The 72,089-nt window shown below is 36.5% G+C and overlaps 1 protein-coding gene across 2 annotated transcripts; it reads right to left on the bottom strand.

The window, feature by feature from the left end:
- Positions 1-7,145: 7,145 nt before the first annotated feature.
- Positions 7,146-45,067, bottom strand: b3galt2 (UDP-Gal:betaGlcNAc beta 1,3-galactosyltransferase, polypeptide 2). 2 transcript variants are annotated; one of them, XM_051910615.1, is made up of 2 exons: positions 44,945-45,067; positions 7,146-9,387 (listed from the first exon to the last, which is right to left on the bottom strand). In XM_051910615.1, exon 2 carries the CDS (start codon positions 9,125-9,127, stop codon positions 7,814-7,816), a length of 1,314 nt encoding a protein of 437 aa, XP_051766575.1. In that variant the 5' UTR covers positions 9,128-9,387; positions 44,945-45,067; the 3' UTR covers positions 7,146-7,813. The 2 variants fall into 2 exon arrangements, with proteins under 2 accessions (XP_051766575.1, XP_051766574.1); XM_051910614.1 differs by lacking the exon at positions 44,945-45,067 and adding an exon at positions 13,504-14,177.
- Between the last annotated feature and the right edge of the window lie 27,022 nt (positions 45,068-72,089).

A 72,089-nucleotide genomic window follows, 5' to 3' on the forward strand; every position in this document is an offset into this window, starting at 1 on the left:
AGCTGAGAATAGCAGGGGTTCTTCCTTTTGGGAGTTTTCAAAGCAGAGCAGTCAAGTATATCAGAACATGTGTCATCAGGAAAATATTAACATATTGTGAGGATTTTTCATTTATGTGATTGTTCAGGGTGTTCTCAAAGAGTTTGAACTATTATGATGATCTCAAGTTCACATTAATATTATGCTTCATGAATTATGAATTCACTGTAAACAGAAATGGTCAGGGTTTGTCACTTTGGCACAGACTCTGTGGACCACTAAATCAATCGAAAGCACAATAAAAAATTCATGCGAACTTGAAGTGTTTGAACCACTGTGCCAACAAAATCTTTGGAATATCAAACATTTTATAGCTTATTTCTTATCCAGATGTGCAAAGATGTGATTTTAATGTCATAAATGTGAGGATATCTGTTAGGTTTTAATTAAACAGATAAAAAGAAAGAACCAAGAGTCATTTTCAAGATGTTTGTTGTTGTATAACTAACAGTCTTCAATGAAAATGGATGTCAAATACAAGGTTTGAGTCAGATTCAAATGATTATTTATTCAATATTTATGAATATGCAGTATTTATGAATAATTAACAACTGATTGCGAAATATGCTTGTATGCCTTTTCATGTTGCAGTATGGACACCTTTTTGCCACAAAAATGTATAAAAAGTGTCCACTTTCTGCTAAATTATGAGGAACCAAATATATGAAATCTCATCTTATAGCTATTTACTATCTAATATCTTGTGTAAAATTGCTTCTGAGTTAGTGCATATGAGAAATTACACAAAGATAGGCACTCATTAATTGTGCTAATTGTAAATAATCTTCTGTTGATGAAGATCTCTTGTGCGTTTGGTTTTGATAACCGCCACACATCGTCCATGATAATCAGTTGTATTCCATCACCCTGTCTATCCGGTGCTGGAATCAGGACATTGTGAAAGAAGGCCATTGTTTGGAATATTTACAACAAATGTCAGCCATCAGTCGTCGTTGACATTTGATGAAAAAAAAAAAAAAAAAAATGTAATCAATGTGAGCTTGTCATTGGGTTACAAAGGGTTCATATTGTGTGAATGATCCTCTGAGGCAGCAAGTCATTTAGCCAGAAGTAACAAATGGCCACAAGAGGCCATTATGTTGGACCTAAAGCTTGTTTACTTGTTGTGTTTTAACAGATACAGGGGTATGAGGGTTATAAAGGATGGGCTTTTGTTGCTGCGTCAAAAATAGCATTGGGGTCTGTTCCTCGTCAGCTTTTTCAAGAGCCCTTTATAGCAGTGTTGCTATCATGAAAGCAAGTCCTTCTCAGCTTCTACACCTCAAAACAGATCAACACATTGATTTTTCCATTTGGACATCTTCTGGAAAACATAGCCATTACTGGTCAGAGAAATTGTGCAGTGTTGCTCCTTAAAGGAGATGGTCTTAAGTGCTGGTCTAGGACTATCTTCCCTCTACTTTGGCAAACATCCACACCAATATTGTTCTATCAGGTCAAGAATGTAATAGAATTGGATTTGTTGCAGAAAAGTAATCCTGCATTGCTCAGTTCTACTGCAGGTTATTCATCTCCTAAATGACAAGGTCAATAGCAAATAAGAGTGTCCATGAAAAAAAGAAATCTAGATGAAACTTGCCAAGTTCAGAGTGTATTTGTTATAATGTATGTATTAATGGGGCTGCACAGTGTCGATGCTGTGTGGAGTTTGCATGTTCTCCCTGTGTGCGTGGGTTTCCTCTAGGGCTGGGTAAAAAATATTGATTTCTCGATTTTAATCGATTCTCATTTTTACGAACCGATATCGATTCTTAAATCCCAAGAATCGATTAGTCTAGTCTGTTTTCAGTTGATGAATGAACAGAACATGTAGCGCGCCTCCCATCCAATAAATTGCAATAATCTTTGAGCTTTGTTACTTTTGATATGAAGGAAAGTCTCAGATTTCAAATGACATCCATCTTATTATGAGATAAATACCGTTTTGGCGCTGTTTAATGTGGCGTGACAGATCGCTGTAGCGCCTCAGTTAAAGAGAAGCGGCAGCACGGAGCGCATGTGAACTTATCCTCTTCTCCGCTTTAATACCAGTTACAGCGCGAAATTAACATGACTAAACATCTGAAGGTATGTTAAAATATACAGTACAACTTACCGAAATCTGTATCATGTCTTTTGTAATAGCTCAATCAGTGTTTCAATCTCGGAAACAAGTCAATAAACAGCTTGTAAACAAACAAATGTAACGTCACATTTACCTCAGAACAAACATATTCACTGACCATAAACTCAGTCAGCTAGAAAAATGAACTCTAGAGAGCAGCATTCTGATAAATATAGCTATGCACCATTACATATTCATTATAATTTTTAATGTTCTTCAATATTTAATGCATGTTTGAATAAATCAATTATGACAGCCACGATTCAGATGTTTATATTTAAAAAAAAAAAACGAATTGCAGTAGAAATGTAATTCTAAACTTTATTTATTATAAAAACATTATTGAGTATAATTTAAGTGTTTGTATATAAATAACTGACTCCCATGTGTAGTTTACAGCATTAGTTGAGAAATGTTTTTCCTCTAGAAAATTTGCCATGTACTGTAACTGATATACTACATCCAAAATAATCGATATTGAATCAAATCGAATCGAAATCGGAATCGATTCAAATCAAATCGCAAGCATGTGAATAGAAATTTAATGGAATCATGAAAATTGTGTCAATACCCAGCCCTAGTTTCCTCCGGGTTTTGTGGTTTCCCCCACAATACCACAAAAAAAGCAAAAAAAAAAAAAAAAAGCAAAAAAAAAAGAAAGAAAAAGTAGTACATGTAAATTGGAGACAGTAAATTGTCTGTAGGTTGGAGTGTGTGTGTGAGAGACCCAAGCCATGTAATGGTGAGGATGGTGAGGGCTGGGGAAAGACCTGGCAACCTACCGCGGAAAAATCATTGCCAAGAAAATGCATGAACAGCCTCTCTCGTATGGCAAGAGATGGCCATAGAATCACTGAGTCGGATACGACTGAAAATAATAATAGATAGATGTATTTATGGTATTTGTTTAATGTACTTTTTTTTTTTTTTTTTTTTAAGAAATAAGGATAAAAAATTATCCCAAACTACTTAATCGGTTTTTCTTTTCAAGAATTCCATTCATTTAATCAAGCTGTTATTCCTCATTTTAATATCAGGACAGTTGCACATTATCACCCTTTTCACTGCCAAAAATATCAAAATTAATATTCAGAATTCAGAAATGAAAAACATGCTCATCGTAAAAGAGGTGCATTGAAGTTACTGTATCTATCAATTGCATATTAATGATTTTTTGAATAAATTGTTAGATCCAGAGAAAAAAAAAAAAAGAGCCATCTACTCATCATGTTATTGACTCCAATATAGTATTCCAAGGTTTATATTCACATGTTGCTCCCATTTGCAATTTGAGTGAAAATGACTGAGTTAATGAGGAAAGTGGGTTTAGATAAATTGACTGAAATTCTTTAGGATGTTTTTGGGCGTTATATACTTTTCATGGTCTGGTAGCCTTGTGAGGGAAAAGTGTTCTACCTGATCCGACTTGGCAGATATTTTGGTTAAAACAGGTACATTTACTCACACAACAGGTCTTGTTATCTTATTTATTGAAACGCCACTCTGCGTGACTCAACAGTGGTTGCTTTTCAGCAAATACAAAACACTGTGAATTCCTCACCTGTTTCCACATGCAAAGAGCTACGGAGCCCCTAAAGGGACGTGGTGATGGAAACAAATTGGGATGGGAGGAAATATATATATATATATATATATATATTTTTTATTTTTTTTTTTTTTCAAATCTTTTTTGCAAAACTTTTGCGTTCCCTCGCAAAGTCTCTCCGCCGCCTGCTCATAGAGACCAATTTATTATGAAGCACATTTGTGGAAAATTGTGTTGTTGTAGCCCATTGTCTGGGTTAGTATGATTGGAAGTAGCTGCATGTGTTTTAACAACGTTTAGCTCACGAGTTATTGATCTGGGAAGTTTGAATTTGTGAATATATTGCCAACTGTACTGAACTCCTTGACTTAAGCACTGACTGCATTTCTTTATATTTGAGTCCAACAAGTTCAAACTCTATGAACCGCGCATTATTTGTGTGCATTGTTAACGTATGGAACTAACTGAAACACTACTGTCAGCCAGCGGGACATTAAAGAGGCAGTGTTTGGCCAAGCTTATAACAAGGAAATGCAAATATCTTTCACAAAGTTATGAAAATATATATATTTTTTTTTCATAGATTTAAAAAAAAAAAAAAAAAAGTCCTCTCATCCCAAATTTTTTCCACCACCACGTCCCTTTAGGGGCTCCGTAAAGAGCCAACACCTCAAAAGCATAGATTACAATAAGGCATAATGTGGACTCAGGGTATTAAGTTACTTCAAAACATCTGCAAAAAATATTTTTAGACTTGATATTGACAGCACCTGATAATGGAGCGAGTTTGCTATTTCTGAAAATCAACATTTTCATGAATAATGAGCTGAGTTTGCTTTGTCTGCATGTCTAAAAATGACAAAATTAGACCCTGCTAATTCAGTGAGAATTTCAGTGAGACATTCATCATACTCTGGTACTCGCTATATTTCTGGAAACACGTCTCTGGGTCCGGGCTTTTGGCGACCCACTCCATCATGGTGGACATCAGAGTTCTTTTCCCAGGTTCACTTTTCACATGTTTAGAGCAGCACAGGTTTTCAATACTGATCAGTCACAGCCTCTTTCCTGTTCATTCATCACTCGCCCCCAGTTATTTTTTTTTCTCGGTTTCTCTCTCTCTGCTAAATCAGTGGGACAAAGTGTTGTGGATGAAGTGTGCTAATCTTTCTCTGATTGCACAGGGCACGGCGGAATAAAAGCTGCTTCTGTTTGTTATATTCTCTCGCCCTTGGCCACGACTTTGATTCCTATTAATTGAGGGAGATAAATGCTTAACAACAGATGAGGATTTAATGGATTGCATTGCACTGGAATTGCACGTTGCTGTGCGAATTAACTTCTGTCTAGCAAGAAAATAATTCTTAGTGGGTTTTAGGGTCTAAAGCAATGAGGTCCTGGAAATCTCCTGATACTCAGGACAATTTGCACTTTTTAAGTGTTACCTTGTCACATCTAAATGTAGAAATGTATGTATAGTCCACATGACTCATAAAATTCACAAATTATCTGTTTTACATTACATTTCTCTACATAATTCTCAGTTCATAAACATGTTTGCTAGGTTACATTAGTCTTTGGCACTTCCTATTTTTGTTACAATATTTATATCTCAATCTCAAGAGCATGCAAATAAATTATTCCATTCTTGCTCTAGAGTAAAGTTCCGTCTTTTATCTTCAAAACAGTAACTGTTTTCTCTGTCAAAGTCAATAATTGTTATATTGTGAAACTCAAGAGCTTATGATTTAAGACGGGTACATCGAAATGTCTTCTGAGTCACCTGTAATTGATGCACAAACTCTGCATCTAGCACTTATCGTAGTCACTCGAATATGTGGTTAATTAAAATTAGACTGACAAATGAGTAATGAAAATGATAAATAAACCCTTCAAATGTTGCCACTGTCAATTTAATTGGATTACTCTCTGCTAATGTGTTGTGAAGCCCCCCCCCCCTACTAATTATATATTTTGACCCAGAGCAACACTATCTACTTTATCATTAACGCATTAGTCTTCGTGTCCATCTGGGGACTGATTCTAGGATTTTTCAAGCCTCATTTTAATTTAATGAGTACATAATGGTGATTTGAATGTTGATATTTCTCCATAATGTTTTTAAATTTGCATGAATTATGCAAATTTTGACAACGAAGACATTTTTAATTTTGCAAATGAAGGGTGCAACTGTCTGTAAAAGTCAATTAGAAGTGAATTATTAGTAGTTATGTTTATTTTTTCAGATTTAAATTCTCCTGTCAGATTTCTTTTCAGTACTATGCTGATGACAATTTCTTAGGGGTCACTGAGGTAAGAGTTTCAACTCTTCATGTTTTGCATTAGCTATTTGTGTGTTATTTGTGACAATTTTGTTGTATTTCTTAAAGGGATAGTTCACCCAAAAAATGAAATTATACCATGATTTACTCAAGCTCAAGCCATACTATCTCCTTTCAGACTAACACAATCAGAGATATATTTAAAAATATCCTGGCTCTTCCCAGATTTATAATGGTAGTGAATGGGGGGCGAGATTTTGAAGCCCCCAAAAATGCATCCATCAATCATAGAAAATAATCCATATGGCTCCAGGGGGTTAATAAAGGCCTTCTGAAGCGAAGCGATGGGTTTTTGTAAGAAAATTATCCATATTTAAAGCTTTATTAACTTTAATAACTAGCTTCTGGCAGATGGCTGCACGCACCGATTTGCGGCCGAAGAGTAACCCCTGACCTGACGCATGACGCGATGACGAACACGGAAGTGCAGAGGATAGAGCAAAATAAAACACCGGTCATGAATTAGAAGTCTATAACTAGAATTTTTAAAGAGAAATGTTGGAGAATTTCGATATAAGAGAAGAGGAGCTTGAGTTTGTTGCACAGCCCTATTTGTTTAAACCGCGAGAGGAGTCTAAGCTTACTTTACTACTACATCCGTCATACATCATGTCAGGGGTTACTCTTGTGGTGCAAGTCAACTTGCGCGGTATGTGTACAGTCCTCTGCCAGAAGCTAGTTATTTGAATTTGTAAAGTTTTAAATATGGATATTTTTCTTACAAAAACCCATCGTTTCGCTTCAGAAGGCCTTTATTAACCCCCTCGAGCCATATGGATTTTTTTTATGATGGATGGATGGATGGATGCATTTTTTTCGCCCCCCTATTCACTAACATTATAAATCTTGGAAGAGCCAGGATATTTTTTAAATATATCTCAGATTGTGTTTGTCTGAAACAATACACCTAGGATGGCTTGAGGGTAAGTAAATCATTGGATAATTTTGGGGTGAACTATCCCTTTAAGTGAAATGTATCTGACCTAAATAATCACATTGTAAAATTAGGTTTCAGCTCATGTCGAGTAATACATTATTTAGACAATGTCACATTATTTGAATAACACTGAAAGAGACCACAACTCCGAGACAATAGGCTTAAGAAATACATTTAATAAATATTTTTAACTTACCCTCATCAAGGGCAGACCTGTATATTTAGTCAATGTAAAGCTTTGAAAAATATTATTTTAATCATATCTGACATCTATGATGCAGTTAAATTTCATATATTATCTTTTATACATACTGTTTTTAATTTGGTTTGGTTACTGTAAACCTTTTGCAGGTATTAGGTAGATAGAAAATTCAACATCATCTCATAATGTCAGGGGTGGACATCTCTGAGAATCAATGAAATATGTCACAGTACAGATACACCACCATATGATATTCCCAATTTTTCTTCTTTTGTATACAGAAACAGTGAGGATCTCAATAAAATTGGCCCTTAGTAATATCACTCAAGCATTAGCTTGAAGATGAAGTTCAGCAACCTCTTAATATGTCTTGGTTAATTGGCACCTGAAAATGGTGGTATCACCATCATTTTATTTTTGTTGTGCATGCTAGATACTGCACACATAAATGTCTTTCACTTCCCTTTAAAAAGACAGGTTTACAATACATAACATCTCTCTGAAATTAAAAAAATAGTTTTAATTGACAATACCAAAAAACACTGTGCTGTTCCCTACCTCATAAACTGCTGAAATTTGCACATGCTGTGGTAACACTATTGCACCCCTGAGCCCTGGCTAATCACCGAAGACCTTCCCACTGCAATTTCCTATGGCGCGGTCGCCCACTCTTATCCTTCGCCATGTTAAGGCAAGGATTGTGCTTGTTGCTTTGCAAGTGATTCCAGTATTTCATGAGTTCGTTGGGCTGGAACTGGTGAGAGGTGATCAGGTGACTGTATTTGCAGCTGGAGTACGACACTCTCCAGTGGTTGAAGAGAAACTCATTCGGTGGTGGCACTGGGTCGATCCGCAGCTTTGCCAGGCAGATTCCCACATACACATCCTCGAGATGAAGGCGACGGATACTCAACGAGGCGTTGTAGATTTTCGCAGCCATGTCCCCCGAGAATACATAGCCCGTACCGGAGCAAAAGATAGGGTATCTCTCGCTGGAATACAGCTCTGGTGGCATGTACCACTTACTGTCCTTGTTGCGGTTGGGAGCATAGCCTCTCATTAGGTAGCCTGTGAAGTAATTCTGTCGAGGTGCCATGTTTGGCTTTAGCAGCTTTTGGATGAGATATTCTGTGTTGACAAACATGTCACTGTCCGTCTTCATGACATAACGAGCGTGCGGGCAATAGCGGGCAACCCAGCTCATGCCCATTAGCGTCTTGATGGTAAGGTTGTAATAGGTGTCCAAGAAGTCCTGCTGGATGATGTCATGGTACTGCAAGCTCTCCTCGTCAATGGAGCTCTGAGGATACGCATTAGGTATCCTTCCCAGCAGAAAGAGCCGCACGAACCCATAACCCATGGCCACGCTCTCGTTGCCCCAGGTCTGTCTGATGGCGTTCCTTGCCTCCAGCTGCCTCGGCTCCGCAGCAATTAGCAAAACCAGGAAGGGACTGCTTTCGTTGCACTTGTAGGGCTCATTAAGCAGCCAGTGATAAGGCTGGGCTGCCAGACGTCCTCCCACTCCCATTTCCCTGTGCAAGCTCTTGGTGTTGCTGTTGGTGTTTGAGTGGTTGCTGCTCGGCGAGATCGCCAGTCCCACAATCCCCCGGGCAGTGATCTCAGCCTGGTGAGAACTCAAATTGAAGTTAACAGACGGTTTGGGGAGCACATAAGTATTGTCTTTCCAGAGGCTTCGCAGTGAGCTTTGGTTTCCCTTTGCACGCTCCTTGTGGGGGCGCAAACCCCGCATGGTGTAAACCAAAGGGTTGTCTCGCAACCAACTCCGGCCCTGCAGCAAATCCTGGTGGCAGTAGATGAGAAAGAGGGCGAAGAGTGAGGCCAGCGAGAGAAGGCCTGCTACATGTGTGCGGAAGAGTGACCGCTTGACATTCCAGGTCATCTTGATGGGGCAGCAGTGTCGCCGACGCCACTGCATGATGTAGAGTGGGGCTGCTTAGCAAAGCGCGGCGGTCACAACCAATCACATCAAACATGTGTTGCAAACAGCCTGAGGGTTATCTGAGCTGGCAGATGGGTGTGTTCAGGGCCGCAGGTGGACCTACGAGGGAGATGACAAACTGTTCATGAGAGTTGCAGGAATGCGATTCTCTGACCCTCCCCAGTGACAGACGGTCATGCTTTGGGCCAGTTTCCTTCTGAAGGACGGCTGCTTCCTCAGACTGATGTCTCTGTGATCTAAGAATGAGAAGAGAAAAACAATGAATAATACTGGGTGGTGTCTCATGGATAATGTAAAATGGATAGCAGAAGATCTTAAATTATATTGATGAGCCATAAACTACTAATATAGTAGTACTAATGTTGGCAAGTGGCATTACCTGCAAATTGATTTGTGATTTTCATAACAAACAAGGTTTATGACAGCTCAAACCTTCTCTCTACACCAGTAATGTTATGATTTTTCAGTCTCCTACATTTGCTGTGCATGGCAACACTGTGGGGGAGATTGCTAACAGGGGTCTCTGCATATCATGAGCTAACCTTTACTGCCCTGCGTGAGAGTTTAAATTGCAGGTTTGCGCAACATGGCATTCAGTGTGAACACTGCTGCCTCAGAGGCCCTCCAAGCCACCTCCCCACCCAGATGCACTCTAACAGCCAGAAAGGGGAAGCATCCGTCAAAATGAATTTTCAGGCTCCAGCAAGCAGTGTTGCAGGATCCGCAGCCAGAAGCTGCGAGTGATAACAGCCCTCACCCCTTATTCACCCTCAACCTTAAACTTATCAACACTGCACCAGAGGGATAGGCCTCCCTGCTAGCAATTTCCTCTCTTAACCATTGCTTTCTCACACTGGGGGTTATTAGATTCTAGAACCTCTGCCAAGTAATGGGGATCAAAAATAGAAGGAAATGATTACAAAGGCAAAGCAGAGGTCTTGTTTCTGAAAGTCATGTTTTGTTTGGACTCATTTTGAAAGCATCTGAGGAGGAAGTGCTCCTAAATGTTCTATGACAAAAATGCATTACTTTCCATAAAAGCATTTTTTGTTGTGAGAACTATATTTTGTAAACTATTATCCAACATAGCATTACTACCTGTTTTTATAATTCATAATTCAGTACTCTAATGATGTTTATGCTAGCTGAGATTTAGGCAATAAATAGATACTATGTAAAAACATATTTCTATTTATACGGTTGTATACACAGTACATAATATGCAAATCAGTACATAATTCTTCTGATCTAAATGTATATTACTTTATTGTTTTTAATTTATTCATTCTTTTTATTCATCTTACTTATTTAAATGTTCTTCCTATTCTCTTGTGTTATGTACTTAGCGCTCCTGGAAACCACAACAAATTCTGCGTGTCTGCGCACACTTGGTGAATAAAGCTCATTCTGATTCTGATTAACATACCATGAAAAATAGGTAATTGTAAACAAATAAAATATCTGAATATTACTGTATCTCATTACATCATTGCCAGAATTTTTAGCATTCATTACTCCAGTCTTCAGTGTCACATGATCCTTCTTATTATCAGTGTTGAAAACAGTTGTGCTGCTTAATATTTTCATTGATTTTTTTTTTTTCTTCTCAGGATTCTTTGATGAATGTAAAGTGCAAAATAACAGCATTTATTTGAAACAGACGTATTTTGTAAGACTACAAATGTCTTGTTACTGTTAATCAATTTAATGTGCTTGAATAAAAGTATTAATTTCTTTAAAAAAAATTTTACTGACTGTAAATGGTAACATAATTAATACTGGTTTATTCGTGTAAAAAAAAAAAAAAAGAAAAAAAAAAGTGCAAATTAGGATGTTAAACTTGATTTACACACGTCCCAAATAATGGTAAAAGGGTTGCAAAAATGCGTAAACCTCATATAACATAATCCACAGCTCAACTAACATTTAGTGTGACGGCCTGAGGCTGACGATCAGCATTTTTGATCGTCTCCTTTCACTGATTTATTGTTAAAAAAAAAAATTCCAGGCCATATTTTGTACCGTATTTGTGGACAGTTCCATGTGCTATTATTCTAACTACCACCTAAATGTTTCTCTTTGGATTGTGCCCTATTTTGTTGCAACAGCTGGATCAGAGGATGATAACCTTTTCAACCAAATGTGCTCACCCAGCGTGGGCAATTACAGTAAGATGGAAAGAGGCTAAGCCTGGCTTTACTTTAAAGGTTAACACACTTCAGAACAGAGCGAATGAAATGCTCCAAAGGTTTCCTTTGTCATCCATTTGATATCTTGTAATGAGAGCCTCACTAGAGAACGCTATGTGCTGCACTCACTTGGTGCTAGGTGTTTTTGTTTTCTGTCAAGCTAGCACACATGCTTGTTTGGATGAACATGAGAATAAATAAATGTGTATGTATTTGTTAATGACAGAGAGAATTCCTAAAATCAGCTGCTTTCATTTCAGTTTGCATTTCATACAGTTACGTAAATTAGAAGCGTGATGTGGCCACAGCGGTCAGCAATTAGAGGAGCAACATGAGACTATTAGACTTCTAATAGGAAACACCTGCAAACAAAGTTATTATGATGGAGATCAGCATAACTCGGCAATCAGTGTACCCTTCAATAATAAATGCAGGAGCTTTTAACGCACAGCTCCCACAGGTTTTTGCTTAGGATTTTTCAGAACATTTCACTCATAACCAATGCACTGTTACATTTTTATTTTCTATGGACTATCTATGTAAATGTTGGTTTCAATTTAATGAGTAAAAGGTTGCATACCTCTCTAAAAAGGATTCACATTTGCAATGACATCCATTTGTGAGCCCAATAATGTGAATAATTTGCATTGCATATTAATGTTTTTGTAAAGTATATGTGTGTAGAGTTAAAGAAACATATTGCCTTAATCTGAGCATACAGATTGATGCAAAAATAATAAATAAAAATATAATAAACTTAAAAAACTGAAAAACTGGACATCAACATTCTGGATGACATTAAACAAATAATAAATGGAGGGCAATAAACGCAATGTACAATCACAACATATTCGCACCAGATTCAATAAATCTCCATATGCACTAGTGATTCTCCCTGGAGAAATTAATTTGACATTGAGTATCCAATGTGAAAACACTTACCAAGTGTCCTACACTTTGACGGCTGTTTATTTATATACTACATCTGACACCACATTTTAATGTTTTCTTAAACCATGTACTATGGCCCTTACTGGTACATATTAGTTTGAAATATAATTACATCCATTACTCAAATGCCAGGGTCTTTCTAAACCTCATTCAGAAGTTTGCGAATGTTCCTTTGAAAGGCGAATTTAATGAATCACATATCGTTAGGATGAAGCTCAAAACATTTTATTCTCAGAGCATCTGTCATCCAACTTGGACTGAGATGAATACCATCCCCCCCCCAATTCAGCTGAAAGAGAATTGTGGCCAAATTATTAAAAACACATTATTGCAGAATAATCTGTACAAGATACTTGGAGCATACCAGCATACATCTTGGCCCTTGCATACTTCAGCAGGTTGTTTTGATTGTTTTCATGTCATAAGGCTTATGTGACTAATGTGACGTCTTATCTCCCATGAGAGCAAATAGGTTTGTTGATTCATGCACATTGCTGTCACAATCTACCAGCATCCCTGCTGAACAATGTTACAGCACTTTTAATGAACTGTAACATATTTGATGCATTAATTTTATTAAAAGACCCTACTTTAAAAAAAAAAAAAAAAAAAAAAAAAAAGCACTAAGTTTTTCTGCTAGTATTCACATTTTGTTCTCAAGGTTTTATTACCTGGGTGACTGGAAGAAAGACTTGACAGGAAATGCTTTGAGAGCATGGGGGCCAAGTCCAATCTGATCTTTTATATTTTAACCACAGCTTAAAAGTGCTTTCGAGCAGAGTAGTAAGCCATGGGTGGTGGTCAGCTTGCAAAAGTCCAGGCAGCTGTGGTGTTTCCATGCCACACCGCAACCATTTCTGGGGCACTTTAACAGCTAGTAGCTGTCGCATTTCCTGTTACATTTTTATTTTTTTTTCTTGGTTAAATTACTACAAAAATGACAATTTAAGACCCAAGTGTGTGTGTGTGTTTTCTTTTCTTTTCGACTTCTGGTGTAGACAGTAGTCAAGCATTTGAATCAAATGTCCTTTATTTATGTCCATCCTGTTTACACAACTTAGTGATGAACTATTTACTGATCCGTTTTCTTCCTCAGTATGCATTATGGTGTTTATAATTAAGACTGTTACTCTTAAAGCACAGCAAAGAGTACTTAGACGAAGAAGAAAAAACAACAACATTTTATTGAGATATCTATATTTTGAGACCTACCTCACTCTGTGAGAGAGTGGAAAGATGCGCGCGCCGTCTGTCGACCCGCACCGCGCGCCATCATTCCCTCCAGCACTACCAAAAAACCGACGATAAACCACCTCTTCACTTCCCCCCGTGTTACTCACAAGAACTTAAGCTCATTCCCTCGTTTTCCATCTTGAATTCGTGGAGCAAAACCCCTCCTTCCATCTGTCAGGAGCTATTGTTGTCTGGCACTGTACACATTAGGCTTTATCTCCCATGAATGTCTGTGGTACTGTCACTGAGACCGCTACTTCTTCGTCCGATAATGCAAATGCCTGTAATTTCTTAACAAATATATACAGCAGCGGAAGGCGGCAACAGATTTATTATTTTTTTTTTAAAGAAACGAACTTCAACGGTCACATTCTACGTCGCGAGTCTGCAGTCATTATGAGGTATGTCCACTGGAGTAACGGGGAGAAATAGCGGCTGCACGCGAGTAGGGTGGTTCTCGCGGGTTCTTCCTGTCAAAATAACGGCTGCAAGAGGCCTCTCTGTGCCTGGTCTATCAGAACACGACCCCGAAGTGCACGAGAAAACAGCAAAGCCTGTCCTCTTCTCCAAATGATGTGTGGGGTGGGATAGTGGGAGGGAAAGCAGCTGTTGAAATGACGCCGCTCCACTGACTGACTGACTGAGCCCTGCGACGTCACTGCCTACTTAGGGGAGAATCCCACGTGATCCATTTAGAATCACTCCCACTCCCACTGCCCCCCCCCCCCCCCCCCCCCCCCCCCCCCTCCCCTCCAAACCTACACAGACCCTCAGTTCCTAAAAGAATAAATTTAACTCTCTACGGGGCCACGGTTTGGCTGGTTAGCTTCAACAGTTAGCCCCTGCTGGTAGATGTCGTAACTACAACATTATGGGGCAATAAGGATCTGTCTCCATTGACGACCATTCAAACTAGCCGTTTATTCTAACGAAACATTTTGTATTGCTATTCATATTAATCCCATTTCAAAATATTTCATATTCATAAATGTCTGCTAGTGACAACATTTTTGCTTAAAAACGTGAACATGTGTTTTTTTTTCTTCTTTTTTTTTTTTTTTCTGCTGTCTTTCATTTGCCATTTCTCTCACAGGATTCCAACATCTTTTGACGATTTTCCATGATTTTACAATTACTTTTAAAGCTGTCCATGATTACTATAAAATCCTTGGTTCCACTTTATATTAAGTGTCTTTAACTACTAGTATGTAATAAATTTATCATTTAAAGGGTTAGTCCACCCAAAAATGAAAATAATATCATTTATTACTCACCCTCATGCAGTTCCACACCCGTAAGACCTTTGGTAATCTTCGGAATGCAAATTAAGATAATTTTGTTGAAATCCGATGGCTCAGTGAGGCCTGCATAGCCAGCAATGACTTTTTTCATCAAAAACTGTTTCTAACCTTACCCGTATCCCACCTCAATAGCAGCAAAAGTGTTTTGCAATACAACATGAACACAGTAAGTACATTGTACCTAGCACATTTTTTGATACAACATTCTCTTCGTAAACACTCCCAAAGGATGAGGATGTGAAGAGTCAGTGGTTAAAATTACCACAGGGATACAACAGCAGAATAACATTTTCACGATTGCTTCTCAAATCTCAGTGTGGTCTTAATGAGATTTACAAAATAGCAATAAAGATAGGACAATAGCCACTTTATTTGGACCAACTTGCTCCTCAGAATCACAGCCTGTAAGTATGATTAATTATTGATGTATATATTTTCTACTGTGTGTTCAAAATACTTAGTTTTGTGTTTTATATTGTGCTAAGTCTTTGGCTAATCGGCTAACTCACATTATGACTGTCTTACTGAAATACTTCTGCAAATCAGGTGTGGCTCATTATTATCTAAAATTGTGTCCATTAATGCAGATTGTCTGTCGTTCATCTACTCTTGAGTAATGATAAAGAATGGAGCAAGATTTGTTTTACAAACTTTAACGTTACATCAGTCATTCACATTAGTGCTTGGCTAACGTTAGCACTGTTACTGATACAGTTAATGATACAGGGTGTGTCTCAATCAGCTCCCTAGTTCAGTAGTCAGGGCGCTGATCAGGGAGTCAGCCATTTTAAGGGCTGTCTCAATCGCGAATCCTTCCAGGGCACTGAAACGTGCGCTCCCTAAAAAGTCCCACAATGCACCGTGAAAACCAGGGAGCATCGATGCTCACTATGCTCCCTTAACGGAAGTTCTGAAGCGCGAAACTTAAATCACGTGAGCCGACTCACTACACGTAACGACGCGCGATAGATGTTTTTAAAAATACAAACTATTATTTCATTATATTTCAGCATAAACATTGCTAGACAGGTAATGAACAAAATTTAGCTAACATTTATAATTTATTTATGGCTGAAATGTTGCACGTATATGTTACAAGCAAAGAATTTATCATAATGTACTTTAAATAACATTACAAGTAATGTCAGAAAGATATCGGCTCTGCTTTTGTTCATAAATACCAGTAGTGATGTTGTACAATGAGGACGTTGTCACGTCGCCAGAAATAGAGTCATAAGTGTCCCAATGTGTAGTGAACCAGCGTTCTTTACTGTCCTTACCAGTGCCCGAATTCGTGTACACGATATACTGATTCACGAGCTCGGGAGCAAGGGAGCTGACTGAGACACACCCACAGTTCCCACATGTGCACAGCAATATTTGTTGATGGACATACACTTGTTAATACTGATGTAGAGGAATTACAGTTGCAACATCTCATAATATACATCAAACTATCACTGAGAAACGTCCTGCTCAATTTGTTCTTGCGATGGAGGCTCAGATTGAATAACTAGTTCTTCCAGTGTTTCATCATTGGACTCGTGCTCGGATTGATAGGATAAAATCGATGCCATCATTACTGTCTTTTCAGTGAGTACAATCGCTGAGCTCTGGAGCTTAAGTTCAGTAATGGTAATGGGCATTTGTTTCCACACATGGTGTAAGCGGTAGACCAATCACAACAGACTGGGCCGTCTGGCCAATCAGAGCAGAGCAGGCTCGCGGAAAAGAGGGATTAAGAGAGACTGAAGCATCGGACAAGTTGTTTGAGAATCATTGAAAAATGTGGTGATCTTTGATGCATGTAAACCTGTTATAGGTGACCTCCAAAACAAAATTAAGAACCTTTAAAAGAGCATAATAGGGGCACTTTAAATCTCACAAAAAGCAGTTTCTTACCAACAGAGCTCATCGTTACTATAACGATTTATATTCCCTATTTGTTCCCTAAATGCCTTTAAAATAAAAAATCCATTCAGTTTTCATGCATGGAATTCACTGTTTTAAATGTCTTGATATTTGAAGGTTTTCCATGGCAGTAGCTCAATTGGTGCAAAGAATCCTTAGAGGTATAAAGGAGGTACTGTTAATTCTCAGTACCAATGTTCAGTTCATTGAACACACATTGACTTATTGTGACAACATATTGAAATATAGGGTAAGCTGTCACAGTGGGATTCTAATACACACTAGCAAAATGTAAACAACTATGAAGCATGTAAATGGTACAAAAATATAAAATATTTTGGTATAAAATGGTTATATAAATAAAATGGTTAAAAATTGGAACAACTTGCTCCAACTGTTCCATGTGACAACTGCTCCCCAATCCCATCAGTTGAAATGAGATAAATTCTCATCCATTGTCTACCAGCCTACAACACATTTCACATTTTCTAAGGTGTCTAATTTCACCATTTTCTAATTATCTAATCCAGGGGGAAATACACTAAAAGCTGACTTGCCCTGTGTCAGCACTGGCTGCAGACTGTTGTGAATACCACGTAAGGTATCACTGTGGTTTCAGAGCCATAGTGAGACTGAATAATTAATAGAAGCTTTCTCGTTGACAGAAGTACTTTGGGAGCCATTAGCTCAGGTACCTGACCAGCGTAAGCATATTAGTCAGAAAGAGGTGATTCTGGAGAGACTGATTTCCCCACAAACTGATTGATGTTAATAATGTGATATCTATTTCCTAAAATTAAGTACCAAAAGGCAAAAAAAGAGAAAAAAAAGAGAGCATAACTGACTTTGAATCACAGAAAGATGGTTTGCTTATTCCTAAAACGCTGCACTAAGACGGTCTAAACTATAAACAAAAACTGAGGTATTGAACTTTTATTTTGAGTAATAAGGCATTCCTTAGCACACAATGTATTCTAGTTTTGGATTTCTTTCCATTCGCTTGTGTTCTCCAGCTCTGTTCCAAACCTAATGAGCTGCCTCACTGCTTACATAAACAGCTACTTTTTAAGGCAGCATCCTAACTGAAATGAAAATTGACTTTCTTAACGCGTGCTCTATTGTGAACAATTAACTGTTGCATGTGTTTGTAATGTGTAATCAAAATATAATAACGTCCTCTGAAACGCCACACAAATAGCACTCTGCATGGGAGACGCGACTCACATGGTGAGTTTCAAATGGCATAAATTTCTATGACGCACACTTGGAAGGAATAACAATCGTGGTAGCTATAGTTGTAGAGTCTTTCCAAACAGAAGTGCTTAAAAAATCTACCACTGGTGTGTTGCCACTTAATTGTATCTATATTTACACATCATATTTGTTCCATGGCAGATACTTGGCATTCAAAGTCACATTTCTGTATACATGTGTGTTCCCTGGAATTGAACCCATGACCTTGGCATAGCTGTGCTAAGTTAAGCTACTGTTCTAAAATAAACCTACTTCAAAAGACCTTTAGAAATGAAAGCTTTTATAGGGTTCAAAGGATGGACACATCACTCCCAAGCATGCAAAATTTCTTGTAAAAGTTTTAACAGCTCTCACTGAACCCATTGTTGATTCCAGTTTGACGATAAGATGTTGTTAAGCTATTATTTTATTGCTACTTCAGAGTGCTGCAGGGATGAAGGTCAAAACCCAAAACCCAGAAATTAGTTAGCATTTTAGCACTTATGGTTCCATTATCCCAAATACAGTTTTTTTTTTTTTTTTTTTTTTTTTTTTTAAATGGGTTTTTGGTTAAATGCCTGAAATAAGGTCTGTGGTGAACACAAGCTAAAGATGATATATGTAATGCTCCATTATGATTTTTTTTAAAGCTTTTACTTGCCTTGTAAAAGGTGGTTGCTAACAAGTGGCTAAATTGGACTACAGAGGATCATCATGGTGGTTAAATCATCTACTCACTGGTCTGCTATCACAGGTTCATTGTGTTTATTTTGCGCTCTTGCAAACTCTAACTCAAACTTTCAGGGAAAGTGTTTTTGTTGTTGTTGTTCTTTTTTTTAAATAAAGATGGAAAGAGTTGTTGGAAGCTTACTGTTGGTGATGTTGAAGTCATACAAGCGTGGTGTAGTTTGTCATTTTACTTCTGGCAAATGTTGTAAAAAAGGCTATCGTTTCCTGTCACTCTAACCTCTCTCAATAGGGGTTATGTGCAGTCTACTCTAGTATTCTGTAAAACAGATCAGATCGCTTTCGGTTTAAGTCTTCTGTATGTGCTTCATGAAAAAATTTGGTGTTTTATTCAAAATAACTTAAAAGGAGCAAGCAAAGATGAGCATAACTGATGTCCCCCGCATATGCAGATTGATGTTTAAAAGTTTTTTTTAATTTTTCTTCTTCACACTAACGTTTAGATATTTAATAGAATAAAACGCCTATAACAATGTGAAATAGGTTTCGCTGACTTATTGTGACAACATACCTCAACAGCAGGGCATACCTTAAAAGTCAACAGATGTGCCGTCAGTTCATACTGCTGTTAACATTTTCTCTGACAAGCGATGTAATGAGACCAGTTTTCCGGTTTGGTCATGTGATGTTCGACATATACCCAATTGGCAACCTCCCCCAGTTTCTCTTGAAGCCAATATGGAAGTGACTTAACTGCAATTCATCGACCGGCCTCTAGGGACAGACTCTAAAAGAGAGCAGAATCTCATTGACCCCCATGTTAAAATGGCCAACTTTACAGCAGAAAAAAAAATGTTTACAGCTGGTACAAATTGTAGTTTTGGTCTATACTGCTAATTTTGCCCTTCATGACAACTCTGAGGGGGGTGAATTTTTTTTTATAACTCATCCGTTTAAATTATATTAAACCTTAAAGTTCTGCATAATTAAGGGCGTGATCACTTGAGTGACAGGTGGATTGCCTGCTGTCTGTCACCTCAGCTAATTCCAGCCACTGAATTTGGCATCTCTGCATGTTTGTGGTTTTTTCGGAATTATTTTATACAATTATAAAATAATATGGCTTGCTGCGTTAATGGTCGAGACTCGAGACAGATGTGCCTCTGTGTAGATGTGCAATCATGCGGAAGATAAACAGAACACACGTTGCTGGATCGTGGCATTGGCTAAAAGTTTTGTTCGTGAGATTTACTACAATGACAATGGCGGGAGGATATACAACTCTGACAGCACTGCTTGTATATTATAACTAAAACTGCTGCATTTTGAAAAATTATACTTTGGACGTGGGCTCATTTGTTTGTGATATATATACGATCATATGCAGTTTTACAACATAAACGCTGCTCAGGTTGCATAATTTCTTGAAGAACGATGATGGAGAGCAGATCATTCAGAAGAAATGTAATGCAAACAATGGATAATATATCAATATTTCATGGATTTAACGCTTTTGTGGACAAAAAGTGCTGTTGTTTGTTTTTCAATGGACAGTCATGGACATTTTAACCAAGTGCCATGGATTGGATTCATCTCGCGATTGCTATTTCAGTACAAAGGTATGAAGTCCCGTTTGATTTTTCGTGTTGTCATTTGCACACCCGACACAAATTACAATTACTGGTGCTGGAGCAAATATATATCGTAAAAAAGAAACCATAGATGGACAGTAAACCTTTAGAACTTTCTAACTTATCTTTATTAACTAATATGTTAATAAAGATAAGAATGTTAATATTTTAGATAGTATCTAAGATAGATAGATAGCTCCTTTGCCTGCTAACATGATCACATCGAGCTAGGTGGGCGTGGTTTCAGCAACCAGGCACCTCAGTTCCCACCACGAACCCGCCTCTTTGCCCATTTTCAGTTATCCGGGAGTGACGTGCGGTGACGCGCTGCTAAGATGGCAGCGGCCTCATTTTCGCTTCAAAAATGCTCTTCAGAAATCTACAGGTGACGTCACGGACACTTCATCCATATTTTTTACCGTCTATGCATATACCCTTTTAAATCTCTTCCTCTGTATTTTGAGACACATGCATGCACAGCACCTTGCCTGAGCCAATCAGCGTCCAGAAACCTTGACCATGTGATCTCCCCTGCCCTCACAGAGATGGTAGTTCAATGCAGCGGGACACGGAGATGGACGCTGAAGTTATAGTGGCATAATTTGTTTACAGATCTTTTATACACTATTAAACTCTATATTCTATTTACACTCAGTGACAATAGCAGCATTTTCTTAGCGATATATTATTTACACCAGGTGAAAATAGCGATAGATTCTATTTACACCACGTAAAAGTATCAGTTCTTTGCAATAAGAGTAAATAATAATTAGATGCTATCTATACTTTATACTGGCAGATACTATTTGCACCTCAGTATTTTTGTATATTAACAGGATGCAATAATATCATAGAGTGTAAATGATTATATTTATTCAAATTATTAAATGGATGCTGTTTTATTGGGAGAATAGAAACCCTCCCTATACCTTCCCCTAACCCTACCCAATAAACAATTTTAATATTATTAAACACTTGTTCGCAGTTTATTTCCACTTTATTTCCACAAAACATTATTTTAATTTTTATTGAAAATAAATGCGAGCTCGGCAACAGGCGGATTCGAACCCGCATCGATTGCGTTAAAAGCCAGGTCTGCAAGCCTTATTTGGTACTGCTGCGCCACTGAAGACATTAAAGTCTATGTGCCTTTTTAAAAACCTGAGTGGCTGAACCAGACATTGGTGGGCGAAGCTAGTGTAAATAGCGTTTGCCAACAAGGGGCGCTATTTGCACTTAGTGTAAATAGACACTCTGTATCTGGCAATACTGCCTCCTTATAGGCAGCTCACTAGGTTTTGGAATACAGCAAATAAATCAGATTATAGACATTTCTGAGAGACAGAACCATTAAAAACACTCATAATAGACTGCTGAAGGTCAGAAAAGGTTGAGTGTTAGGGAACTGATATTTCTAATAATTAACCTTTGCAGGAAATAGGATGATTGTGGTCAGTGCAGTCATGGTCAAACAAGTTAAAAAATGTAGAACACACACATAATAGCTCACTGAGATAAACTGAGAGACCACATACCAAAGTCCTGATGCTATTTTTCTGGCATGATCATGCAAATATGTCACCACTTACTGATGCATCCATGTCGCACTCAATCCCAATTTCATGTACAGTATGGTCTAAAACACAATTGCTCCAAAGAAGTTTAGGAAATTGCAATGTTTTCATATTCATTACGTTGATATAAAAGTTGTTGATATTTGTTGATTTCTTTGCCTGATGAAGACCACTTGTGGTCGAAATGTTGCAATTTATTAAACTTCTTTTGGAGCAGAAATAGCAGTGTGCCTATTCTTTTGCATTTCAGCCAAGTCTACAATTACCCTTGCAAACAGTTGTGATGCTGGTTTACAAATGTCCATGAAGAATAATCATTGAAAATGTTGAGCTAATGTATAATTCACACTGACCTAATTTTTTTCCCAGTACATAATGCAAATGTATATCTACTCATTGCATATCTACCACAAGTTTGTGGGCGTACGTGTTTACGTAAGCATCTTCAGCGGACACAAAACATCATGACATCTGACACACACTTGTCATCAGCAGAGACCTCCAACATGTTGAGCGTTTCATATTCCACTCGGGCTGAGCTGTTGTGACCGGACCTCACTCGTCCTTTGTTTACTCTTTCCCAGCATTTGCGCTTTCAACATCAAGAGCAGAGATGAAAGAAGACGCTCAGACTTTAGCATGCAAATTGGAGCATGGGCAGCATGGGAAGTGTCGCATCACATATAGCCGTTGGTTTGATGTGGTAACAAGCACAAGAAAGAGCTGAAACTGCAAGACCTGCTGCAAACCAAATACAAGGCCTCAATACAGTGTTACTCAGCTAGACCCATTTTGACATTGTGTGGGTTAGGGTTACGCAATGATTTGTGCAATATATATATATTGCACATTATATATATATATATATATATGAAGAGGAATATGATTTGAACAAGATCAGGCAGCTCAACTTTTCACAATTTCTTGATATCATCAGTCAAAAGCCAAGAAAAAAAGAGAACTTTTTCATTTTAAAATATTTAAGAACATATAATTATTAAATGTGGAAACCTTTTTACTTTCAACATATTTTTGAGTAGATAACGTTGATTTTTAATTGAATAAATGTTATCAAACCAAAGGTTGTATTATTAATATCAAACGTACTGTACTTGTACTCCACCATTTTATTCAATAAGCGCAAAATTCTGACAGGCCTGCTGCGGCTTGAATCTAAAAGTAGATCTTGATGCAGATTAGTAGCGGCCCTCAAAGTAAAAAATTAATCAAATTCCAATGACTTTGAAGTTCAGGATTACTGTGGAATTCTCTAGAAGTGAAATTAGGAGCCTGAAGAAAAAATCCATGCGATTTTTCCATCCTGTTTGCTGGGAGGAGGTTTTCACACTCCTATTTTGCCTGAACCCAGAGCAGTCGGGTCTTTAATAACTTAATCGGGAAAATACCTCCTATGGAGCGCATCCTCAGGTATTTCTCAAGTTAGATGAGCTAGATCGTCAGGGAGCAAAGTGAGAAAGAGGAGTCAGCTGCATTTTGCGGAATGGACCTCAAACCAAGCTTTGAGAGAGATTACAGTGGCTGTTATTTCCATTAGGTTTTCCTCGTCTAGCTTAATGAGCTTCCTCATAGAATACCAGCTTCCAGGGAGCTGTTGTATTGTGTGACAGTGTGTACAGTTTATACTAAGCACTAATGGAGCATTGCAAAGTACTGCCGTATAAGGACCTCATAAAGCATCTCATGAGGCAGGTTCATTTGGGACCTGAATGTTATTAGGACTAAACAGTCGCTCATCTAAAGTCACAAACACCCAAAGCAATGCGGGAGCTATTAAAAGCAGATACAGAAGTATTTAGCCTGTAGTACATATTGTACTTGTTCTGTGCTTTTTGAGTCCATTTATAGGTTCGTTAATGCTTTCCAAAGTTGAAATAAGTGACTTGGCTCGGACAGAGGAAAAGAAATGTTGTGTAAATTTTATATTGTGTGCAAGTTTAAACGGCCATAATTACTCCACAAAACAACAACAACAACAACAAACATTCCACTCTAGATGATGCACGCTGATTGGTCCTTTACATGCAATCTTCAAGTAGTCACATCATTACCGCATGGCACAAGCTGATTGGCCTCTGCTGATCCTGCAGCCAATGAGATTGCTTGCTCAACATTTAAATAGTCTGGTTCAGAGTTTGCTGTAAGCTAGTCCTGCAGGCGCTATCAGAGATCCTCTGAAACCCTCCACCTGCCTAGATCTGCTACAGGATTTATGTATGTCTATTTATGCAGCAGCAGCATATCTTACATGCTCACAGCAGCGTGTCTCTGTATTAGCAGTAGCAAGTCCATATTTGCTCTGCAGCAGCAACAGCATGAGTCCGTCAAGACCAAATACATTAACATCGGCATATTCAATTACGTGTTAAAACTATTCCAAGAGTTGCCTTGTTTGAAATACATATTTTTGTATAACGTATATATAATAAATTACATCATAATAAGTACTATAGATAATATCTTAATAAAATATTTTATATTTAATAATAATAATACAAATTATATTATTTTGTGTAATAGTAGGGCTATAAATTCTACTTAACAAACTCTACATGTAATTTATACTGTAAAAAATACACAATTTACAGTGAAATATTGCTTTTTTAGTGTATAGTTCTTTCACTTTATAATTTATGGTAAAAATAGTACAATAAAGGATGTTCCCTGAAGTCTCTGCATGACATCACAATTTTCATCTGACATCACAGTGAATTCTTGAAAAAATAGCTGCCAGTTTACTAACCATTCATTTAAGTGAGCGTTTTTACAATGTATTACTGCAAAGTTTTTTTTGTTTTTTGTTTCTTTGTGTCATGTGAGTCGGAGTAAAGCATGTTTGGCATGCTGATGTATTGGCCTCCTCTGGGAACAGACACACAAAATCCTATTTCACGCAGTTCTTCAGAATTCCCTTAGTGGAATTGCTTTGCATTTTAAATATACAATTAGTTATTCCTGTTTGGCACGATCAGGAGACATTTAAATAACCACACTCAGCCTTTGGCGGGTGGGATCCATTCTCTCCACACGTTCCGATGCACGTCCCCAGGCTACACCTACTGTATATGGTCCTTTTTTCTGGCTCATATCATTTTGGTCATTGCTGTGTAAATTGTGCATATAGAATGCCACATAAACAATGGCTTTAAGCCCTGTTCCAGTCTGAGGTAGTCAAAGGGCTCTTTGTTAAATCGCTAGGACCAGTGGTGCGCTATAAACCCAGCTGTTGGGCACGCTGAGGTCCAGTTAAAAGCAGGTTGTACTACCTGCTTGCGGCATTGACCCCTGCTGCACCCATGCCACGTGCAATCTACAAAGAAATAACACACCAAGCATGCAGGCAACACAGCTATTAGCTCTTTTTCATCTCGCTAAGTGTTTTGCTGGCAAACTGAGTTTTTTTTTTTTTTAATTTAGCTTGTTGAATAGGCTAAAATGAAATAAACTCCATGGCCTAAATTTGGGTTTATTGATTTAGCAATTACCTTCTTTACATCTTCTCAAATCCACAAGGATTATCACAACAAAAAGACGGAAACCACAGCCATGCTTATGGGTTTACATGCTTCATTACTTCCCATCATCACGTTATCATCACTTTATAAACACGGTGAATTAATCGACTGAGAAGAACAATCAGTAATGATAAATATCATCTCTGTCTGTTTTTAATTATCTATACCTTTTTATTGTATTTACATTTATGTACATAATTTATGTCTTATATAACACACAACATGCCAAGACACTTTAAGCAATTAGCTATGAGAAACAATGCTGTCAATAACTAAGGTCTAAAACTAGTTAAATAGGTATATAAAACTATAGGCCACACACACACACAAATAAGGTCTTAACATCTTCTGATAAAAACTATGCCTTTCCCTTAGTGTAGTTTCATTTCTATGGCAATAAAACACTGTTTGCCTTCACCATTTGCCTGGTAATCTGGGACACTGCCCAAGCAACATAGCACATTTACCAGCTGTGTTCTGTGTGGAAACTGCTAAAACAATACTGCTAAAATCCACATAACGCTTCTTGCTTTGGTCACAGTGCATGCATGAAGAATGGAGATTCCCGCTCAAAGCGTTGTAATCGCTTCACTCCAGCTCCACGTCGGGTTTTCAATCTCCCACTCACTGGTGAGAGAAATCCCACTCCGACTACGCTCCATTTGTGCTGCTACCTATTTATGTAAAGTTATTTTGATATGTTTTCAACAGAAAATGAATGCCTGAAAACAAGGTATATTAAGTGGAATTATAGGGCAACACATTAATGAATGTTCTATATTGAGCAGTTTCCATGTGAACACTTGTCATATTTTTTTCTTGCAGACTGTTAATTAGTATATTAACACTGTGTATAAGGGCGTGTTTACACGACAACGATGTAAAAAACAGAAAAGTTTTTTCTTTTATTATAGATGACAACGCTGTCAAAACGATCCTCATTCACACGGATCCCCAAAAACTATTAAAAACAATGTATTATGCTGCCTGGCCAGTAGTTGGCGATGTCACTTTGTAAAGAAAGGTGCACTTTTCGTTTCATTGTCTTCCATACATACGCATGCGAATGTGACAGACCGCAAGCGCAAGCTCATGCGAAAAGTTTCGCATTTCACTGCGTTCCAGAGTTCAAGTTTGAAGTGAAGACGTGCGACTAGTAGAAGATTGGCATGACCTCTTGGCTGAATTAAAGGAATGTTATATTTGCAGTAAAGTCGAGTAGATTGTATATTTTTACATTTTGAATGTACTACTATATGTTATATGTTGAATTCATGTTCATAAAAAAAAGACACTGTAGACCGTGACGTCATATCTTGACCGTTGCAGCATCCGATGAAATTTCGCATGTTCAAAGTCTAATGTGACCGTGGCAAAAGACTGCACACATTGGCAATCTTTTACAGAGCACTCGCACCAAACGTGCATGCCTATAGACTAAGTAAGCAATAAGGTACGGTTACCACACAATACAAATATTAAAGCCAAAAATGTGTATCAATGCAACTTTCATGAATTAAACTTTTTCTAAAAGCCTTCCTTCCGCCAGAAAAAATAGTCCCTGACCGTGAACAGCAACAGAAGTTACATTTTCACGCCATTAGATGGCAGCAAAGACTGTCTTTATAAATGTGTCAGTCAGTAGCAAAGACTTTTACATTGAAAAGACTGAATTGTTTTGAAAACGGAACAAGACGCAACTACCAAATGCTTTGACTAGCGCTGTCAGTCATGGGAAAACCCCTTAAATGTTAAAAGGACAAGATAATACATCGGACATTTAAACAGATTTTTTATTATTAACATAGGACTGACCTGAAGGAAAATGCTAAATCTGAATGCAGGTAATAAACTCGCTCAATCGATCTTTTTCTCACAACACTCTTCTACAATAATACAAGCTTCAATGAACAATATCAACTGAGAACAAACAGTTTACATTGCTAAAAGTGGTTGCTAAGGGTGTTGTGTAGTGAAACACAGAGCTGTTGGGTGAAGCGGTCATAGCCGTGTTTTATCATGAATAAAACACAGCTATTGACCAATCAGAATCAAGGACAGGAACTAACCGTTTTATAAACACATAATACGCATTTGCATGCCATCACCATTTTCACAGATCAACATTTTTGTATCATTATCGGTATCATTTTCAAAAATGTGCACTTTGAAACCCGTTTTCAAAAGTTTGCATTTTCGTCCCCAAAACATTGTTGTCATGTAAAAGAACGGCCAAAACGTATAAAAAGTTTTCTGTTTTTAGTTGAAAATGGTGTTGTGTAAACAGCCCCTAACACAATTTTTGCTGATGTGTTTATTTGACTAAAATGCTTTATGTTTATGATGGTGCGGAAGCGTTCTTGATCTTGGATAGAGAGAGAGAGATAACACAGATAATCCAGCTTTCCTTTAGGCAAAATCACGCAACTGCACATACTCTGCTTGGTGGTAAGTTTTGTTGGATTGTCTTGAGTGACATATCATTTAACACCTCCATGCTGTATTCTTAGACGTTCCCTGAGCGGAAGTGTCACTAATATAGAGACTGATAACTGATACCCCTGTATCAGTCTGTCTCCCAACCGTTTTTCTCTGATGTAGCCTACCTCCACAGCTTTAAGTACCAATTATTGACAACAAACCATAAATGTGCTCCTTTTAACTGGTATTATACTGGACTTCATTAAATATCACTTTAAAAATATTATTTATAAATTAATTTTAAATTGATGTAAAATAAATGTATATTTATAAGTGCAAAATGAAATTAATTCCAAAATGGAACTTGCGTTATGAAAGCAAATAGGATGAACTTACATTTCATTTTGACTTTCATTTCTCTTTTATAGTTTTAACGAAGCGAAATAAAAATCTTTCCAAGCACCTATTTGGGAATCGCTGCTTTGTAGCATTAGCATGTTCCATCTAAACCATCATGGAGCACATATACACAAAAATCAATCGTGTTTCAGCCACTGGAGTCTAAAGGAGTCTTATATCTGTCATGCGTACTTGTGCTGCATCTCTCAGCTCACTCTTTTTTTCACAGTTCGACTGGTCGAATGCGTCTATCCACCCAATTCACTGCTCAAGCTTCGATGTGCTAATACTTCAAGAAACGCTCAAGGCTCCTTGTTTTGCATCAGTTAAGGTCAATGTCAGGTCCATAAATGTAACTAGGCACTCTGTGGACCCTGTGATATGCTCCATGGACCACAATGTCGGAGGCTAATGGTGGTTTTATAGACATGTTTTTGTAGCATACCACGTTAGCATATAGCAAGTAGAGTCACAGAGGGAAAAAACAGATAAGTCCCTCTTTCCCTTCTCACATTTACCTCTAGAAAGGCAGACAGCGAAGGGATCTATAATTGGTGAGAGCTTGAAAGGGTACATGCTCTGAAGCTGCCACATGCCTCAAATTAATGAATTAAAGATGAAAAAAGAGCCCATCTCTCTCCCGCTCTCTCTCTCCCTTTCGTTTTTCCAAAGGCATATTCTCTTAATTGGTCCTTTTACAACCAGCAAGGGCTCCTCTCTTCGGCTTTCATTTTATCAGAGGTCTGTTCGGATTGACTGTGCCAGCGGTGAAGACCAATCTCATTCAAGCGGTCGCGTGGAAGTACAGTAACACTGTGATCACTGTAATGCTATCAAAGGATAGAGGCACATGCCCTTAGAGAACTTCTCAAAAGAAATCTATAAGAATAAATTACTCTTTGGAAATGAGATGAAGAGTTGGACCAGCCCTTTCTTAATCTTTTTTCCCCCACTTGAAATTTTCAGGATAGTTGCGAAAGATATTTCACACAACTATGTTTCACACAGCTCTGGATTATTTGATTCTGATTGGATGATTGCAACTTTTCTCAGTCCAGCAACCGACATACACTACCAAGGCTGCATTTATTCGATCAAAAATACAGTAAATGGTCAATTTTTTATCAATGTTGAAAGCAGTTGTGCTGTGTAATATTTTTGTGGTAACTGTGATATTTTTTCAGGATTCTTTGATGAACACAAAGTTCAAAATAATATATATATATAATATATATATATATATATATATATATATATATTAATTTGTTACAATGTAAATGCCTTTACTGTCACTTTTAATCAATTTAAGCATACATAAGCAACTCATGTCTCATGTTTCTTTTGTGACATTATTGTTTAACATGATTTACCTAAGCTAACATATAAATGTTTCTGAATCAACATTCTTTGTTTGCTTTCCTCGAATTATCAACTAGTCAGGACTTTAGAGGTTAATGGTTAGTCACCTTACAAGAAAACTAAATAATGTTGCTTATTGATGTTATTATTGTTATAAAAATATTTAGTTTATTTAGTAAATATTCTTTGAAATATTTTATTAAATTATTTACAGTAATAATAATAATAATACTAATAATTATTTAATAATATTTAGTAAAAATCAAAAATTAGATTTCTTGTAAATAATTATTAATAAACAATATTATTATTATCATCATCAATAATAATTATTTACAAAAACTCAGTTCTGATTTTTACTAAATATTCTCTTTTTTAAAAATAAATTATAATAGTATTTTTTATGTTAAAGAATATTTAGAAAATATTAAGAAAATAAATTAGATTTCTTGTAAATAAGCATGTGGAGAGGAAGAGTAAAGGGTCATTCCCTGTCAAATCAACCAAATTTTGGAAACTTTCCCGATTTGATTTTGTTAATTTTTCTTCTTTTTTTTCTCGGAAGAAAGACAAACATTAATGATTAGTGATGAAAGCCCAAATATTAAATGTCATGGATATATGTATGTAAGATATCTTTAATACTTCTTGTATTACAGGCATGCAAACTTTGCAGGAAAAAAACAAAAACAAGAAAAGTGCTTTTTCCCATTTTTGAACTGTCATCATTGGCATATAATGCAACAAATATTGCTTAAGACAACACAATTTACTAGTAGACCTAGCTATCTATGTGTAAAAATAAAATAATGATGCTGCCATCTTTCTAAAACCATTATCTCACCCCTGTAATTTGGCTTGAAATTTTAGGCCCTGTTTACACCAGGTATTAAGATGTGTTTTGGTCAATTGGATCACAAGTAGACGAGGCAAACATATTCCCGTTTTCACCTGGTGTTTTTATCCATCTCTTTTGTCCACTTTCAACCACTTCTGTCCTGATTTCTTTGAGGAGAGGGTCTATTGGTGGGTAAATGTATGGGCTTTTTCAGATCTTTTGATCTAATGGACAAAATAAGCTTGCAAAATTTACATATGAACCCGGCCAGAGACGATGGAAAAACATAAGGAGAGCATCAGCTTTAGTTTCTGCTCTGACAGACGCAAGACCATGCCGAACGCTGTGAGTGTGTGTTAGAAATCAGGAATTATGAGAAAACATTGTGCTTGGTATGTTTTTCATCTTCAGCTGATAAAGTTTAAATCCTGTCTGGTTAGCATGCTTCCCATACGCATTAGGTCAGTAGGCGAGAGCAGGCGGTCTTTTGTGGCTGTTTGAACACATTAGACCACATGAGCGTTTACACTACGAAAGCAATCCGGTCAAATGGTTTTCGACTACCTCTGGAAGTGGTCGAAAGTGGACAAGCTCAAAATGTTTTAGACCCCTTTACACTTGTATTAGCGTCACCCACTTGTGATCAGATCGACCAAAACGAATCCAACGAATCTTAATACAAGGTGTAAACAGGGCCTTAGGTGAAAATTGCCATTTTGAGCCCCCTCTACAAAATAGTGGATTACTCAGTAAATATTTATCCATGACATTTAATATTTTGGCTTTCATTACTATTTATGCTAACCTTTCTTCAGATAACAAAGTGTAAATATTTGAGTTCCAGTTGAGTTGGCACAGAATGGCCCTATATGATTCATAAGAGATTAAAGGTATGATATGATGTATCATCCAATATAAGCTCAAGTGAATATCATAAAATCATTGAGCAATAATAATGTAATGTTGTAGCCTGAAGCAGTTACAGTATCTCACAGAAGTGAGTACACCCCTCACATTTTTGTAAATATTTTATTATATCTTTTCATGTGACAACACTGAAGAAATGACACTTTGCTACAATGTAAAGTAGTGCGTGTACAGCTTGTATAACAGTGTAAATTTGCTGTCCCCTCAAAATAACTCAACACACAGCCATTAATGTCTAAACCGCTGGCCACAAAAGTGAGTACACCCCTAAATGAAAATGTCCAAATTGGGCCCAATTAGCCATTTTCTCTCCCCGGCGTCATGTGACTCGTTAGTGTTACAAGGTCTCAGGTGTGAACGGGGAGCAGGTGTGTTAAATTTGGTGTTATCGCTCTCACTCTCTCATACTGGTCACTGGAAGTTCAACATGGCACCTCATGGCAAATAACTCTCTGAGGATCTGAAAAAAAGAATTGTTGCTATACATAAAGATGGCCTAGGCTATAAGAAGATTGCCAAGACCCTGAAACTGAGCTGCAGCATGGTGGCCAAGACCATACAGTGGTTTAACAGGACAGGAAACTGTATATTGCATTCGTTTTAGACATGCACAGGCAAAAACAGGATGTGTACTTGCAAAGCAGCAGCTAAAAACACAGGACGTGTTTAAGGTGTGATGCTTTATTATTTTCACATGTTAAGCAAATGACTGTAGAGAAATTTTGTGGTATCTTTTGACTATTTATATTCATTGCAAATGATGATAAACTCTAGTCCAAACTCCAGTGTGGGGTTTGCAAAAAGTAAGTGCTACTTTTTCTTACAACAGATTCTTTAATGGTGATGACAATCTAACAGAATTCAATAACCAACCTGATCTATATGTGGAAATGGGACTAACAAGGCATGCTTTTCTGAAACATCACTCTTATAAAAGGGTTAGTGTCAGGGCACAATGAAAGAAATTTTAATGGAGGGAAATTAGATGCCTTTTTTTGCACCGCTCATTACTGCATAATTGCAAAGGCTGTTACAAATGGCAAGAAAAACTAGAATTACCCGTTAAAAGCGCAATATTCAATGAAATGGTTTTGGCAAGAGACAGAGCATTTCGTGAAAGGTTAGAATTTCCTAAGTCAAAAGTTCTTGGTCAGTATGAAGCTATTAATCTGTAGATGGTACTAGATGGATACTTGTATCATTTTAGCATCCTCGCCTTTTCTGTTTCAGTGGTTTCACTTTTCATCCATTTTCCACTCTGACACCAACGAGCATCGATTTTCATCAAGAATTAAGTAGCTTAAAAGGTATCACTCAGTACTGCAATTCTAGCCTTCCCCTGAAAGACATCTTTCACTCTGTTTGCTTAAAGCCGGCCTGTGTGAAGGATTCAATTATAGTGAGGACCACAGACATTCTGTTCCAATGGTTAAAGTGTAAACTACAGTTTGGGGATAGTTCACTCAAAAATTAATTTGTTCAACCTCATGTTGTTGCAAACCAGTATGACTTTATTTCTTCCATGGAACACAAAAGGAGATGTTCAGCAGAATGTCCTGGCAGCTCTTTTACATACAATGAAAGTAAATTAGGCTGGACGCTATTGGTGACCTCTAAAAAGGCACCTTTAAAGCACCATAAAAGTAGTCCATGTGCTGTATTTAGTAATCTCACATCCCATTTGTGTTTACATCCAGAAGTGCTCATGTGATTTAACATAGTTTGACTACAGTAGTTTTTGACTAGTAATTTTAGTCACAGGCCTTGTCATGTTATTTTCTTGATCAGGTTAAAAAAAATATTGCAAACCATAAAAATATTCTCAAAGTTGATGGTAAATTAATGTAATAACAATATAATAATCCGTTACATTTACATACAGTGTGGTGGTAATGCATTGCAAGTAACTTGAGTTATGTAATCAGATTACTTTTTTCAAGTAACTAGTACAGTAACGCATTATTTTTTAATTTACAACAAAATATCTAAGTTACTTTTTCAAATAAGTAACGCAAGTTAGTTTTTCACATTTATTGACTGACAGCTCTGTCCCCATGTTGAGAGAAATCGTGAGTAAGTGCAGAGGTGTTGTGTGCGCTGTGCGAATATGATGGTTATTGTTACGAAGCCCCGGACGTGACATGCAGGAAAAAAATAATAGGCTAAATCGTGCGCACGATTTATTAATTCGTTCCCTCGATTTACTAAAACGTGCGCACGATTTTTTTATTTCGTTCCCTCGATTTACTAAAACGTGCGCACGATTTACTATTTCGTTCCCTCGATTTATAAATCATGCGCATGATTTATAAATCGAAGGAACGAAATAGTAAATCGTGAGCACGATTTAGTAAATCAAGCTAACGAATTTGTAAATCGTGCGCATGATTTAGTAAATCGAGGGAACGAATTAGTAAATCGTGCGCACGATTTAATTTTTTTTCTTGCATGTCATGTGTGGGGCTCCATATATTGTAGTTCTAGATTAAATGTGAACATGCGTTTACTGATCTCACTTGCAGCCTGTAAAAATGAAATATATTAAATTACACAAATATACTTTATGTATTTAATCTCACTTTATTAACCAATGACTTTGCTGCTGACCTTCAATGATCCAATTCAATCATACTAATATGCTTGAATTGGATCATGCCAGGATGGAGTGCCCTCTGGTGGCAATGATGGGCACTTTCACTGGTGATCGTGACAACAGGCATAAATATGCATTTCCTTCAGCCTGAGCCTCATTTCACTTTTGGTGTGAAAGGGCCTTTAGATTTGCCAAAAATATAACTTTTTTTGGTATTATTAAAAAAATACCAAAACAAGCAACCCCAGCCTAGGTGAGAAAAAGTAACGCAAAATTAATGTAATGCATTACTTTTCATAAAAAGTAACTAATGCAATTAGTTACTTTTTTAGGGAGTAACGCAATATTGTAATGCATTACTTTTAAAAGTAACTTTCCCCAACACTGTTTATATAGCGCTTTTCTCAGCACTCAAAGCGCTTTACATGGAAGGTGGATCCTCCTCAACCACCACCAATGTGCAGCATCCATCTAGATGATGCGACAGCATCCATATTGCGGCAGCCAAACCAGCTTATTGGTGGAAAGGACACAGAGTGATGAAGCCAATCAGTATATGGGGAAGATTAGGAGGCCATGATGATGGACAGAGGCCAATGGGCAAATTTAGCCAGGATGCCAGGGTTACATCCCTACTCTTTTTTTGAAGTACATCCTGGGATTTTTAATGACCACAGAGAGTCAGGACTTCGGTTTAACGTCTCATCCGAAGGACTGTGCTTGTTACGGTATAGTGTCCCCATCACTACACTGGGGTGTTAAGACCCACACAGACCACAGGATGAGCACCCCCTGCTGGCCTCACTAATACCTCTTCCAGCAGCAACCTAATTTCCCAGGAGGTCTCCCATCCAGGTACTGACCAGGCTCAATCCTGCTTAGCTTCAGTGGGCAGTCTTGGGCTACAGGGTGATATGGCTTTTTTTTTTTTTTTGGCTGGAACGGAACAGAATCTTTTGGGAGCAGCATTGAAAAATCCATCCCGCACAGACCTTTGTGACAACAGATTACTGTAGTTAAAATATTGGGGGGAAAAAATGACAGGACTCTAAACAATAATGTGTTCAAAATGTCCACAACAGAAGACAAATAACATCATACGATGCTGGTCACATGGTGCTGTGAGAAACTTTTGCTGAAATGAGAAAAATAAATATTTTAGAAACTTAACTGACGTAGAACCCGGAAGCACTGCACTGTGTTTACTACGTCAACAGTTTTGGAGACTGACATGGAAGAGAAGAAATTGCTGAATAATTTTGTTATTTTTGTTAGATTTTTTACGCACAAAAAGTATTCTTGTCGCTTCATAACATTAAGGTTGAACCACTGTAGTCACGTGGACTGTTTTAAGAATGTCTTTACTCCCTTTCTGGGACTTGAAAGAGGCAATTGTGTTGCAGTCTATCGGAGGCCAGATAGCTCACGAATTTCATCAAAAATATCTTAATTTGTGTTCTGAAGATGAACAAAGGTCTTACGGGTTTGGAACGACATGAGGGTGAGTACTTAATGACTGAATTTTCATTTTAATGACTAACCCTTTAATGAATGGACATGAAAGTATATTCTAAATTGACTCATATGGGACATATAAATAACTTTTATTATGGTGCTTATTTGTAATTTTTGGTGCTCAACAGAGTCTTCCCCTTTAGTGATCCATGAAAAAATAAAAGTCGCCATAAGGGTGAGTAAACAATGACTATCTTTCATAATTACATGCAACTAACCCTAAACCAAACCAAACCAAACCCTAATCATAATGCTAAAGTAACTACATGTAGTTACTTAATATTACTCAGTACTTAAATGTATAATTACAGTGTAACAATAACACCTTAAAATAATGTGTAACCAAAGATTGTCATAACATCATTATGGTGTCACCATATCATGATGTTTCTCACTTAACATGTTTCTCCAGCTACCGGCATTTTCATGTCTCCTTTGAACTACCCCAAATTATGTTAACCAAAAATAGCAAATATTCAATGAAAAAATCCTGACTGTTCAGCCGGTTTCAATACAAACACCATAAATAGCACGCTCTTTGCAAGCTCTGCACATTTTCTTTTCCTCTGGGGTTTTCCATTTATACTCCTGAGGAATGTGTGTCAGAATTCCTGAAGGGTTCAGAGTATTTTGGGTCGTGCTGAGAACGATTCACTAAATTACACATCGGCTGTGACCCAATTGTGAAATTGTCAGAAAACTCTAGAAATGTTTGCATTTTTCATCTCAGGCCAGATATTATGCGAAGCGGAATTTCACATTTGAGTATGCCATCTCAAATAACGACTGGGACGAATTTCCACAGCCCAGCAAATACCAATTCATGACAGCAGACCGGAGGCCCTTTGGTGTGTATCGTGGGTGAAAAGTCAGAACTCTTGATGTTTGAAGTGTGTGTGTGTGTGTTGCTTCTGCCCTTCCTTCCTGCACCACTGCCCTCTCATCCAGTTTATCCTGCACCACTGCCCTTCTATCCTGCGTGATAATGAACCGGTGTGTTTGCCTGTTTTATCAGCCTCTAACAATGTCACTCATTTGGCTCCTCAAACAGAAACATGCCACCGCTATGAAAACCACTATGGCAACCAATGGAAAATAAGAACAATTAATTTTGAGACAGTGCTATGCAAGTTTACCGCTAATGACTGTGAGAGCTTATGGCTCAATGACATTATTGAACGTCCATGATAAAGAAAAAAATCTATGTCACAATCTGTGGTTTCATTTTCAAGAAATTAGTTTGTATTCGTGATTTCCTGCCTTCTGTTTTCTTCCACTGCAATGTTCCATATCTTCATTCTCAGCCAATCCGTGGCAGCCAAGTTCTTAGAAATGTACTTGGTGGTTTCATTTGATTTTGAAAAACATTTGCACCATTTTCAAGACAATTTTAATTTAAAGGGGACCTATTATATCCCACAGATCATTTTTTATACTTTATACTATTGTTGTAAGTGCCCATTTTTGAGTGGAAGGAAAAACATGCTGTTTTTGTGCCTGTATCTTTAAAGGGGACCTATTATGCAAAATTAATTTTGCATGGTGTTAGGGTTAGGACATAAATGTGTGTTGTCAGTGTGTGTACACAACCACCCTATAATGATAAAAGTCCAACCACTCCTTTTTTTTAATCCCCATAAATCATAAGCAGTGTCTCAGAACAAGCCGTTTCCAGATCCCTGGCAGTATGACATCACATTAGCCACAGGCCCCGCCCACGAATGTTGACAGACACTGCCGTTTTAACATAGAACCGCCCTGAGCGAGTTCACAGCTAGTTATACAGTCTGCCATTGCTGCACTGACGAGAACGTCTCCCAAGCATTTTAGGTGTTCTGTAGCTGGATGGATTCATCCACATAGCTCTCTCCATTTACTCCCTAAATCTGAGCTGCTGAAGATGAGGTGGATTCATTATGTTTTCAAAGAAAATGCTCCCTCAACTCTACTGAAATTCGTTTATGTCTGCGCGAATCATTTCACACCGGACTGCTTTGTGAAAGAATGTCAATACAAAGGGACAATACAAAACAGAGGTTGTGCTAAAAAGTTGTTACTCAAGGATAGATCAGTACAAACTGTTCATAATCCAGTTTACAGTCTCCAGAGTGATACTGGATACGGCAGTAATGAAGCTGAGAGCACTTTATTACAGTTCATCGGAGTTGATTTACGGATATAAAGTTTACCAGTTTATTAAGCACCACCCGAAAAGGCATAAGGTCTTTATATTTGTTGTTAGTTGTAACGAGTGTTTTTGTGTACTTCACTGTGTATGTTGATGATAATGCAAGAGAGAGAGAGAGTTTATGGATAATATTTTAATGCACACTTGCACTGTTTTATTAAGCTCTTAAGTCGGGCGCACACTGTGCGATTTATTATAGTCCTTTACGATGGTTGCTTGTCAGACTGTACGAGCATGATCCTCATGTCACACTGTGGGATCTCAGCCGTTATTTATGTCGGACTGTACGACAGTCAAGACGTGTTAAAAATGGACGCGCACATGAAAACTTGTCCGGGGTTTTACATATTCAACCCACACACATTCGGTGACAGTGAGCTGCATTACACGCGGGACTGAAATGGTGGCTAATAAAGACACATCTAGCGTTAATTTTGATCACGGCTTGTCTTGAAAAACGAAGACAATTTGACATTTGTCATAGGAGAAGTCACACCGCAGGACTGTGTGCCAAATCTTCTGACACTGCCAGAATTTCGTCTGAGGTAAAATTTGATCGCAACTGTCATTAATCGGCTGTCTGTGAACATGTCAAACTAGTGATCAAAGACTACAGATTTTAGCCTAGGATTATAGGAATCTTTTAGGATTCTCATTTTTTTTTGTCTCAGACGACCAAATCGTGGCCAAAATCGCACAGTGTGCACCCGGCTTTACAGTGATTAGAGTGAAAACGGACGCTCTTTGTGTTAAGTACAATAAACGTCATAAAACTCATTGGTAAAGTCGAACGGGATCTGGTACAACAGGCTTGTAGTAATATAGTGGATAAAAACAAGAAGACAATATAAGTTATAACCATAATTGAACTAAACTATACCTGTTCTATCTCCATGCAGCATATATTCGCAGTTTATGACATTATAGTGCGTCCTGACTGACTCCTTGCACCAGAGAATGAGCTCGTGAAGCTCCGCTCTCTCAGGCTGAGTGCAGCAGCTCATTTGCATTTAAAGGGCACACACTGAAACAGCGCGTTTTTGCTCAACCCCAAAAAGAGGCAATTTTAACATGCTAAAATATCTGTGGGGTATTTTGAGCTAAAACTTCATATACACACTCTGGGGTCATCAGAAACTTATTTTACATCTTGTAAAATGGGGCATAATAGGTCCCCTTTAAATGCAAATGAGCTGCTGCTCCCCTCCCCTCTTTCCAGAAGAGGGCGGAGCCTGTACAGCTCATGCCTCGGACACCAACAAAACATCTGTTTTGTTTTGATTATCATCTCTATCACAGCTACGCTCATATGACATTGCAGTTCTTCATCATCATGAAAAATGATTTGCATGCGTTTTATAGCTATATCAGTTTATACTTCTAATTTATCATTTTCTGAGCGCACACATCTGAAGCACGTGCACAGAAAGCTGGATGTCAGGCGGTATTAAACTGATTTCTCTTACATGTCTTATTGCACTTAGACTGTCAAATACACACAATATTATGTCAGAAACACACAAACACAGTCGGTTATGTCTGTAAATGTAAACAGCAGGGAAAGAAATCGCATGTGTTTTTTTAAAATCTGTGTATTAAAGTGACAGCAGCATAATATTCAGTACCTACTGCTGTATATGCTGTTAATATGAACCAAACAACAAAAGAAAAACAGAAAATCACTCTCTGCTTTTGATTAAATAACTTTTAATAGCTTTAATAAATTTAGAAAATAAATACATTTTAATGAATAAATTTTAATAAATTTAGTAGCTTTAATAAGAATACATTTCTTGAATGCTGCTGTTAAATGCTCTGGTGAGGAAATAAATATGGTGGACTGAGTACAGCTCACTCAGGGGAGGAGCTAAGCTAATAGGGCAGATAGTCACCTGACATGGGGGGGTTTACGTAAGAGTAGGGGGAAATCTGGAACCGCTCATTTGGATGTTTTATAGGGGATTATAAAAAAAGGAATGGGTGGATTTTTACCATTATAGGCTGGTTGTTTACACACACTGTGGACACACTTCTGTGTTCATAATAGCTCCCCTTTAATGACTCACAAAAAAGTCATGTGGTGTAACCATTAACTAAAAAGCAATACCAGATTTGATTACTCGTTAAATACATGAGTGAACACATCTTAATCAATATTTAAAAAAAAAAAAAAAAACGAATGTTATGAATTAAGTATTTGAGTCATACCGCGTGACATTTTACATCAAATTTTTTTTTTTTGTCATTTTGACATTTGTACATATCATATCTGATATTTTAAGATACTTGTTGACCTTGTGTTATTGTTAACTAAAACTGTCTTTTTCATTAATTGTACTAAACCTGAAATAAAATGAAACATAAATATTAAATGAAATACTTAGACTTAAAAAGCTTAAATGAAACTTACATTGAATCCAAGTCCATGCAATAAAATGACTAAATCTAAAATAAAATTAAATCTAAATAGAATATATTATTATATTATAAATATATATTTTTAAACAAAAACAAACCTAATAATGACAAAAAATGACAAAAGCACATAACAAAACTTAAACCAAAATTAAAATGAAAACTGAAAGTACAAAAATAAAAGCCTGTTCAAAATAATATTAAATACAATAACAGAAAATAAATAAATCTAAAATAGCACTGATTTAAAAATGTTTTATTTATTTATTTATATAAATATATTTCAAAATGTAATATCAAGATCAATTCAATTCAATCAAGATCAATTTATTTTAGAAGTTAAAAACAGGCTCATCATGAAAAAGTTGCATTAAGCTATTATAGTAATTGAATTTTTTTTTTTTTAAATGTATTTTTGTATAAATGAATAGATGCAGAAAAAAGAGCATCATTTCATTGACTCATATATTTTTCAGGGTGGATCTAAAATTTTCTGAGAGTGTGTTGACTATATGGTTTGAAGTCCTCCTCCCTTTAAATAAACACAATGTCAAGAACTGCTGTCACACAAAGCCTATTATGCCATTACAATTCCCTATACACCAAGATTTCCACAGAACAACATGTAAAGCTGATTTATCTTTTGGAAAATATCTGAAATGATATATGAAACAAAGAAAACTTGTCAGAGCCCAGCATACTAACTGACAGCTGTGAAATAACAAACCGCATTTGTTTAAGTGCACTGGCTGTTCGCCACAGGATCCCCTTGAGGATCTGACGATGTACAGATCATAAACGTGACACAGTTGAGGCTTTGTTAAAATGGGTTGAGTGGGTTCTACCATGTGACGCATGGAAGGAGAGCAAGAGAGGGGCTCTTTAAGTTCTCGGATGTGCATTATCAGGGATTTAATTCTGTTTCACCAACCTTAATGGGCGCAACAGAGGGTATCCTAATAAGTGCCATGGTAACCTAAGATGAGATGAAAACGACCGCCTTTCAGAAGAAGTGCTACAGATGGAATGACAGTACAAAATGTAACTGTAAATAGGTACATTACAATATAGAACATAGGAATAAGGCATATCGAAAAATGCTGTGAATTAACGGAATTGGGCTACTTTTGCACTGTAGCTGCAAGTTGAATGTGATTACCCCCCGGGGACATCCCCCCCCAGAATGCACTTTTTAGCCCCCTGAATGCAATTTTTGGAAAGCGATTTATACTGGGAGACCCTTCCCTAGAATGAGATTTTTGCCCCCAGAACATGATTTTGACTGGGGGACCCTCCCCTGAATAAGATTTTTACCCCCCAGAACACTATTTTTACTTGGAGAACCTACCCAGAATGCAATTTTTACCCCCTGAATGCGATTTTTACTGGGACACCCTCCCCTAGAATGAGATTTTTACCCCCGGAACATGATTTTTACTGGGACACCCTACCCTAGAATGAAATTTTTTTCCCCCCGGAACATGATTTTTACAGGGAGACCCTCCCCTGAATAAGATTTTTACCCCCAAGAACACTATTTGTACTGGGAGAAACTACCCGGAATGTGATTTTTACTTCCCGAGAATGAAATTATTACCCCCTGGAATGCGATTTTTGCTGGGACACCCTCCCCTAGAATGAGATTTTTTTCCCCCCGGAACATGATTTTTACCAGGGGACACCCCCCAGAATGTGATTTTGACCCCCGGAACGCGATTTTTACTGGGCGACCCTCCCCTAGAATGAGATTTTTACCCCCCAAAATGTGACTTTTTACTGGGGAACCCCCCTGACCGCAATTGGGTGGGTTTTCAATAGCAATTGCCCTGGATTTGTTATGCAAACCTGGCAACCCTGACTGCCATGGTACTCTGACTGTCCCTGCATTATACAGTATGCATATTGTACACGATATGGCCATAAATACATGCAGCAAAATGTGAACAATGTAAAAGAAATTTTTTTTGAATTTGTAAATAAAGATGATTGGAGTAAGTTTTACAAAAAAAAAAAAATAAAAATAAAAATATATATACTATTTCAGTCTTTCTACTTAAAAAGATCCAATTTAATTCCATGAGTTACTTTTTTTTGGCAAGTATTTGCGAAATTTACTAGAAATTTCTGAGTGAAAATTGTTTCAAAGTATAAATCCAACACCATTTTTTTTTTTCAGTGCGGTACACAACAATTTACTCTGATTGATATTCTTTTTGAAATAAATAACATTCATGATTTTTATCTGTTATGATTTATAAGTGATTTTAATACCAAATATTAAGACTTTTTATGCAAAAACTTCTGTTCCACTTGAATCAGGTTGTTATATCAAGCATTGATATAACATACCGCACCAGCTGAGAGTAAAATGAAGGCACATATACGGCATGTTAATAAAAACAAAGACTTCAAATGTTCACGCTGTTATACAGTATGTTTTTGGATCTTATTTTTGGATGGACAGTAAAATGTAGACAGCAGCTCAGAAGCAGAGCAGATGGCTGACAAATGTCCTGGCTGGAAGCAACGTTCTACATAATTTGATAATCCTCTGTGCTGTTACTCTGTTTTATAGCTCAGAGAGACTGTACAAGCTTCTTGTAGGAGGATGGTAGCTGTAACAAAATTGAGTCAGACTGAGAAAACAAGAAAGAAAGGAAGAAAAGTTTGCCTTTAAAGATATTGAAGAATTCAGATCTGAAAAGAATCCAGATGCGAAACTATATCACCTATTACATAGCTCTTATTTTGATAGTGAAGTAAAAACATACATTTCAATTAATGCGGCAAAATATTTTATCATAAACGGGACTAGATGGGGTTCTGCATTGAAGTTAAATAACACAGCATGTGCAATCTCACTTTTGAAAGATAGAATAACTCCTTTCCTTTGCCAGTAATGACTCTCTTATCACTGAAAGGCTGTAATCTTAAAAGGCTTCCTGTGAAGTTGTCTTGTGTGCAGCACTATGGCATTTAATCCATATTTAAAGCATAAAAATTTATACTTTGAGTCTAATTGCTTGAGTGTTCGGTGATGTTTGCAGTATACAGCCATCACAGGTTTGTTTACATGAAAGTATTTAAGAGAAATGTGGCTTTGGGAAGTCAAATAACATCATGTCCTAGAGTCATGGTCTAATTAGCACATATGCTCTGACACACTGAGCCTTGATGCTTTTTTTGGGTGATACAAGCTCATGATACAGTATTTCCTGATCCCTCTCTTCAAAGTGGCAGAAAGGCCAAAAACTTGATATAGGCTCTGTTCCAAAACCAAGTTAGCTGCCTACATAGGCAGCATTGCAATGTATCACAGGGGTCTATGCCAAAACGTAGGCATGATTATGCTGCTATCTAAGTTACCTTCTTTTATGATGCAGCTTTTATTCTTCGTGGAGTAGGCAGTCCCATAAAGCACTATGTTGGTCGAAAATACAGGTAAAATGTCTACAAATATGCTTAAAATTAATTTAAAACCAATAATCATCAATAATAATAACAGTTGAATCAGAATAGACTTTTTTTAAAAATCCAATATTGGTATTTTTAGGCATTTGAGTATTGCAGTGTGGCATTAGCTTAGCAACATGCTAAATTCCAAAGTACTGAAATCAATTGTACTGTAGCTTAAGTCATGTGACACCTACACTAAAAAAGCTTGTTGTTCTAACTTAAGGCTGGAATACACTATACAACTTTTGCGGAGATTTTTGCCCCGATTTGCAGTCTAGATCAGTCAACAATAGTTGCCGAAAGTCTGCGCCAGTCTGATTTTGGGGAGTCAGAGTTTACAAATTTCACAGAAAATCGCACATGTATGATGGGCACAGACAGATTTTTTTTTAGCTTCAGGCTATGATTCAAACCAGTCAGAGGATATCAAAAACATGTTTGATACATTGAGTGGATTTTGGAACACATATCGTGTAAGACGTGTTCCAATCATATCGTTATCCAATCATATCCACTGTTGAGGCAAAGTCACATGAGCACATCGAGGTATACATATTTGGTAAATGTGTATCCATCATAGTTTATGCATTTATGTTTTTTATGTCTTCTTATCGAATAAAAAATGTATCCACCTAAATTGAGCACAATTTATGTGCATTTTTAGAATTTATGCACATATTGGCGTTTATTTCCAGCATTTTTTATGTGATATCTAGATATCGAGAACAACATGCAACCTAGGTTTAGTGCACCCAAAAATGAAAATTCTGTCTTTAATTACTCACCGACATGTCGGTCCAAACACGTAATACTTTCGTTTATCTTCGAAACACAAATAAAGATATATTTAATGAAATCTGATAGATTTCTATCCCTCTATTGACAACCTATGCAACTGAAATTTTGACACTTCAAAAAGAGTTTGTAAAACTAATCCATATAAATTGAGCGGTTTAGTCCAAATATTCTGAAGAGACAGGATCATTTTATATGATGAACAGTTTTAATTTAAAGGGGTCATGACATAGGTTTTTTGTTTGTTTTATTATTTTCCCTTAGGTGCAATTATAATATTACTATAGTTTTTTGGACGAAAAACTTAAAAAATTTAGTGATTTATGACCTTTTCCCACCTGTTTCTCATCCTCTGACTCAGACAGTTGGTTTTAGGGGGATTTCCCCTTTAAGAGTTCAGTGTGCCTATGCATTAATTATTAATGCCTTCTAGTCAGAACACATCATATTTGAAGATGCAGCATCGATATGGCAAAATTGTACTTTTTTATCACATGTACTAGAAACGAGGTGACATATTTTCATAATCCGCTTATAAGAAGGTGTTTATATTAGCAGGTGATAAAAAGTAATATTAAAGACCCTTAAAATGACAATTCTACATAAAAAGGTGTAATATCAAATAAAACGCTATAAACACTTACAGGTGCACTTGTGGCAATTGTGGTGCAATGCCCACTGAGCCAGGAACGGCACATCTGTGTGGCACTGCAATCTTATTGTAAACAGCTACTTCTTCAGACCCACTCGCTGCACGTCGACTGAACACCTGTGGGCGCGACAACGATGCAATGATGTAAAATTAGGCGTAGTTGTCTTGCGGTCATATGCAAACGACTGGTGCTAGGTGACGTCACCTTGCCCCATAGGATCCACAACGAGCCGTATTTGGAGCTTGATTAAATAAATGCTTCTTTTATAATGCAGAGGACCTCTTAAGCTATGAAACTTACAGGAAGTTTTAATGGTACAAATACCTCTTATATGACAAAAGATCAAGGCAAATTTGCTTTCTCATGTCATCACCCCTTTAAGCTTTTATTCACATATAAACATTCATCAACTCACACATCAGTTGTGGTAAACGGAAACTCAAGCATGTTCGCTTGACGCTTGAGAACCAATGAGGTTCATTTTCGTGTTACACAGCACGTTTGAGCTTCAGCAAAAGGTTTGTTCTCATGTGTCAAGCAGTTTCGGTTAAGCTTCTGTTTATGTTCTCTGATCAATGTTTATATGTGAATAAAAGCCTAAATTCAATCTGTTCATCACATAAAGCAATCGAGTCTCTTCAGGTACGTGGTTGAGAAGCACTGCTTTAAAACATCCAGTAGCCACCCACAGTCTAACCACAAGCTCTACTCTCAGCAAAATGGTAACCACAAAAATCAACATAACAGAAACTCTGTTAAATGTCAAACATAACTGAATATTAAACACTTACAGGTTTTCCTTTACTAAAAAACACAATAGCAATTTATTTCAAGATTTACTCAAACAAATGGATTAAGGTAATTTAACATTTTACAATTTTAATTTCATTTGATGTAATAAGATTTAGTGCAAATGACAAATAAGTAAAAAAAAGAAGAAAAAGAAAAAAGATTTGTGTTGCTTAAGCTCATTTTTATTAAGTTAACTGAGCTAAAATCCCTTTTTTGAGTGTATATAAAGTGTACTAAATCGGTCACTTATGCGGTTACATTTCAGTTAGGATGCTTTCTTAAAAGGCAGCTGCCTATGTATGCAGTAGACGTATTGGAACAGAGCCACAGATCACGAAATTGAGCAAAAACTTGTGCTAAGATTAAACAAACCACATACTGTCACAATCAAATCTGCTTTGAAACAAACCCTGGCCCTTCCTGTGTAATTCTCCCACAATTCAGTCACACAATCAAGATATCAGTTAAGAGTATTCTGGTCCTTAGCAGAGGACAAGAGTCCAGATTGATTTTCTTTCTGTCTTAATTCCTCCCCACAGTGTTAAGGGCAAATGAAGTTCTTCCATTTAGCTGCAGGCGACTGCTGCCATGTCACAGTGTGAGTCTGGCAGTCTGTTGTGAGATTTTTCCAGCTTCATTTTGTTTATTGCACTATAATCTGACGTGGTCTCATGCGACAGCATTCGCTTTATAGAAACCATTTAAATCACTTTAGTGTATATCGTAACAACGTTTATAAAACATATACAGCAGTTGCAGGTCTAAAATCAGATCGTCTGAGTCATGTTTGAAGTCATTGTATCCTATATTAATGCACTAATATGCTTTATTGACTGGCAGCTGTAAAAAAAGTCAATTTAATATATATTAATATTTAATATATGTTTAATATATAATATTTAATATATATTAATGTCTATTTGATATATATTAATATACTATAAAATAAAAATTGTATGAAATAGTATATATTTTCTATATTATTTGACTAAATGTGTATATAATATATATTATTATAAATATTATATGTATATTACATATATTTAATATATAATATGTCTGTTTAATATAAATATGCTATAAAATATATAAAAATTGTATGAAATGGTATATTTTTTGTATATTATTTGTCTTAATATATGTGTATTATATATATTATTATAAATATATATTATATATGTATATAATATATAACATTTAATATATATTAATGTCTATCTGTCTATTTAATATATATTAATATACTATAAAATAATATATAAAAATTGTATGAAATGGTATAGTTTTCTATATTATTTGTCTAAATATATGTATATAATGTTATAAATATATATAATATATATAATATATATTTAATATATATTAATATACTATAAAATAATATATAAAAAATGTATGAAATATATATTTTTATATATTTTTCTATACTATTTGTCTAAATATATGAAAAATAAAACATCTAAAAATTAAAAGCACTTAAAATATTGTTTTAAATTCTCCAAGTTGCTGTACATTATGTACATTATATATGTATAGTTATGGAAAAAAATATAATATAATATATATAGTACCTATACTGATAAACAGAATCTCAGCAGATAATCAATATGGTACTGATATATTGCAATTATATATTTTTAACATAATTCCCTGAATGTGATATTAGCACCACCATGACCCCAATGAAAAAAATCTGATAAATGGATTGGCAAGTAGTCATGAACAAATAGGAAATGTTTCTGCTTGAGTGCATGCTGGAAAATGGACCTACCAAAGATAACAAAATGATCCCATTGGAATGGGGTGGTAGCTAATGTGCCTTAGCAAGGCCCCTCATTTCAGTTAATTCATGCTTCAGTGGCACCTCTGCAATATGGAGCCACATCCACCGTCAAGGATGGAGACACTGCAGTCGGCTTTAAAATCTTTTTCACTTGCAGACGTATGTTAATGACTAGATATTAGCTTCCTGGAAAGTCTTCTTTGCGGTGATTCATCTGAGTAATAAGTACCTTAAGCTGGATACTGTCTCAGTAAAAGTATGGGCCTATTTCTCTAATGTGCAGAGTTACAAGGCAATCAGAAAGTGTGTGCGTAGTCCCCGCTGAGAGATCTCAGTGTGCTTCCTTCATAGTATTGGCACACAACAAGGCTCTCGGCAGGAGGTGTGGACATCCTCCTTCTCGCTTTCTCTATCTCTTACTTGGAAAAGAAAAAAAAATCTTATTTTTGGCCATTTTTTTATTCATTCAGCAGGGAACAGCATCAGGAAGTAACATGAGCCAGACTTGAACTTGCATCACCCGAAAGTGCTCCATGACTGTTTACATCTGGTAGTAACATCCTTCTCAAAGGACTTACCATTTGTGATTGAATTACAAGTGGTAGATTTCTAAATGTGTGCCTGTATAATAAGCGACATCACTTACATTGTGCACGGTTGAAAATCAACAAAGACATTTGCTTTCCTTTTTTTTTGCTTTCCTTTTTTTCGAAGGTTGATAACAGGCATACAATAATACAATCATAATAAAGGGTTACAGATTTCTATAGGCACGTATTAACGATAAGACATTTGCTTTCCTGTTCCAACCTCGTTTTCCTTACCAAAAAGGCCATTTGTGCTTCCTAAAAGCCCTGACACACCAAGCCGAAGGTCGGTCGGCCCATGTCGCCACAAGTTGGACCCCTTTGGGGAAATTCTGGCCTATTGAGCATGTTGAATCTGCGTCCTTCGGCGAGAGAGATCACTCTGATTGGCTGTTCAGCGAACGAGTCAGTGCACAAGAATAAAATTTGATGAAAGCGAGCAAAGAAGTCAAGATGGCACAGACAGAAGGCTGTTCTAATTTTATGTCATTCCAGTGTTATTTTCACAACAACATGAGCCACCTGGAATGAAGAAAGTGATCAGCATGACTGATATTCAAAATGGTAAGCAAGCACTGCTTTACATTATTAGTTTTGGTTTCCATTTTTGAATGACAAATATAGACTATCGATACCTGCTGATATAGACGGTTATTTCTTTACACGCAGGTGCAGAAAGGCTCTCTAGTTGTGTTTATGTTTTTTTCTCATGGATGTCAGACCTCAATGGACTGAACAGAAGAAATTAACTGGAGAAGATTTCCACATCAAAGAAGGCGGAGCCTAAGAGCCACACCTACCTATTTCGTAATCGCCACGGATTAATGGTAGTTCGAAGGTACTTACCGGATGAAGAAAACTTTTCCGGAAAGTTCACTTTGGCAAGCTGTTTCAAACTCCAGACGAACTTCATTTTGGCCTGATTTTGTTCGAACTGATTTCGTCAAACCAGTTCATTCTTCGATTTCACTTGAAGTATATCGGACCTTAACCCCTTAAGCCCGAAGAAAAAATTACACAAAATAGGTATCATTTTAAAGCTTTTTAATGCATCCAACTATTTTGTTCAACACTTAATGAGTGCTGAGTCATTCCGCTAAACCGGAGTGTACCGCCCGCAGGCGCCACCTAGCTACAAAAATTAATAATAATTTTTTTTTTTAAACTACTGCCTTGATCAACACAAAATAGGTATCATTTGAAAGCTTAGAGTCTGAACTTTACAATGAATGTAGCCAATTTGATTAACTCCTAAGTAGTGCTGAGTTATTTGCTGAAAAAAAAAAAAAAATGCTTTCATAATTTATTAAATTTTTTTTGTACCATGTACTGCAATGTGTCAAAAACATCATACAGCTCAGATAATCATGTGTCATATGTCATTTGAAAGGTCTCATGGAGTAGAATACAAAAAGTATAATTGTTTTGGGCTTTGACTAAACTTGAGTGAGCTTTTGTACGTGAAGCCACGCAAGACCCATATGTAAATAATATACTGATGCTGCATTTATGTCACGTTTTTGCTCATAACTTCATTAAACATGCTCCGATTGTGGAAATTTGCACATCATTATTTACAACAGATTCTTATGATTAAAATGAGAATCAACATAATCCAATAAGTTGATCTGGAGATATTCCTCATGGAATTACGGCACAAAAAACCACACAGGCACACAGACGCTAACTAAAATCAGATGCAGCTTTCACGTGGCATCTTCACATATATCTTCATGAAACATGTATAGATCTTAGAAAATGGCACATCATTACTTACAGTGGATGCTCCCGATTGAAATGAGTTCTTTCAAACGATACCAACCTTTTGACTCTCCTTGCTATAGTTTTGAAGTTACGAGTCTTTACTTTTTGTATGTCACTCAGAAAAAAAAAACAACTCTGAAAATGCCTTCAGGGCTTAAGGGGTTAACTGTTAAAAAGAGCTCTGGCGGTGCTGGTCATCTGGGTTAAAGGCCATAAGCCAGACTCATCCTAAATGGCATCTCTCTTTCTCTCTTTTCCTTTATGAACTTACTCTTTAACATTCTACAATCATGCTGGTTACAATTAACTGTTTCATCATCTTATAAATCTATTTGTAACCATTTCAAGTGTAACTATAACCAAATACTGTTATTAAACCTTTTCAGTTATAAATGATGTGCTACTGTAACCGGGTTTGATTCAGTATTAACATCAAAGTGCTACCTATTGCAGTACAATATTTTCACACCATACCATTTCTCTCCCACATATTTTGCTATTCTAAGTGTGCCTATATATTTCTGGTGTTGGTAGGAAGAAAGAAACTGAAGCTTAACCTCAAGGCCATGGGTCCTCAGTTCTATGGTTCACTAAATCTGAAAATAAGACCTCAGATAATGTGAGAGTAATTTAAGAGGCAAATATCTCCTTTCATTTAGCGTCTTCCGACACGTAATCCTCTGCAGATGTGCTTCATTGCACATAATCAAATAAATACGTAAATGAACAGGGATGAACTGCCTGACTGCTGCCCATCGCATGGGAGCTGTTATAGTTTGAGAATTTGAATTGAATGCATTAACATATTCATACTACAATCACTGGAAAATTACTCAAATTCATTTAAGAGAGCAGAAAGGTTTGGCTGGTTAGCATGGTCCAGTTAGCCCCTACTGGTAGAGGTCAAAACAACAGAAATGTGAGCAGCTGCTATTGAGATGAATGGGAATGCTAATTAAAGGTATTTGATTTGAACAAATTAAATTTCATGATGTGTTATACACCTTGTCAATGCTAACCAATAGTTTTCTTGAGGTTTAATACACCACCATGATGCTAACTTTTGCTAGCTTTTTTTTTTTTTTTTTTTTTAGGTATTATAGACCTCCTTGATGCTAATGTTACCAGTCTTTCTACGAGAATAGACATCCTTGATGCAAACATTAGCATCCTCGGGTATTTGATGCTAACTAATTACTGTAGCTTTCTTGAGGAATAATATTACTAATATAGGAATATAATATAACTTTCTCCAGGTATCATACACATCTTTGATGCAAACGGATAGCTTTTCCAAGGTATTATAGACCTCACTGATGCTAACAATAGCTTTCTCGGGTATTTGATTTTAACAAATGAACTTTCATGAGGTGTTATACACCTCGTCGATGTTAACTAATAGTTTTCTTGAGGTTTAATACACCACCATGATGCTAACATTTGCTAGCTTTTTTCATGTATTATAGACCTCCTTGATGCTAATGTTACCAATCTTTCTATGAGAATAGACATCCTTGATGCAAACATTAGCATCCTCGGGTATTTGATGCTAACTAATTACTGTAGCTTTTTTGAGGAATATTACTTGATAACAGACTTTCTCCAGGTATCACACACATCTTTGATGCAAACGGATAGCTTTTCCAAGGTATTTTAGACCTCACTGATGCTAACATTAGCTTTCTAGCTACGAGTATTATCGTCCGCTTGACACTAACAGACCAGTTTCTCCGGGTATTATAGACCTCCTTGATGCTAACGTTAGCTTTATATGAATATTTTTGACATTCTTGATGCTAATGTTAGCTTTCTACAGATATTTGATGCTAACAGATAGCTAAGGTAGCTATACAAGATTTCCTTGGTTGCTACTGTACCTCTGAAGGTTTAGACAGCCATATTATTTATTATATTGAGCTAACAGACAGATCAAGAAGATGATTAAAACAATGCAGTGTTTTTAATGCTACAGTACTTTGGATAAAGTGCCAAGTGTCCAAGAATCTCCATGTAGCTTTTTACAGTAATTTTAATATTACAAACTCACAGGGAAATATTCATGGCCACACACAGCTGATAAAAGGGAAAATTAATCTTCTTTACAGAAAGAGAGACATACTTCCATTTCTCAAAGTAAGAATAAAATGACATAGGTCTTCTTACCTTAACAATTAAGGCCATTTTCACTCTGCACACATTAACAGTGTAACTGTAACATCAGGTTCACATTGTGTTTTCACACTGACAGCATTTCTGCAGCATAGCAGAGCTATACAGAACATAAAAGTAATTTATGGCTTTACATATTTCATATTCATTTGAAAACAGCCATAAAATATAAAATTGTCATTAAAAACTCCTGGATGGAATGCAAGCTACTAAAGCCATTTTTTAACATCTATTCAATACTTTCATCTGCACCTACAATAATGTAATATCTTTACATTTCTTTATTTGAGTGCATTTTACAATAAGATCTCATTTGTTAACATTAGTAATGTATTAATTAACATGAACTAACAATGAGCAATACATACAGTATTTATTCATCTTTGTTAATGTTAAATACAGTTGTTCTTTGTTTGCATTAACTAATGCTAACAAATACATTTGATTTTAATAATGCTGAAATTAACATTAAGATTAATAAATGCTTTATAAGTATTGTTAATTCTTAGTTCGTGTTAACTAAAGTAGTCAACTAATGTTAACTAATGAAACCTTATTGTAAAGTGTTACCCATTTATCAGTAAATTTAAACTCATAGTTATTAATATATTAATAAGTTAATATTATTAAAATATTACCATATAAATTAAAATGCCATAATCATTGTAAATTTCAACCCTAAATAATTTTATCAGTGCATTTTTTCCTCTAATGAATTCTCATCTTAGTGCAACGGACTTCTGTTGTTAATTTTCCTTGAAATTTCCTCTGTTCAATTGCTCCCTGAGGAAATTTAGCCGAAGCTTTATTAATCACAGCCTTTGAGTTCAGGAAAGGGATTTCTGTGACTGCTGACTCATAAAAGTGATGTAATGGTTCTGTTTTGTTGATTGCTGACATCAGCTCAGTATAATTCTGTTAAAGCGGCCATTCATCGTAAAGATTTCATCACCCTTGCTTTCAGTGACCGAAATTAACTCCTTTATATTTATCAGTTCGATCGAGAAACTGAGCTTTAGAGCAGCTGGAAAATCATCTTGTCTCACCAGAGAGATGTTTGTGCTCAATAAAAATAAAAATAATAACCAAACTTATTCTCGTCAAGTACCACCGACTTAGACAGGAAGAGACTGACCTGACCTAGTGACTGACAAGTAAAGAGGCCAACTACAGTTTTTATTGTTTTATGTGCTTTTAGGGGTTATTTGAAGTAGATCGTTTACTCTATTTTGATCTTTTCGAGTACAACAAGGAAAAATAACATTAAATGCAAAAAAAAAAAAAAAAAATGCAACTAAACATATAATAAACATAGGATAACAAAATAAATGGCCATATTTTCTTGCTGTCAAAGGCGGCGTGTTAAATTGAACAATGAGATTTTGCTGTAAATTCATTTCAATTCAATTCAGTGCACACATGGCAATTCATAACAATTTAACATTTCGAGGTATTTTGGTGGCGAATTTCTATCATTCTCATTCATGCTTTTTCATACAATCTGCTTACACCACACTGACAAATAGGTTTAAGGGTGAATCTTCATGCTTAGTTTTTAAATTCGTATGAAAACGGCAACTCATAAAATAGTTATGTTTGAGATTGGGTTGATCTGTCAGTTAATATAAACTTTGTGGTTGTCAACTGTCCCAAATTACAAGCGCCCACCTAATGGTGATGATATACAGGGCAACTTTTTGAGCAAGGTTGCCGGGGAGTGTCGCCAAGCGATGATGCTTGGGCACTTTCCCATTGAGAATAAGCAACAAATTTCGATCTAAAGTATCCAGATAGAAATTTGTTGCCCATTCTCAATGGGAAAGTGCCCAAGCATCTTCGCTCGGCGACATTGCCCTGTGTATCATTACCCTAAAAGTCCATAATTCTGGTTAAGTACCACCCACTTAGACAGGAAAGGACCTACTGAGTGTGAAGTAAAGTGGCCAATCACAGTTTTTTACATGCTTTTAGGAGATAGGTTATTTAAAGTAGATTATGCTAGTGGTTCTCAATTTGTGGGTCGTTCCTGCAACAGAAAAAAAAAAAAAAAAAAAAAAAAAAACATTAAATGAAAAAAAAAGGCAAATAAACAATCATGGATAGTTAGGATAACAATATAAACTGCCTTATCAACCATATATTTTGTTGCTGTCAAAGGTGGTGTGTAGAATTGAACTCTATGGTATTTTGATGTAAATTCATCTGTCCAAAACACTCTCTGGCAATTTGCAACTTTTTTATGTTTTGGCGAATTAGTGGCGAATTAGTATACTTGGTACAATCTCATTTTCTCATACGATCTGCTTACACTCCACTGGCGATAGGTTTAGGGCTGGACCGTCATGCTTAGATGTTTTCGTACGAATCAATTCATGCGAATTCATATGAAATCTCTGAATCTCTTACGTTTTCTCACGAGATTGGCTTCATCTGTCAGTTTAAACTAGCCAAATTAGCCAGATGCTAACACAGAATAATGGTATGACATGCCCTCATCCTTGAAAATCATCACCAAAACTATGGAAAATACAAGAAAATAAAGTTTATGCAACACTTAACCACAAGTTAAGTCGGATGACAAAATTTATAGTATACTTTAGGCCTAATAATCAATGTAAATAAAGCTCAAGGTCACTTTACAGTTAGGAAATAGGAAATGAGAGTTCCAGTTTCACATGTACAGTTCTCTATGAATGCAAATCACATGGGTCGACAGAACTTTATTGCTCACTGTGAGCTCCACAGATTGCACCTCTACAAGGCTGTGATTAAACAGGACCATGCCAGGGTCATTAATATGGACTGCTCATTATATCACACCCGTTTCTCCGAGTCTGATGTGGTGTTTCTGATGCTGGCATGTGAGGTGTTTTCACAACCCGATGACACCTACCTTCTGTGCTCTGTGGCTCAGGAAGTGTCTGAAATGTGGGCTGTAACAGGTGGTGGTTGACAGGGTACTGCTTCTTCCTGGAGTATAGTCCTCCCCGGTCTGTCTGCTGAACTGAGGAAAGTCTCAAAATGATGAGTTTTCCATACCCCATTGACTCCACGAATGTGCGTTATGGTGGGAGGTCCACGATACAAAGGACACCAGGACATTCGGGCGTAAAGATGGGCAGAGTGATCTGAATGATGCATGAATTTCCCTAAAGGCACAGAAACTGCAGCTTTTTACTGAGGCTAGAGGGACATTCTGGAACTTATCATTAATTAATTGGGCTGTGGAGTGTTTTTCAAGTGCACTCAAAAAAGGATGACAAGCCTCTGTGTAAAATCAAACATAAATAAAAAATAGAGTGTGAATTTAACAAGACAATTCAGTTCTATCACATGGTAATAGTAATAATAATAATGTGATAAAAAAAAAAAAAAAATTCTCTATAGGAGGTATCAAGCTACATAAACGTCAAGGCTCAAGTAAAAAATATAACTTGTTATCATTTACATACACCTCCTCCCTGGTGGACATGGATAAGCTGGATACCAGTGATGTTGGATAGTTCAGGGCCATTTTGACCTGTCTTACCCTTTTGTTCTTACTAAGGCCAAAAAACCCAAAGACAGTAATAAAAGCAATTGCACACTGCAAGAGCTCTGACTTCACTAAGACAATCTCAGAATACTGAAAGGGATTTCCACATTCCAAGATTGTCACAATAGCTTGGATTGAATTTGTTTGCCCATTGTAATCTTTTTTACATTTTGCATATCATTGAGCACCATGCGCTCACAGCGTGGACTGAATAAATATCGATTCAAACAGTGGCTAGCTGGCTCAATCTCCAAAAACAAAACAAAAAATATGACTGTTTGCAGACTTCGGTGGCCTGGATCTATCCGGTCCTACCCTTAAAGTGAAAATTCACAAGAATAGCAGATTATCTTGAGCTCGCCAAACTGGAAAAGCCAACAAAAGCACTTTATTCTCCTTTCTCCTGACTTAAGCCTCTGTCCCGGCCACTGTGATTTATCGATCCTCACTTGTGCAACCTGAGCTGAGGAAGGCCTGTTTCCTTGTTTCCTTGGTTACTGTGCTCTCGCTGTCATAACCTAACAGTGTCAGAAGCTTCACCATAAATAGTCCAGCAACAAAGCCCGATGTGTAAAGTGTACGGCATTTATCTCCCACGATGTGTCATTTTCAGTTACTGTAAAGCATTAATTTAGCACATAAGATTATGAAGTTGTTGGGCCTTTAAAATGTGGGTACAGTTGGAGCAACAATCACGTTACTTTGTTTTACAAAGCCGTGGGACACAAGATGAGAGCTGCATGTGTTCTACAACAGGATCCACCACTAACCTCAACAATCACTCAATAAAGTATTAAAAATTAATCACAGTGCTGGATTGCCACTTACATACAAGAAAAATAGGGCTGGGTATTGACACAATTTTCACGATTCAATTCGATTTCTATTCACATGCTTTCGATTTGATTCGATATCGATTATTTTGGATGTAGTAGGCTATATCAGATACAGTACATAGCATATTTTCTAGAGGAAAAAAATCTCTCAACTAATGCTGTAAACTACACGTGGGAGTCAGTTGGTACCACATTACTATAATATTGAAGGTTAAAATTACCTTATTTATATACAAACACTTAAATTACACTCAATTATGTTTTTTATAATAAATAAAGTTTAGAATTACATAATCATATTTCTCCTCCAATTCGTTTTTTTTTTTTTTTTTTTTTTTTTAAATATAAACATTTAAATCGTGGCTGTCATAACTGATTTATTCAAACATGCATTAAATATTGAAGAACATTTAAAAATTATAATGAATATGTAACGGTGCATATATTTATCAGAATGCTGCTCTCTAGAGTTCATTTTTCTAGCTGACTAATGAGTTTATGGTCACTGAATATGTTTTTCTGAGGTAAATGTGACGTTACGTGACATTGTTTACAAGCTGTTTTACGTCTTTCCGAGGTTGAAACACTGATTGAGCTATTACAGGAGACATGATACGGATTTCGGTAAGTTGTACTGTATATTTTAACATACCTTCAGATGTTTAGTCACGTTTATTTCGCTCTGTAACTGGTATTAATGCGGAGGAGAGGATGTTCACATGCGCTCCGTGCTGCCGCTTCTCTTTAACTGAGGCGCTACAGCGATCTGTCACGTCACATTAAACAGCGCCAAAACGGTATTTATTTTTTTGAATCTCATAATAGGATGGACGTCATATGAAATCTGAGACTTTCATATCAAAAGTAACAAAGCACAAAGATTATTGCGATTATTGGATGTGAGGCGCGCTACATGTTCTGCTCATTCATCAACTGAAAACAGACTAGACTAATCGATTCTTGGGATTTAAGAATCGATATCGGTTCGTAAAAATGAGAATCGATTAAAAACGAGAAATCGATATTTTTTACCCAGCCCTAAAGAAAGATGTGTGAAATCCGCTGCTTGATGATTTGAAGATATCCTCTGTATTAGATGCAAGCCTGTGGTGGACAAAAAGTGGTTGACAACATGCCCCACTCAACCTTCTAAAAAACTAAGAAAAAAAAAGTTACCAATACAAATGACTTTGTCAACAGAAACAAAGTTGTGCCCTTCTGATTCACTGCTCTTCTGAAACAATGTAAAGTTAATGTGACACGACAACTTGTGTTGCAATTACTAGTCTGTAATTAGTCTGCTGCACCTAAGGCCATGATATGCTAATGCTAATGATAAAGAAATTACAGTGTCAAAAGAAATTAGTTCATGTGAGTTGAATTACCACAAAATCCTGCTAATGTATAATATCTGAATTGAAATCAGTGAGCGTGATTGATAAGATGGTTACGGCAGTGGAGTAACACAGGTTTAGTCTAGCTGCGCATGACACAGGAGTGAATGAAATGTGACTTTAAATATTCCTGGCTTTCTTCCAGCTTTTTTGTGATTGTTCTGCAGATAACTTTCCAATTTCAAGAGGCAGAACGTCAGTCAGAATGACTTGTGAATGACTAAGTCTCAATCATTTGTGAATCAGTTGTGAGCGGTAATAGAGTTTCATATCTTCAAAATGGTTGTTTTTTTTATTTTTTTTTATCTATTTTACTGCGTCATGGCAAACATTTTTTATGTGTGTTTACTTCAAATGTTGTGTTCACAAAACCTAATCGCAATGATTCTGTATTAGAACACACTGTCCCTGTTGGAGAAAGTTATTTTATTCATATTCAAAACATGAAATACATTCCATTGATAATGGAACAGTTTACCCAAAATAAACTCTGTCATTATTTGCTCACCTTCACCTCAAAATTAAGGTTTAGCTACATTTTTCATTGTGCCATACTTTGTCCTTATGAGCGAGGTCTAGGTGATGCAGGCCCGAAGCATTTTTATCATCTTTTTAGTGCATTTCAAAACCCCCCTCTGAGAGCACATCTAGTAAACATGTTTCAGACAAGTCAATCAGCTTTCTCTCCTGACCAATCAATTGAGTGGCCAGGGCTTAAAGCGCCCTAGAAATAGATTGAGGTTTTTCAAACAGTCCAGAGTGCACTTAAGCATGAGGATAAATCGGCTAACATTTCCATCTGAGGCCCAGCATGGCATATTAATGGCCGTTATATTTGGTTTTGGTCACATCTGACCACCAAAGGATGCTTTTAAAGCTTCCACTCTACGTAGTTTGCCTGGCAAAGAGGAATACAACAGTGAGAGCGATCTGAATTTTCTGGGGTTTATGGATTTTGACTCTCTAAAGAAGCGGGTTGCTGCCCACACACAAAATAAGATGCAGAAGATAAAGAAGGAGGTGACATTTAGGGCTTGCCAAATGCAAAATCTGAGGGTTTTAAATGAGGTCCTTGCTCAGCTCTTGATTCCTTGGATTTATGCTCAAAGGCCATGATTCTGACTTTGCTCTCGCAGCGCATAGTAAATGAAAATGTACTGAAATTACAACTCGCTCTGGGCAGAAATGCAGTTTTCTGCCCAAAGCATAGAGGCCTACCATGGCACTCATAATACATTGAACTTTCAGAATGTGAAGTCCTTCTGAGGAAAATTGAACATGCAGTGGAAAGTATTTCCAGTATTTCCATATATTATATTATATTATATTATATTATATTATATTATATTATATTATAGAACGGATACTGATGAACCATACAGGTACTGCGAATTACATACTTGAGTATTAACCCCTTAAGCCCGAAGTGTACCGCTGGTGGAACACTACCCCCCGCGAAAAAATTCATAATGAAATTACTAAGCAACCACTGACAGGAATAACACAAAATAGGTATCATTTTAAAGCTTTTTAATGCATCCAGCCATTTTATTCAACTCTTAATGAGTGCCGAGTCATCCCGCTAAACCGGAGTGTACTGCTTGCGGGTGCCATCTAACTACAAAAATTAATAATCATATTTTTCAAAACTACTGCCTTGATCAACACAAAATAGGTGTCATTTGAAAGCTTAGAGTCTGACCTTTACAATGAATGTAGCCAATTTGATTAACTCCTAAGTAGTGCTGAGTTATTTGCTGAAAAATAAAATAAAAAGTTTTCATAATTTATGACATTTTTTTTGTACTATGTACTGCAATGTGTCAAAAACATCATACAGCTCAGATAATCATGTGTCATATGTCATTTGAAAGGTCTCACGGAGTAGAATTCAACGATTGTTTTGGGCTTTGACTAAACTTGAGGGAGTTTTTGTACGTGAAGCCCCGCAAGACCCATATGTAAATAATAAACCGATGCGGCATTTATTTCACGTTTTTGCTCATAACTTCATTAAACATGCTCCGATTGTGGAAATTTGCATTTGCACATCATTATTTACAGCAGATTCTAACGATTAAAATGAGAATCTACATAATCCAAGTCCTCAAGGAATCCTCAAGGAATTACAACACATAAGCCCCCCACAGGCACACAGACACTAACTAAAATCAGATTTTACGTGGCATTTTCGCTTATAACTTCATGAAACATGCATAGATCATAGAAAATCATTACTTACAGTGGATGCTCCTGATTAAAATGAGTCTAAAATCAGCATAATCCCTTGTGTCGATCACAAGATATTCCTCCTGAAGGAACGATTTTAAAAATGCCCAATAGGGGGCGTCAAGGGCTAAACAAAAAGGCTACCTTGGTTCCAAATGCTGTAACTTTTGATTACTTTATGCAATCACTACAAAATTTGAATCAGATACAGTTCACATATATAAAGGAACAAAAAATAAAAAAGAATTATATATATATATATATATATATATATTCACATAATATATATTCATATTTGATATTATATTAATTATATATATATTAAGGTATATACATATTAAAAAATTATGTTGTCCTCCCACAGTGCATCCTGGTGCCATCACTTCCACAGGTAAATGGCGCACACGTACATTGCCATCCACATGACGTAAAAGAAACGAGACTCATCAGACCAGGTGACCTTCTTTTGCTGCTTCAAGGTCCAGTTCCGACGCTTGCATGCCCAATGAAGGTGCTTTTAACGGTGGACAGGGGTCATCATAGGCACTCTGAATAGTCTGTGGCTACACAGCCCCATACGCAGCAGAGTGCTATGACACATTCCTCCCATAACCATCCTTAAAATCCCCAGACAGGATAACCTTTGTTGCTCTCATGCATCGATGAGCCTTGAACGTGTAGTGAATAATATGACCAGGAACAGTTAATTAGTTTTATTAATTACTGTTAATTTTATGCTAGTCTGGAAGTTATATTATTTTATATTAATGCCATTCATGTTCACTTTTGATACCAGTGACCGCTAGTGAATTTTGAGGTTTTAGATTCAGGCTTTAGATTAGGCTCCAGCGACCATCTGCAGCATCAGCGAATTTGGCACTTTTCAACGGATAATCTCCCATGATAAGAACTCCACCAACCCATTTCACATTATCTGATGTTATCTCACACACCAAAGTCCAATTTCTCAGTTCAATCACAAAACACTGAGCAGATAAAAAAAAGTCACCCTCAACTTACACACCCTGATGAGCCAATGAAGATGAAGAGCTGCAAGAGAAGAGGCCAGAGATAGAGGCTTTTCTGATCTTCGGTCATCTGTTAGGTCATTCCTGTTGAGAAGTACCTTTTGAACCCTGTCACATTAAAACAAGAATATAAATAACATATAAGAGGATGTCTATAAAAAGATATACCAGACTATCAGAAATAGAAATTAATTTTGATTATAAACATCTTGTAATATTTTTATATTATAATAGTAATGTAAAATAAAATTCTGTAAAAACCATCTAATACAATAAAATAAAAACAGGTAAGTTATTCCACAGAATCAGGAACGAGGGTGAGCATTCACAGGAGAGTAGGTTTCACACAGAGGATGTTCTCTCATATTAACGGGATTTCAGGACTTAACACAGAGGAGAACTTATCAAACAGTTCATCAGGTAATCTATATGAGGTACTAGAAAAAAAACATGAAAACATTAGCTAGAAAAATGAAGAAACACTTTAAAACATTGACATTTTCAGTTAGTAGCCTACATTTATAATCACACGGCTATATTAAAAATATCATATTATAAAACGGATCGTTCCGGCCCTTGATACTGATTGGTTGAGCCCATAGACTGTGATTGAGTCGCATTCGAAGCCGTTGTAAAAATTCTCGAAAACATCGCTGCGCCACTGAGTGTGTATGTTGCTGCGTCTGTCTTAGCAACCACTCTTAGCAACGTAAACATATGTTTGTCCCTAACTGATTTTGTTCATTCAAGCTTACTGCATTATGTGGAAGAGCGTTGTGAGAGAGATATCGAGTGACCGAGTGTATTACCTGCATTCAGATTTAGCATTTTCTTTCAGGTCAGTCCTATGTTCATAATAAAAAAAAAAAATCAGTTTGAATGTCCGCTGCGATCTTGTCCTTTTAACATTTAATGGGTTTCCCCGTGTTTCAATATTAAAGTCTTTGCGACTGAGTGACTCGCTCATAAAGACATCTTTGCCGCCATCTAATGGCGTAATAAATGTAACCTGTTCACGGTCAGGGACTATTTTTTTCCGGAGGAAGGAAGCCTTTTAATGATTTTACTTCATGAAAGTTGCATTGATACAATTTTTTTGGCTTTAACATTTGTACTCTGTGGTAACCGTTTTATAAATTCACTGTAAACCACGGCTTCTTGGGGCTTATTGCTTTATTATATTTCACCCGTTTTCACCCATTTCACCCGTTCATTTAAAGAAGATTTGAAACAACATGAAGGTAAGTAAATAACAGAATTTTCAATTTTAGGTAAACTGTTTGAGTGCGATGTTGTGATGAAGTTTTCCTTTAATATAATATAAAACTTAATGGAACTAACATGATTATGATCTTCAGAAACTGTATATTCTATACAGTATGATGAGGACCTGAAAATGTATTGAATTACAGGAATGAGTCTGTTAATGAGACTGAAGAAGGTCTGCAGTCGATGTCTCTGGCCATTCCTTGTGATGAGGGGAAGGATATGAAAGCCATAAGAAATGACACGAGGGCTAGTATTCACATGTAATTGCTCACCCAGGGAGGAAGCAAAGAGACTAGTGGTCTAGTGCACACCCGAGGTGTCAGGTTCTGTCAGGATGATGAAACTCCACACAGCCCACAGACTTGCTCTGAGACTGCCGGGTGCCAGGGGGGACGTCAATTTTCGACTTTATAAATCTAAAATTGATGAAATATGAGGACACTCTTCACCGGCTATGGCTTAGTTTTATATTTTAGAGGTCCTTTACTGCAGCCACTCGGGATTTGGCCTCTGATTCATGTTACACCAAAGCCAAGAGCCTTTGAAATGCGAGAGTTTGTTCCAAATACCACAACAACATTGTGTACAGCAGATTTGATTTCGGCCGCTTATCATGTGGAAGAACTGAAAGTAATCTGTTGATTAGCATGTTTCTTCAACTATGGCCACTTTTGGACCTGTGGACTTTAGAATATACAATATGTATAATATATACATAACAAAACACGTATAATGTTGACTAAAAATGTTCAAAATTGGACATACATTCTACATTCTATTCACTTTGATTTTTCTTTATTGTATTATGTATATGTCAGGTCTCATTTCATTTTAAGCATGCTGTTCACTGAAACTGTTGTCTCCATGGTAACCAAGTTCACTTAAAAATAATAATAAAAAATTATTAGGGGCAAAATTGTTGGTTGTGATGGAAATGACATTATGACTGAGGAAGATTCGTAATTTGAGGGGAAAGTGATATAAATCATTTTCACACTGAATCCTGAACAATGGTTATTTCACTTCTTTTTTTAGATTATCATAATTCTGAAATGCATTTAAAAGCACAGGAATGCATCATATGATTTCCCTGACCTCACCAGTGAACCAGTGTCTCATTATGCACTGGGGCATATTCCATATGCAAAACGGCAAAAAAATTGACAACTGACAAGAGTGCAATCTTGCAAAGACAGAAATATCCTCAAATGACATGGGTTTACTGTCAAAAACTGTACAGTATGCCTCGGATGAAGAGAACTATCTCCACAATTAAGCACATTACATGTGATGGGAACTGGAAATGAATCTTTAGAAAGAAAATTTATGATTTTGAATTTTTATGGGCATTATTTCACCCCTGACTGGTCATGTCAGATATGGAAGCCCATTTCCGCCACATAAGAAAAAATGTTTTGGTAAATTATGAAAAGTCAAAATTATAAATCGAAGTTAAAATTGAGAACAATTATTATGCATAATTAGAATTAAAATAATTATGCTTTTGTCATTATTTTGACTTGTGTCATAATTATGACTTTGTTTCTCATAATTTTGACTGAATTATTATGAAAATTGTGAAAAGCTGAAATTCAAATTTAAAATTATGACAAAATATTGTGACAATTCAAAATTACAAGACTCATTATTAGCACATAAAAAGTCAAAATATGACATATTCATAATTATGAGATAAAAGGTAAGTATTATGATTTTTTTTTGTCTTTTTATGTCATGATTTACCAAAGCATTTTTTTGTGGGAAAATGGGCTTCCATACAGATTAATACACTTAATTAAAAAAAAAATCCTGAAGTTTTAAACAAAAATAAATGTGGACATTGAATATTCTTGTAGAGGGTTGTTCAACAAAAACTGTGGAACATAAAAATATATATTTTGTCCATACAATGAAAGTCAATGGGGTCCCAAAAAGCAACTTTGGCCCCCTTTGACTTTCATTGTGTGCACAGAAAACTCCCACAAAATATCTGTTCGTGTTTTTCGTGATTTAAATTACTGCCATGTTAGAATGCACATAAAACTGTCATCTTTTATATTCAGTAAATGATTGTTTGGTAACAGTGTAATTCTAGGATCACAGGTGGAATCAAACCGTCCGTTAGCTGCCTGTCAGATGGATGACAGTGAACGCCGTGTTCAATAAAAAAGATAAACACGCAAGAGAGCTGTGACCCTGGTCCAGGCGAGGAGACATGAAGTCAGGCGTCAAAATGATTTTCATAGCAGATTAAGCTGGCAGCCGGGCCGTTTCAGGGGCGGGCGCAGCAAACATTCCGGATTAGTATCAGAGCTTATGTGCCCGTTAAGATGATTGCGTTTCGGGGAAAGACGCTTTCCGTGCGTTTATTGAACATGAGGATTTATCTGATCCCCTCGGTCAGCTCGGATCATTTAATGCTGCAGGGCTTCTCATCAAATGAGTTCCAATGCAATACAAATCAACTATAATAATGACATCTAAAGAGAAATATAAGCATTCATAACATTTTCATGTTTTAAACATGTTTTTTATAATCTTGTTTTTTTTACATAAAATGGTTCATTTTAAAGAAATAATCAAATTGATTTAATTACAAAAACTTTGCAGAAACCAGTTATATTTCACTATAAGATTTGGACGACCGTAATAAATCTGATAAATCATTCATGGCAGGCACATTGGTTTTAGGGTTGGTTGGCACATGGAGTGTAATGGAAGAAACATTCTTAGCACATTTTAACATGTCACTCAACGGCCTATATAAAGAGCTTTAAAAGGCAACTGAAGCAGCCAAAAAAAGTGATTGAAGGGATTAAAAAAAAAAAAAAAAAAAAAAAGCATAGAAGAATTTGAAAAACATTTTTGTTTGTTGCTTTCGTCTTGCAACCAAAGCCTTTTAATATTGTGCCAACCAACCTCAAAACCTGTGCCAACCAATCCCTGCATTAGGGATTGCACACAACTTAAAGGATTAGTTCACCTAAAAATGAAATTTCTGTCATTAATTAATCACCCTCATGTCATTCCACACCCATCGTTCATCTTCAGAACACAAATTAAGATATTTTTGATGAAATCTGAGAGGTATATGACTTGTCCATAGACAGCAATATAATCAACATTTTCAAGGTCCAGAAAGGTACTAAAGACATCGTTAAAACAGTCGACATGACTGCAGTGGTTCAACCTTAATTTTATGAAGTGACAAGAATACTTTTTGTGGGCAAAAAACAAAACAAAAATAGCGACTTAAAGGAAAAGTTCACCCAAAAATGATATTTCTCTAATCATTTACTCAGCCTCATGTCATCCTCCATGTATATGACTTTTTCTCTTCAGATAAACACAAACAATTTCTGTGAGTCCATATAATGTGTGAATGGGTGCCGCTTGGTAGACGCTTGAAAAACCACACACAGTGATTGTGACGGTAATACATAAAATCCCAGTGGATGAATTAGTGTCTTCTGAAGAGAAGTGTGCTAGGGGCTGTTTACACAATACTGTTTTCAATTAAACCGGTAAACTTTTTATGCGTTTTGCCTGTTCATTTACACAACAATGGCGTTTTAGGGGCCTGAACTTTTCAGTGCAGGCTTTTGAAAACATTACCATTATTGTCTCCGTGTAAACTATAAGAACTATAGGCGCATAGTGTTTTTTTACACAGTGGCACCACCAACTATACTGGCCTGGCATGAATAATGCAGCTTTTTTTAGTCATTTTCACAGATCCATGTGAACATTTCAGAAGATGCTGATTCATTGACTGGGGTTGCATTTATTTCCGTCACAATCGCTGTGTGTGGTTTTTCATGCGTCAACCAAGCAGCAGCCATTCGGACTCACAGAGATTCTTTATTTTCTTGAAAATCTTTGTTTGTATTTAGCTGAAGAGAGAAAGTCATATAGATCTGGGATGGCATGAGGGTGAGTAAATGATGAGAAAATTTTCATTTTGGGGTGAACTATCCCTTTAAGATCCCTTTCATTTGCACCTAGTAGGCTCATGAATATTAATTACCTAGATGTGTGATCACTGGGTACTCTTAGACAATCCAGTCATGTTACTCAATTAATATTCATGAGTAAATGACATTCAGTGCTGGCTTGCTATTAAGATACAATATCAGGCCAGTTTTGTATTTGCTCTGAAATTAATATATAATAATAATAATATTAATTTATCTGGAGATGAAGTATGAACATTTTTGTCGTCGTCAACAGGATCTAACAAAAACTGAAATATTAACAGTTTGACATCAAAATGTAATTAAAAGTGAATAAAGTCAAAGTGCAAAAACATTTTTAACTGTTTGAAATAATATCAGGTGCAAAAAAAAAAAAAAAAAAAAAAAAAAAATGGCCTATATTTGAAATTCTAGAGATTCTTCTAGAGATGCATATTTTTAGATGACGGGATTTGGGCTGAAATTAGACCTGGGTTACACAAATATAATGATTTTTTTTTAAAAAATGAATTGGCTAAACGATTCTTAAAAGATGCCAATATGTATGAGCCACAACAGCACAAACTGGAGCACTGAGAGAAATATTGTAAATTGTGAACAAATAGCTTCTTTTTCAAAACTGGGCTGACCTTGTCCTTCTTGTGAATTTGAATAAGCTCTATATTCCTCAGAGGAAAACTGTGTAGCTGGTTCTTGAATGAGAATAAGGGCTAAATATCTGCACGGTCAGCCAAACTATTTTAGCTTCCCCCACCGGTTTATACAACGATAAACGCTATCTAGGTTAGTTTGGGAAAAAAAGTAGCCCAGAACTTTCTTATCCATAAGGGCCTATAAGAAGGAACAGTAAGGAAATGCCAAGGGAATGTTTGCTAACTGCTAAAAGGAGAAAAAGCTGGAGAGAATCCAAGCGCAACGATTTTCTCAGATACAAATGAAGTAGGACTTTGTCTTTGTCCGCCACTCCTTTATTTGATTATTGAAGAACCAAAACATCTCACTCTGCACCTGAAAGGAAAAATAAAAAATAAAAAAAAATAAAGAGAAATTATTCAATGAATGAATGATGTAGTGGATGAGAGAGTGTGTCTGGAGAGTGCATTAACTTAGAATTGAATGTTTTAAATGATTTTTCTGAAAATGGTTGATGTAGTGTAAACGGTAAGAACATAATCCATCTCAGCAGGGATCTCTCATGTAGGTTGTTTTCCACAAGCCACAGACAACCAGAAACGATAAGCTCAATCTTGCCTGCAATTTCCCCCAACAAGCTTTCCAAATCCATTTGTCAATGAAAGAGGAAGTCTTTGGATTTCCATCAGACCAATTTGTTTGAGCCTCCATGACCTCAGTGCACAAGCAGCTTTCTCCGGCATACTGTACCTGCCAAGACAAAATCTACCCAGGGATTTCACATCCTAATCAGACATTCTAATTAAATTTCACTTCTCAAGCTGCCTAAAAGAAAAAAAGAAATTAAAGCGTAGCTTGAAACAACAGAGCTAAGGTTTTACCTTATTTGAAGACCACACTATTGCATGGTGCTCATGCAAAAGTTGCTTTCCTCAACAAAAACCCTGTGTCTGATGAAAAACAGTGTGCCAGCATGATATGTTGTTCGGTCTAATAAAAAGAGCATTTCTCAACCAGTTAGCACAATGCTAAGCTATTAACCCTTGTGAAAACGAAGTCCACTTTAGAATACTTTAAAAAGAGTAGCCATATACTTTAATAAAAATATACAGAATGTAATGTTTTGGTCACTTAATTGCATGTTAATTGCAATTAAATTAATTATTTATATTAAATGCAATTAGCTGAACTTTAGATTGTTTTTTTTTTTTACCCACTTAAGTAGGACTTATATATATTTTTAAATGTAATTTCATAAGTAAAATATACTTAAAGGGTTAGTTCACCCAAAAATGAAAATTCTGTCATTAATTACTCACCCTCATGTCGTTCCACACCCGTAAGACCTTCGTTCATCTTCAAAACACAAATTAAGATATTTTTGATAAAATCCGTTGGCTCAGTGAGGCCTCTATTGCCAGCAAGATAATTAACACTTTCAATGCCCAGATGTATTTAAAACAGTTCATATGAGTACAATGGTTCAACCTTAATGTTATGAAGCGACGAGAATACTTTTTGTGCACCAAAAAAAACTAAATAACAACTTTATTCAACAATATCTAGTAATGGGCGATTTCAAAACACTGCTTCATGAAGCTTCGAAGCTTTACGAATCTTTTGTTTCAAATCAGTGGTTCGGATCGTGTATCAAACTGCCAAATTCACGCCCCCCAGTGGTGAACCATTGAAACTTCGAAACACTTATGACATAACAAAGCCTCGTTTACTGAAATCACATGACTTTGGCGGTTTAATACACGCCCTGAACCACTGATTTGAAACAAAAGATTCGTAAAACTTCGAAGCTTCATGAAGCAGTGTTTTAAGGGTCTAAATAACATTGAACTTTGGACCCCATTCACTTTTTATTGTACAGTATGGACAAAAAAAAGTTCAGTTTGACAATTTTAGCTTTTGTGACATAATGAAATGTTGGATATTGAACTATTATACAGTTCCTAGTGTGTTCTGGGTAGTTGCGTACTGGCTGCATTTAAAGCCCATCCCCAAGTCTCTATGATATTATGGACCCTAGATAAGTCTTGTGGATTTTTTTAGCTGTTTTATCATCTGCCTGGCAAAACATCAATAGAAAAACAACAGGTTCAAACAAACCCCTAACTGTGAGAAAAAATAACAGTGATGCTTTCCTTACCAAACACCAGTAAACACATGCAAGTCTTCTTTGTATCAAAGTGGATTTTTTGTCATCTCCGAAGAGCCTCCTTGCTGGGAACTGACAAAAATATTTTGCCTTAAGAGAATAAGAGAATCGTTTTAATTATTCAGCGTGTTGTGCGGTGAATTCATGCTCAAGTACCCTTGAAATTCTGCTTGACAGAGACTCTGTTCACCTGCACTGAAGGATCAACACAACCTGATCATTTGCAAGACTTGTTGTGACCCTTATAGTCCAAATGAGAGCTCTGAATTATCAGCCTCCCATTTTTCCTCTGTATACCGAAGCTATAATGATGAATGAAATCATTTTTCCCCACCATTTCACTCCAGGGTTTACGTAATATGTTGCTATGGCAACCATATATTCCAATATTTCATACAAGCCTAGCAACGTTATAATGCTGCAAGCAGTGTAGTGCGTTAGATAATGAAATTGCACATTATTTTCATATACGATGGGTCTTGGGCCACATTTGGGATCCAAAACCGAAATAAACCCAATAGACAGAACAGAAAGGATTCTGAACAATTTAAAACAACGAATAAGAAATATTTACAATTCTACTCTATTTTAAGTCCCTAAGCAGTGCTCTCAGACTTTTGGACCACGTATAGCGGTGAATTAAGAATTGCTTGCAATTAATGGCTTGCACTTCAAAGCGACACATCAAAGCCATGTTGGCTCATTTGCTGATCACTTCAGAAATATCTTATTTAAGGAAAGACACCACAGGTGAAAAGGGTTGAAATTTTACCATACTTCCTTAGTTGATTAATCCAATTATCCATAAAGCCAAAAAAATCACGTTAAAATGTGTTTCAAATATGATACAACAGGCTTTTGAGGAACGTTTATTTGTCCATCGCTCAATCATCATTGTATTGCACTGCATTATATGTCTTGTCCCCAACAATAAAAACTACAGAGGTTTGATCATAAAACGAAGCATTTAAAGCTGCTGTCCGTAATTTTTTTTTTGGTTAAAAATTATCCAAAATCAATTTTTGACCAAGTACATAACCAGCCATTGTTCTCCTTACCTTAGCCCAATTCACAACGGTAAGCTTGTAATAATGTTTTATAATTCAGGTGGTACTGGTGGGTTTCCGCGGCATGTCACCGTTTATCTTTGCATCGTTACGTCACGTCTGTTTACATGAAGAAGAAGACCCAGCTAGTAGGCTATATCGCTTGTGAGGCGGATCATTTGTAGCCTGTTCTCACAGCAGCTGGAATAATTAAACTTATCATTTGGATGGCGGATTGTATGGTATGACAAATTAACGTTAGAGATTAGACTGTACAGAAATTGAAATCTACAGGTAACACTAATACACATTAAATACACAGTCACACAATGCTGATGTTGTTAACATTAACAATTTGAGAACAAAGTATAACAATAATAAGAATTTGCACAGGTTTGACGTGATCTGAGCTAAGCGATCGTTAGATTTAACAATTTATTGTAATGCTTTTTTTCTCAATTGGTCAGAACAAAAGTGGCAGATTTGTTACTTGTTCCGATGACATTTTCCGGTGAAAATTCTTATTTTGGTCATACTTCAAGACTACAATCTGTGATTCCAAAGTACAGTATCCACACCGGTGCGGTGACTGACGGCAAACTTTTTAGATTAATCCGTGCTGAGGAGTCATGTCGAGGCACAACCCATGTAAAGATGATAATTCTGCAAATAACTGCATTTGCAGGTTTCAAACAGAGATGGTGACAAAGAGGCAAAACTTACGGACTGCAGCTTTAAATATCATCTTAATAAGACAGTATTATTGGGAGATAAAGAGTGATAACTGATATTTTTATGCATCGCATTTAAGTCCACGGTTTTCCCGCAGAATTGGGCTACATTTACACTGTTGCCGCAGGTTGTTTTTGTAGTCCGCAGGTTGAAGCGAAACCCTGGAATGCAATTTTTAATACCCTGAATGTGATTTTTACCAGTTTTAAACATGATTGGGCTAGTTTTGTTCCTGGATCAACATTTCAATCAACCAATCAGATTTGAGGGACAAGTTTACAGTTTATGTCAAGTTTGGGCTTACAACAAAGGCTACAGCAGTGTTATTTACCTATCATTTCCCTGTGATTTTAGGGATAAGTTGGGTAGGGTCAGGTACAGGGGTAGGGATAGAGTTATAGGACTAAATTTTCAGACAAGAATGTTGTTCCAGGATCATGTCTGTCTTGGCAAAAATCATGGTGAATGCATGTAGACAATGACGGTATTGTTTTAAAAAAGCTTGGACTTTGAAACCCATTTTCAAGAGTTTGTGCTTTCAGGCCCGTGTAAATGAACAGCCATAAAAAGTTTTCAGTTTTTAGTTGAAACATTGTCATGTAAACACCCACTTACATTACAAGCAATCGGAATTTCATCTGTTTGACAATTTAAATATTAACAACTGCACCAAATTGCATATTTTTGCTCGGTATGGGCCAATAAAATTGAAGTGTTTGAGTTCATACTCAAACATACTCAATGTTCTCTTATTCTTTGAGCCATAAAAGCCTGATGTATCAAATATGATTAAAAAACAATAAATAAAAACTATAGAGGATATTTAGAGGTTAGAGGTTAAGTAATCATTCAAATATCATCTTACTAACACAGTATTTTTGGGAGATAAAGAGTGTCAACTGATATTTTTATGCATTGCATGTAAGCAGTGTTGCCAAGTCCACGGTTTTCCCGCAGAATTGGGCTACGTTTACATTGTTGCCAAATGTGATTTTTACCGGTTTTGGCCATGATTGGGCTAGTTTTGTTGACGATAACGGTATTGTTTTAAAAACCTTGGACTTTGAAACCCATTTTCAAGCCTGTGTAAATGAACAGCTAAAATGCGTAAAAAGTTTTCAGTTTTTATTTGAAACATTGTCGTTTAAACACCTACTTACATTACAAGCTATCAGAATTTCATCTTACTGTTTAACAA

Source organism: Ctenopharyngodon idella, chromosome 10 (assembly GCF_019924925.1).
Source record: "Ctenopharyngodon idella isolate HZGC_01 chromosome 10, HZGC01, whole genome shotgun sequence".
Lineage (NCBI taxonomy): Eukaryota > Metazoa > Chordata > Actinopteri > Cypriniformes > Xenocyprididae > Ctenopharyngodon > Ctenopharyngodon idella.

What these genes read in the sequence shown, in the direction of transcription:
- b3galt2 (XM_051910615.1), bottom strand. Translation starts at nt 9,127, where the DNA reads ATGCAGTGGCGTCGGCGACACTGCTGCCCCATCAAGATGACCTGGAAT.